General features: G+C 51.1%; 2 protein-coding genes across 13 annotated transcripts; one reads left to right on the top strand and one right to left on the bottom strand.

Moving 5' to 3' along the window:
• Positions 1–15,054: 15,054 nt before the first annotated feature.
• TRIP13 (thyroid hormone receptor interactor 13) lies at positions 15,055–37,779 on the bottom strand. Of its 2 annotated transcripts, none has more exons than XM_063604159.1 (13): positions 37,531–37,779; positions 35,671–35,836; positions 33,815–33,944; positions 32,895–32,950; positions 32,012–32,102; positions 29,234–29,306; positions 26,265–26,328; positions 25,388–25,474; positions 25,001–25,107; positions 21,473–21,626; positions 18,412–18,524; positions 17,126–17,195; positions 15,055–16,092 (listed from the first exon to the last, which is right to left on the bottom strand). In XM_063604159.1, exons 1-13 carry the CDS (start codon positions 37,620–37,622, stop codon positions 15,997–15,999), a joined length of 1,299 nt encoding a protein of 432 aa, XP_063460229.1. In that variant the 5' UTR covers positions 37,623–37,779; the 3' UTR covers positions 15,055–15,996. The 2 variants fall into 2 exon arrangements, with proteins under 2 accessions (XP_063460229.1, XP_063460230.1); XM_063604160.1 differs by having other exon boundaries at positions 35,686–35,836; positions 37,531–37,776.
• A 38-nt stretch (positions 37,780–37,817) lies between these two features.
• Positions 37,818–67,125, top strand: BRD9 (bromodomain containing 9). 11 transcript variants are annotated; one of them, XM_063604149.1, is made up of 16 exons: positions 37,818–38,015; positions 38,767–38,981; positions 39,334–39,514; positions 40,974–41,034; positions 41,456–41,600; positions 43,148–43,258; positions 43,852–44,027; positions 46,549–46,681; positions 49,645–49,720; positions 50,939–51,034; positions 52,345–52,477; positions 54,640–54,751; positions 59,264–59,302; positions 60,253–60,355; positions 65,283–65,450; positions 66,298–67,125. In XM_063604149.1, exons 1-16 carry the CDS (start codon positions 37,964–37,966, stop codon positions 66,396–66,398), a joined length of 1,902 nt encoding a protein of 633 aa, XP_063460219.1. In that variant the 5' UTR covers positions 37,818–37,963; the 3' UTR covers positions 66,399–67,125. The 11 variants fall into 11 exon arrangements, with proteins under 11 accessions (XP_063460219.1, XP_063460218.1, XP_063460217.1 ...); XM_063604148.1 differs by having other exon boundaries at positions 37,820–38,015; positions 39,334–39,466; positions 43,915–44,027; XM_063604147.1 differs by having other exon boundaries at positions 37,820–38,015; positions 39,334–39,466; positions 43,912–44,027.
• Positions 67,126–69,418: the final 2,293 nt, after the last annotated feature.

Below are 69,418 nucleotides of genomic sequence, written 5' to 3'. Positions count from 1 at the left end.
GAGCCCGCTCTCACGTTTGGGGGTTAATGTCTGTGGAAAGGGAGGGTGCCCAGTTCACATGGGATTTTGCTCCCCTGACACAGAACACAAGGATGCTGTGAGCTGAGAGTGAAGTCATTGTCCACCTCCCAGGGGCCACACTGCAGGTCCAAGTACAGAAAAGAGAGTGTCTTAAAGGAAGCCTTTGACTCTCTTTGGCTGAGTTTATGGAAAGGAAAATGAACCAAGCCCAAAATAGCCAGTAATGGCAGGGTCATTATTCCTTAAATGAAGCTCCACCTGCCTTTCCAACGAGGCAAGAACCAAATGCGTCCTTTGAAAGGAGGGCTCAGAGGTGCGGGTGCAGAACCCCATGCTCTCTTGAAGGGGTGTAGCCTGTCCCCAAACTGAGAGTCCCCATCTTCAAAACGGAGAGTTTGGTCACTTGAGTTTTGTTGACACTTCTTACCTTGGGAAGCAGCTGGCTTCGTGCTGTTCGAAGTTGACCTCCTTCGCTCCAGATGGGAAGTGCCCCCAAAGCTGGCATGAACAGCTGTCACTCCCTAAGAAACTGCAGCTTTTTCTGAGGGCGGGAGCAGGTGCTCACCGATTTCCTTCTGTGGCGTGATCCTGAAGGAGCTAAGAGCCCACCACCCCAAAGGCATTGCTCTGGCTTTAAGCTGATCGCCATTCCATGTCTTAAAAGCAGGAGACGAAATTCTCATGTGAAAGATGCCCTCCCCATACGTTTGGGAAAGCATCTTTCTTATCAACAGTGGGAGGCCCAGACCCAGAGAGATTTCAGCATAGCCTCCTTAAAATCACTCTTCTTGGCAGCCTCCGCACACAATGTATTTTTCACAGCTTACTACTCTACCTCCAATTCAGGGTGCACAAAAGTTCTTTGAAAAGGAATGTAGAGGAAAGACTATCCCTATGAACAGTTTGTGAAGTGGGAGATGCTGCCTTCAGCGTAAAACCAGGATGCTTTCCAGAGAACAAAGAGAGGGTCCAGCTTTTATACTGAAAGTTCTCACATAGGTTCGCTTATGCAAATGAAAGATTCAAACTTCCTGTGTTCTGATGGGTTGGTTCAGGGGAGCTCTGGAAGTCCCAAAGTTTAACAGAGGTATGGGATTTCAAGGAACTCCGGGTACCCGTGTGACCTCTAGTCAGCAAACGGTCACTGGGCTCTATGAGGATTTAGGGCCGGTGAGCCATTAGAGATCCACCCATCCACTTCTTGCAAGTCCTGTTTGCTCACATGGGTGTGAGTGTCCAACTCTGTGGCTTTAGGGCATTCCTTCCATGGGAGGCTCTCCCACCATATAGAGCTTCCTTTAAATAAGCTTCCGTGCTTTCCTCCTGTTGATCTTTCTGCGTCAGTTAAATTCTCCGGTGCAGCCTGAAAGTCTGTACACAGGTGATCATATTCACAGGTTAATGTGCTCACAGGTGAATGTACGGGGAGGTGAATGTGTTCACAGGTGAATGTACTGGGATTAAATGTGCTCACAGGTGAATGAATGTACTGGGAGGGGAATCTGTCACAGGTGAATGTACTGGAAGGTGAAGGTGCTCACAGGTGAATGTACTGGGAGATGAAGGTACTCACAGGTGAATGTACTGGGAGGTGAAGGTACTCACAGTGAATGTACGAGTAGGTTATGTGCTCACAGGCGAATGTACTGGGAGGTGAAGGTGCTCACAGGTGAATGTACTGGGAGGTGAAGGTGCTCACAGGTGAATGTACCAGTAGGTTATGTGCTCACAGGCGAATGTACTGGGAGGTGAAGGTGCTCACAGGTGAATGTACCAGTAGGTTATGTACTCACAGGTGAATGTACTTGGAGGTGAAGGTGCTTACAGGTGAACACATTTGGAGGTGATGGTGCTCACGGTGGAAGTATTTGGAGTATACCTGTGTATGTCTGTTCTTGCAGTGCTCTAAATACCTGAGAAATCTTACAATCATTGTGGAAGTCTAAGGGGAAGCAGGCACATCTTCACTTGACCAGAGCAGGAGGAGGAGAAAGAGAGGGTAGGTGCCATATGCTTTTTAACAGATCTCATGAGACCTCTATGAGAACATCAGCCAAGGAAGAAATCAGCTCCCACGATCCAATCACCTCCCACCATGCTCCACCTCCAGGTTTGGGGATTACAATTCAACATGAGGTTTGTGTGGGGACACAAATCCAAACCATATCATTTCACCCCTGGCCTCTCCCAAATCTCATGTCCTTCTTATATTGTAAAATAAATCATCCCTTCCCAACTGTCCCCCAAAGTCTTAAGTCAGCACTAACTTAAAAGCCCAAGTCCAAAGTCTCATCTGAGACAAGGCAAATCCCTCCTTCCCCTGAGCCTGTAAAATAAAAAACAAATTAGTTACTTCCAAGATACAATGGAGGCACAGGCACTGAGTAAATGCTCTCATTCCAAGTGGATTAAATTGGTCAAAAGTGAGGGGCTACAGGCCCAATGCAAGTCTGAAACCTAGCAGGGCAGTCATTAATATATTAAAGCTCTGAAATGATCTCCTTTGACTCCATGTCTGACATCCAGATCATGGTGATGCAAAGGGTGGGCACCCATGGCATTGGGCAGTTCTGCCCCTGTGGCTCTGCAGGGTACAGCTCCCATGGTTGTCTTCACAGGCTGTTGTTGAGTGCCTGCAGCTATTCCAGGTGCATGGTGCAAGCTGTCAGTGGATCTACCATTCTGAGGTCTGCAAGACAGTGGCCCTCCTCTGACAGCTCCACTAGGCAGTGCTGCAGTGAAGACTCTGTGTGGGGGCTCCAACCCCACATTTCTCCTCTGCACTGCCCTAGTAGAGGTTCTGCATGAGGGCTCTGCCCCATACCAGACTTCTGCCTGAACATCCAGGCATTTCCATGTATCTTCTGAAATCTAGGCAGAAATTCCCAAATCTCAACTCTTGACTTCTGTGCACCTGCAGGCCCCACACCATGTGGAAGTCACCAATGCTTGGGCCTTGCACCCTTTGAAGCCATGGCCCAAGTTGTACCTTGGCCCCTTTTAGCCACAGCTGGAGCTGGAGCAGCTGGGACACAGGGCACCATGTCCTGAGACTGTACAGAGCTAGGTGGGCTCTGGGCCTGGCCCATGAAACCATTTTTCCCTCCTAGGTCTCTGAGCCTGTGATGGGTAGGGCTGCTGTGAAGATCTCTGACATGCCCTGGAGACATTTTCCCATTGTCTTGGTTATTAACATTTGGCTCCTCTTTACTTATGCTATACAAATTTCTGCAGCAGGCTTGAATTTCTCCTTAGAAAATGGGTTTTTCTTTTTCTACAACAAGGCTGGGCTGCAAATTTCCCAAACTTTTATGCTCTGCTTCCCTTTTAAATACAAGTTCCAGTTTCAGATAATCTCTTTCTTCACACATATGAGTGTACACTTTTAGAAACAGCCAGATCACCTCTTGAAAGCTTTATTGCTTAGAAATTTCTTCTGCCAGATACCCTAAATCATCTCTCTCAAGTTCAAAGTTCCATAGATCTCTAGGGCAGGGGCAAAATGTCACCAAGTTCTTTGCTAACGCATAACAAAAGTGACTTTTTCTCTAGTTTCCAATAAGTTCCTCATCTCCATCTGAGATCACCTCAGCCTGGACTTCATTGTCCATATCATTATTCAGCATTTGGGTCACAACAATTTAACAAATCCCTAAGAAATTCCAAACTTTCCCTCATCTTCCTGTCTTCATCTGAGCCCTCCACACTCTTCCAACCTTTACCTGTTACCCAGTTCCAAAGTCACTTCCATATTTTCAGGTATCACTACAGCAATGCCCACTCCTAGATACCAATTTTCTGTATTAGCCATTCTCTCATTGCTATAAAGAACTTCCTGAGACTGGTTTATTTTTATTTAGAGATGGAGTTTTGCTCTTGTTGCCCAGGCTGGAGCACAGTAGCACGATCTTGGCTCACTGCAACCTCTGCCTCCTGGGTTCAAGTAATTCTCCTGCCTCAGCCTCCTGAGTAGCTGGGATTACAGGCGTCCGCTATTACCCCCGGCTAATTTTTTGTATTTTTAGTAGAGACAGGGTTTCATCATGTTGGCCAGACTGGTCTCGAACTCCTGACCTCAGGTGATCCACCCGTCTCGGCCTCCCAAAGTGCTGGGATTACAGGCTACGGCCACCACGCCCGGCCAAGACTGGATAATTTATAAAGAAAAGCAGTTTAATTGGCTCATGTTTCCACAGGTTGTAGAGAAAATATGGCTGGTGAGGCCTCAGGAAACTTACATTCATGGTGGAAGGTGAAGGGGAAGCAGGCATGTCTCCGCATGGCCAGAGCAGGAGGAAGATGGGGAGAGAGGCATGTACTTTTAAACAAGATCTCAGGAGAATTCTATCAGAACAGCACCAAAGGAGGAAATCAGCCCCCATGATCCAATCACCTCCCACCGACCCCCACCTCCAACACTGGGGATTGCAATTCGACATTAGAGTTGGGTGGGGACACAAATCCAAAGCATATCAACCTGTTTGTAGTATTCCGCTCCCTGGACATCATGAAGGCAGGAGTGAAATTCCAACACTAAAGGTCGGTGATGGTCTTCAAGTACTTACCTGTCGGTTCACTGGAGCAACTTTTAAGCATTGTAAATAGAGATCTGTTGAGGATGTCAGTGATGACGTCACCCAGTACTCTCTCTAGCCCCAAACACAACTGGATGTAAGTTTTATAAGTTCTTAGATGGCTGCTGAGCAGCAGAAGAAGATATCCTAAAAAGCCTCCTGGCTTAAGCACATTTTTTAAAAAACTAACAAATCAGTGTAAAATAATATTTTGTTAGTACTCATCGATAACGAAATCAGCTCTGAGCAGATTCTCCCAGTGAAGGCGTCCCTGCTCTGGCTCGCGAGGACGTGAAGGCTGCGGGGGCAAAGGCCGGAAGGAGAAGCTGCCAGAAAAGGCCAGGGGAGAGGCTGGGGTGAAGGCTGGGAGGAGGGAGGCCAGGAGGGGCTGGAACAGCAGTGCCGGTGCAGTCAGTCGCTGGCCCAAGGGAAGCCTCAGGTCGCTGGGCTAGGATTGTGTCTTGGATTTGGGGTTGCAGGTTGGATTTGGGGTCCTAGCCTGGAATTGAGGTCCTGGCCTGGATTTGGGGTTGTGGCCTGATTTGGGCTCCTGGCCTGGATTTGGGGTCCTGGCCTGGATTTGGGGTCCTAGCCTGGAATTGAGGTCCTGGCCTGGATTTGGGGTTGTGGCCTGATTTGGGCTCCTGGCCTGGATTTGGGGTCCTGGCCTGGATTTGGGGTTGCAGGTTGGATTTGGGGTCCTAGCCTGGAATTGAGGTCCTGGCCTGGATTTGGGGTTGTGGCCTGATTTGGGCTCCTGGCCTGGATTTGGGGTCCTGGCCTGGATTTGGGGTTGCAGGTTGGATTTGGGGTCCTAGCCTGGAATTGAGGTCCTGGCCTGGATTTGGGGTTGTGGCCTGATTTGGGCTCCTGGCCTGGATTTGGGGTCCTGGCCTGGATTTGGGGTCCTAGCCTGGAATTGAGGTCCTGGCCTGGATTTGGGGTTGTGGCCTGATTTGGGCTCCTGGCCTGGATTTGGGGTCCTGGCCTGGATTTGGGGTTGCAGGTTGGATTTGGGGTCCTAGCCTGATTTGAGGTCCTGGCCTGGATTTGGGGTCGCCCCAGCGCCACCCGCGCCCACCCAGAGCCGCGGAGAACAGGGCTTCAGGACAGGTCTGGAAGCCGGTGAGGCTGGGGGCGAGGGCTTCGTGGACTCGGTGCGCGGGGTGGGGCCAGTTCCGTGGCTTCCAGGGTCCTGGGCGCGGGTGTAGACGCAGCCTCCCGCACTAGGGGGCGGTCACACCCTGCCTGGCCTGGGGCAGGGCCCGAGTCCCCGCGAGGCCGCCCTCAGAGCGGCCCTGACGCAGCCCCCAGGCTCGCCCGGTCCCTCCTGGCCTCGGGCACACGGGGCTGCCAGGCGCAGGCGCCATCCAGCCATTCCTCCCTCTCCGCCGGTTCCCGCCCGGTGCCTCGCACGGCCGGCAAGTCCCCGTTCCCGGGGAAATACTCGGAGAGCGCTTCTCCAGCTGATGGCAAAAAACACAAAGTGAGGCAAAAATAAACCTGTGCAACAGGGAAGCCGAGGGCGCGGGAACGCAGCGCCGCGTTGCTCCGGAAGCGCTGGGTGCCTTCTCTCCCCAGGAAACGCTGTCGAGGAGGGTAAAAACCACTAAATAAAAACCATGTGTGGAGTGTGAAGAGCTCTGGGAAGGTTTTCATAGAGGACACCAAGATGACAGACGCAGCAAAGTTTCAGTCACAAATAAAGCTCGGGTGACAGGGAAGGGGGACGCGAGGGGGCCAGGAGGGGCGGGCGGGGAAGAAGCGGGGACGGCGGCCCCCGCAGGGCGGGAGGAGGCGGCTGCGGCCGCGAGAACAGCTCGGACGGGGGAGAGAAAGGAGGTTTCCAGTAAAAATAATAACGCCAGAGAGAAAACCATAACTCGCGTGACACAGACAGAAATTTCCAGTAATAATAATCAGGTGATAGAGAAGGCAGGCTTCCAAAATGAAGAACAAGTGAAATAAAGGTTTTGGTCATGAATTACAGCACGTGCAATGGATGAGTGGTGATTTCTCATCATAAATGGTAACTCAGGAGATAGAGAAACGTGTCCAGCCCTGAACTACAACAGGGTTTGGAGAAAGAGAGGTGCTGTCATAAAGCGGAACTCAGGGGATGGGGAAGACGGCCTCCGTCCCAAATGACAACTCAATGACAGAGAACAAAAGACCCAAACTAAATTGATGGAGAAAAAGGGTTTCCAACCACCACACAAATGAAGAGAAAGACTGATCACATAATGAAGTATTCAGTCATTAATACATGATAAACCCGGTGATAGAGAAAGAGGCTTAGTCACAAATTACTCAGATAATGGAGAAAAAAGCCTTATTCATGTATCACTCAGGTAGATACATCAAGGCAGGTTTCCTGCCATAAAGGATAACACAGCTAAAAGAGAAAGGTTTTAGTAATAAGTGACAATTCATATAACAGAGAAAGAAGGCTTCTGGCCATAAGGATAACTCATGTAATAAAGAAAAGTTTTAGTCATAAATAATAGGGAAAGAAAGGTTTCCGATAGAAAATGGTAGAGATAGAAAGGTTCTAGGTAACAAACGGTAACTGAAGTGATAGAGCAAGGTCACAAATAATAACTCAGGTAATAGAGAAGAAAGATTTCTAGTCATAAATAATACATCTGCTACAGAAATAAGCCTTTTGATTCATAAAGTTATGTCATAAGTGATAAGTGGTAGAAAAGGAAAGGTTTTAGTTATAAATTATGATTCAAGGGATAGAAAAACAAAGGTTTCAAGTTATAAATATCATTTCAATGGTCAAGAAAGGTTTTCAGTCATGAATGAAAACTGGGTGAAGTTTTCCAGTCACAGGTTATAACTCAGGCAATGGACAGAGAAGGAAAGATTTTTGTCATCAGTCCACTCAGGTGGAGAAGGAAAGGTTTTTCAATAAGAAATAACTCAGTTGAGTGAAAGAAAGCTTGAGGTCATGAATGATAATTAGGTGACAGAGAAAGAAATGTTCCAGTCACAAGGGTTAAATCAGATGCTAGAGAAAGAAAGGTTTTTAGTCATAAATAAAACTCAGCTGCTAGAAAGAATAGGGCTACCAGTCATAATTGATAACTCAGGTGAGAGAAAGATTGCTGGTCATAAATTGTAACCCAGGTGACAGAAAAGAAGGTGTCACTCACACATGATAATTCAGGTGATGAGGAAGGTTTCCAGCCACAGTGGTAACTCAGGTGCTAGGGAAAGAAGGTTTGGGCAATAATGATAACTCAGGTAATACAGAAAAACGATTACAGTCATAAATGACAGAGAAGGAAAGGCTTCTATTCATAAAGGATATCTAGGTGATAGAGATACAAAGTTTCAGTCATAAATGATAGCTCAGATGATAGAATGCTTCAGTCAAAAATAATTCATGTAATACAGGGAGAAGCCTTCCATCATAAGCAACTCAGGTGAGAGAGAAGGAAGTTTTCCTGTCATAAATGATAACTCAGGTAACAGAAAGAAGGTGCCAGTCATAAATGGTAATTCAGGTGATAAAGAAAAAGCGGTTTTGTAAGGCTGGGCACAGTAACTCACGTCTATAATCTCAGCACTTTGGGAGGCTGAGGCAGGAGGATTGCTTGAGGCCAGGAGTTCAAGACCAGCCTGGGCAATATAGCAAGGCCCTGTCTCTACTAAAAATAAAAGGATAGCCAGTGTGGTGGCGCAGGCCCCTGGTCCAATCTATGCAGGAGGCTGAGGCTGGAGGATTGATTGAGCCCAGGAGGTGAAGGCCAAGCTGTGATGGCACCACTCACTCCAGCCTAGGTGACAGAACAACGCCCTGTCTCAAAAACAAAACAAACAAAAAACACACAAAAAAACCAAACAACCCCCCACTGCCACCCAAAACCCAAAAAGGCTTAGATAGAAATTTGGTGGTAGAGAAAAAGGTTTCCATTCATACATTTTTCCAGTCATATGTGATAATTCAGGTGATAAAAAGAAAGGCTGTAGTCATAAATCACAATTCAGATGATGGAGAAAGAAAAGTGTCCAGCCATAAGGAACTGAGGTGACTGAAAAAGGTCTGAATCATGAATGACAACTAGATGATGGGGAAAGACATTTTCCAGTAATAATTCAGTTGATAGAGAATGAAAGGTTTTAGACATAAATGATACCAGGTGAGAGAGATGCGGGGTGGCCAGTCATAAATAAATGATAACTCAAGTGCTAGAGAGACAGACGCTGTAGTTGTAAATAAGTCCAGTAATACAGAGAAGCCTTCCATTACAGGTAACTCAGGTGAGAGAGAAGAAAGTTTTCCAGCCATATATGATAGCTCAGGTGATAAAGATAAAAAGAATTCACTCATAAATGATAACTAAATTGACAGATGAAGCTGCAAGTCATAAATGATAATTTACGATTCTTGTAGGTATGATAAAGAAAAGATGTTTCAATCAAAACTAAATAACTCAGGTGATAGACAAAGAAGGTTTTCAGTCACAAGTGATAGCTCAGGTGATAAAGGTTTTAGTAAAAAATGACCCAGAGGCAGTAAGAGAACGGTTTTAGTCATAAATGGTAACTCAGGGGAGAGAGAAAGAAGGCTTTCAGTCACAGATAACTCACATGAAAGACAAAGGTTTTGGTCACAAATCATAATTCAGACGACAGACACCAGGACTCGGAGCTGAGGCCGCTGCAGAGTCAGCACAGGGTCAGGGCAGGGCCCAGGGCCGCTGGTGCTGGGGCCTTGGCTGAGCCGCTGGCTGTGCGTCTCTGGGGCGGCACCGCCCTCTAGCGGGCAAGGGAAAGGGGTCCTGCGGCAGAAACGCCACAACGCGCTTCTATCTGGGCCTGTCGGGGTCCACCTGTCTGTCCGCAGGCCCCTGTCGGGGTCCACCTGTCTGTCCGCAGGCCCCTGTCGGGGTCCACCTGTCTGTCCGCAGGCCCCTGTCGGGGTCCACCTGTCTGTCCGCAGGCCCCTGTCGGGGTCCACCTGTCTGTCCGCAGGCCCCTGTCGGGGTCCACCTGTCTGTCCGCAGGCCCCTGTCTGTTCCTTCCTCCCCTCAGTCCCCAGGCCTCCTCCTTCCACCTGGGTTCTAGGACCTGGGTGGTGTGGGGCACCCCTCATCTCCTGCGAGAGAGCCCTCAGACCCCTCTTTCATTCCCTTGGGGGGCACGGGGACCCCCTGTGCATCCCATTTGTTCTCTGGCTGGCATCACTGTCCTCACTCACAGGCGGCAGTGCCAGGGGCTGGGCATTGGCTGGGAGGGCCTGGGTGCAAGTTGGTTCTGGTCCTCAGGCCCATGCATGGGGACCTGGGGGCTGGCCCTGCCTTAGAGCCCCCCAGCACCCCCTTCTCCTGCCCCTCCTCAGGGCACACCCACCTCCCTCTCAAGGACAGCCACTCTGGACTCCTTCTGGAACTGCCTGGACATCCCCAGGCCACTCTGGCAGGGCCTTCCTTAAGGACCATGACCTCAGCAGCTGTGTCCCTGAGGTCTGAGGACGTGACCTCATCCCTGACCAGTGACCACAGGGCACAGTAGGAAAGGTATGGATCACCCTGTGCATGCCATGGCAAATGGTGCAGATGGGTCCTTGACTGCAGTGGGAGGCGGAGGGGCCAGGAGGGAACAGGGCACAGGCGTGGCTCTAGATGGCAGCTCTTCTGAGGCCACGCTGAGGAACGGGTGCCCAGCAGTCGCCCACAGCCTTCCGTGACTGTGAGCATTGTTTACCAGGTATCTCTCTCTGTGGTCACAGGTATTTACCAACTATGAGGGCCACCTGCACACTTCTCTCCGTGGCAAAAGTAACCCGGCTGCCCAGCAGAAGCATCACCCTCGGGGCCTCAGGTCTGTTGGAACCAGCACTGCCCCCCTGCCTCCACACCGCCTGCCAAATCCCTATGCCCCAGACCTGCCCAGTCTTCTGACCCTCTGCAGTGAGGACGGCACAGGAACAAGCCCAGTAGCTGACCTGGACCAGGGGAGATGTCCTAGAGCCTCTGGAGCATCACACAGAAACCCTCGCCCTGGTCCTGGAGTGTTGGTTTGGAGTCCCCCTCTGCCAGCATGTGGACACGAAGTCTCTGAGTGTCAACCATCCCGAAAGTGCATGGGGCCTCACCAGTGAGGTTTGGGACATCAACCAAGGAGCAGAGGACCCCTGACCCCATGGTGAAATGCCACCAAGAGCAGGCGAGCTGGGCAGAGGTGGCATTGGAAGAGGAAACCATGTCTTCAGAGGCCCTCTGTGGCCTGGCCTGAGAGGGGTTATGGGAACCTAAGTTACAGGAACTGGGACAAAGGACCCCTGGGCTGACCAGGGTCCCAGGAGCTACCAGAGGCCTCACTGCCTTGACCCACCATGGCTCACAGCCAGGCCACCCACCCAGGCAAAAAGCTGATACTGAGAAAAGCGGCACCAACAGAGGGTACCTGGAACCTGTCTGTGCTGGGGTCTCCCTGAGACACCGGCGTGAGCAGTGCATGATGGGTTTCTCTCAGTGTTCATGACATCCCATCCTATCTGGTAGCCCATCCACTTCTGGGAATTGGTCAAGCCTGGGTTTTGGCAAATGTTTCTTTAAAGAGCCAGACTGCAGACAGTTTAGGCTTTGTGAGCTGTGGCTTCTATCAGCCCCTTGACCCTGCTGCTGTTGTCCAAACGAAGTATGGCTGTGTACAGAAAACTTTGCTCATGGAAGCAGCTCCACCCTGGAGTCACCCAGACAGAGAAGCTACTTGAGACTTCCCAACAAGGCTTGAAAACAAGACTAAAGGGCATACACGGATCCACAAGTAACCAAACTACCTGCTAGAACTAAGCTGAACACTCTTTAAAGACAAAACTAGCACTCAACAATATAAGGTTCACAATGTCTGGCATCCAGTAAAAAATTACTAGATACATGAAGTAGCAAATTGTGATATATAAACTGAAGGAAAGAAAAATCAGTCAGTAGAAATAATCCAGAAATGATAAAGATGATGAGATTAGAATACAAGAACATTACAGAGTTTAGAGAAATGCTTGTTTTATGCTCAAGGATATAAAGGAAAACATGAATCTAAGTAAAAAGGGAGATATAACAAAAAACCAAACAAGTTCTAGAAATGAAAAGTAAACTCCACAAAATGAAAATCTCACTGACTTACAAGGCAGCAGATTAGACATTGTAGGGAGAAAAAGATTGTGAACTTGAAGACAGGAATAGAAAGTATTCACACTGGAAGCAAAGAGAAAAAAGACTAAAAATAAATGAACAACATTTCAATGACCTGTGTGACAATATCAACTGGTAGTTGTTAGCCACATGTGAGCATTTCAAATGTGGCTAGCATAACAGAGAAATTGAACTTAAATTTAATTTTAATTAATTTATGCAGCTACCTGTGGCTAGTGGCTACCACATCAGACAGTATAGTCTTAGAGCAACCACGAAATAATACAAGATGTATAGGAAGTAAATCCATAGTAGAGATAAAATGGAATACTTTAAAATATTCAATTAATACCGAAAGCAAGAAAAGAGGAAAAAGGTAACAAAGAACAATGAATAGCAAAACTGGTGAAAAAATAAAAGGCAGTCTGTCAGACTGGATAAAAATATGAGACCCAACTATATGCTGTCTACCACAAACTCACTTAAAATATAAAAGCCCAGATAGGTTAAAAGTCAAAGGATGGAAAATGAGATACCATGTAAATGCTAATCAAAAGCCAGCATGGCTAACCTAGTATCGAAGTAGACATCAGAACAAGGGATAAAAGAGGAAATCCCTTGATAAAGCACCAATTTACAATGAAGACAATAGTCCCACACGTTTATGTCCCAGCAGCTCCAGAATACAGTGTCGGGGCACACAGGGCTGAAAGAAGAGACAGTCAAGTCCACACTAACAGTGGAGGTTCCAACTATCGGAACCTCCCAGCTGGGAGGTTCCCAGCTATTGACAGAGTAGGGGAAAGAAAATCAGTGACAGGTCATGAGACCTGACTGGCACGTAGAAACCACTGTGCCTGACTGCAGGAGGTGCATTCTTTCCAGAGCACGCCACGTGCTGAGCCACCAAATAAGTCTCAATTCATTGAAAAGATTTAGAATAATACCACATATGTTATCTGACCACAACCAATTTAAAGAAAATCAGTAAGAGACAGCTATCTGGAAAATCCCCAAATATTTGGAAACGAAACAGTTCTCTTCTAAATAACCCATGGGTCCAAGAAGAAACTACATGGGAAATTAGAAAATATTTTGAACAGGATGAATGAGAAGTCACACATTTCCATCCATCTGTGGGAAGCAGCTATGCAATGTGCAAAGAGAGAATGTTTTCAATGCTGAGAAACAAAGCTCTCAACCAAGGGGCTCAGCTTCCACTTTAAGAAGCTGGGAAAAGGACAAATCTAACATACGTAGAAGGAAGAAAAGAAAATTAAGTGCCAAATTAATAAAATAGAAAACAAATAATAGATAAAATCTGTGAAACCTAAAGCTGGTACTTGAATGAAAGTGGCACATTGCTCCAGAGCTTACAGACAGAAGAGGCCAAGACATCCACTAAGGCATTTTTATTCAACCTCATACTTGCCATGGCCTATGCAGCAAGGCAAGAAAATGGGGGGGGGGGCGGGGGGGAAGCGCACAGATTAAAAAAATAAGCAAATTGTCTTTATTCCCAGCTGGCACAATCAAGTGCCTAAAGAATCCTAAGAATGCTATCAAAAAACTACTAGAATTAATATGTTTAAAAGTCGTATTTCTATACTGAAATTGCCATTTTCAACCTCTATTTCTTAGTAAGGTTGTGCTGCGGTAGGTCTCTGAACTTGGGCAAGTACTTTGTTATCAGTTGATCTCTTATCCCCATTTTGCAGAGGTCATGCAGTTAAACACAACAATCATCCTACTGTTGATATGTGAAATTCCCTGAATTCCCACTTGGTTAATAGCCTGAAGGGACTTCAAGGACACAGCCTGGTTTCTCTACCACAGGTATCTTATTTTCAGGAACTCGACACCTGCAATGAGTCCGTGAGAAGTCCCTGCCACTGCCGAGTCCCACCACATCCAGTGGGCCTGCCTGAGACGCACGAGCCAGCGGCCTCCAGAATTCAAGTGTGGTTTCAGAAGTGGTGTAAATGAAATGGCACGTTTATCACTCATCTATTTTTTGATTGATTGATTTTATATAACAAGCAAATCAAACAGGACAAACTCAGATGGCCTGAGCTGTTTGGACCCACAGATCTCATCTGAGTGCAGCATGGGCTCCACAAGGCTGACCTCCATGACCTTGGTGTCCTGTCAAGACTTGCCCAGTGATACTGGAGCTGGGGTCCACAGCACCTCACCCATACTCATCCTCCATAACTGCAGGGAACCTTCTGTCATGCCTTCCAAGCTATGTCCTTCACAGCAATTCAGGTTTGGCAATTTTTTCTTTTCTTCGGCAGCAAGAATATTGTACCTTTTGTCTTCTAGACATGCGTCTGCCTGTGATGGTTAATACTGAGTGTCAACTTAATCAGATTGAAGGATACAAAGTATTGATCCTGGGTGTGTCTGTGAGGGTGTTGTCAAAGGAGATTAACATTTGAGTCACTGGGCTGGTAAAGGCAGACCCACCCTTAATCTGGGTGGGCACCATCTAATCAGCTGCCAGTGCGGCTACAATATAAGCAGGGAGAACAATGTGAAAAGGCGAGACAGGCCTAACCTCCCAGCCTACATCTTTCTCCTGTGCTGGATGCTTCCTGCCCTCAAATATCGGACTCCAAGTTCTTCAGTTTTGGGACTCAGAGTGGCTCTCCTTGCTCAAGCTTGCGATGGCCTACTGTGGGACCTTGTGACCATGTGAGTTAATACTTAATAAACTCCCCTTTATATATGTATCTATCTATTCCATTAGTTCTGTCCCTCTAGAGAACCCTAATACACTGCCTTTACTCTCAGATGAGTCTTTTGCCTTATTCACTATACCCCACCCCCAACTGTTTTAAAAAGCTCAAATTGTTTCTTGAAGAACTTGTGAGTACAAGGGCCGCAAGCCACTGTGGACCCCAAGCTGACTCCTGGAGAGTGGAGGTGGGGGAGCTGTTAGGGTTGTGCCCACTGGTGAAAAGATCCTTTAACAGCACTGACATGCATGGACTGGGCCCACTCCTCAACCTGCCACCCCCAGAGCCAGGCTCTGCTTTCCACGGCAGGAGTGGCTCCGGGTTCTGAATCTAGAGTTAAGGCCCAGCAGACGACATGGTGACCAGAACCTGCATATGCCTTGGCCTTGGTGATCTACCTCCTGAATCTGCACCTGGGCCACTGGCACCTTCCCAATTTCTTCTGGATGATGCAGTTACACCATAAGGTCCCCACACCATAAATCAGGCTTAAAGTTAAGTAATCATGTGAGTAATTTTTAGTAAAATTAAAAGCACTTGGAAGAGACACTTAGAATCAAAACAAGAAAATTCTAAAAAATATTTTAATACTTGAAAAGTTCTAAAACAAAAGGTAAGGTAACATGTTCTTTCAAAAGTGAATTTCACATGCAAACCATTAATTATATTTATTTTACTGTGAGATAAAAGCAAAACATAACATTCGGAGAAAGAGACCAGTAACTGACCTATTTATTTTATATTATATTAATGTGAATCCTCATTAGAGATGTGATAACGTTATTGCACAAACAAAACCGTGGGCAGAAACATCCCAGCAATGCAGGGGCGCCCATACCGGGTTACAAGGGACGGCCAGCATGTGTTTCCCTGGAACACTCAGAGTCTAAACTTTTCCTGCAAATGGGACCATGTCTGATTATTTATTATGAAAGAACACTTTACCGACCATTTTTTTCTCAGTTGGTATAATGTAGAAATAGGCTTTTTAAAATCCATTAAATAGTCTTGAAAACATTTTTGCACTAAATCAAACGAGCTGATATCAGAAAGCAATTGCCACCTTCCACCTGGAGTAATGGGTGCATTTTTAATGCTATGATTATATGCTTCTTTAGGGAGACACAGTTTCTCTTCTGGCTTCTATAACACTTGCATTAATCTTCCTTTTTTGCTGTTAAACAAAACTTGCTGGCATTATGCATCCCATCCACTGGGGGTGGGCTGGGAACAAACAGGTTTCGATGGTTCTTCACAAGGAGACAAACAATCTGAATTATCTTTTACAAACAGTGAAAATGACAAGATGTTTGTCTCTCAGTATGCATTTTAAAACAACATAAATAGAATACACTTCTTTTAACAAAGCCTGGCCTTGGTGGCTTTCTAGCTTGCAGTCTAAGTAACGTTTGGTTTGCAGAAGGGATTCCCTGGGAGACGGCTGTGTGGGGCCACCTCACTTACTGGTTGTGTGTTCTCCATGGGAAAAGCACCAGATGGGGAAGCCCAGGATCAGATGTAAGCCGCAAGCTTCTTTCTCTCTTCAAACTGCTTGTCCACTGCCAGAGATAGGGCCTGGAGGAACCCCTCTATGGTGACGGTGGGGGCCTAGAAGGTACACGGTCATTGCTGGAGGGGCTCAACTCACGTTTGGTGGGGCCATCTGGCATCCACAGCCCCTGCCGCCACCCACAGTGCAGATAGCACAGAAGGGGGTGGTAGCTGATGAGGTGAGCAGTGAGTGCGCACCACACATGTCCAGGATGCACATCAGCCAAGCTCTTTACTTCAGAAAAGGAGAACAAGGTGGCTACGTGACCACCCCCCCGCCATGTCCTGCATGTCAGAAACAGCTGCGGGGGTGGGCAGGGGAGCACCAAGGCAGCCACCCACACACTGAGAAGGATGAGAAGCTGTAGGGAGCAGACCCTGGAGGGCCCACCCTATGTCCCAGGCTTATAACCAGAGAATTCCCATGGCCCAGTGCCCAGAGCTGTCACCTCCCCTGCATCAAAAGGCTCTCACTCACGATCCATGGCCACTGTCACCTCTGTGCTGAGCACTGTGTCCAGCACAGAGGCTGCTACTGATCAGACAGAGCCTGAGTCACTTCTGATTTGAAAGGAAACATTCCAAGATGGGGGTTTTCTCTTCTCAGATGTAAGTGTATCTGCTCTGCCAGACACTGAGTCCTTACCCCAACCGGCTGCTGGGGACAGTGCAGGGGAGGGGTGAGTGCCCCGGGCCGAAGCGTCTGCAACAGGCCCAGCACCCAGTGGGTGAGGCTGTGGATCCAGGTCACTGTTCTATGTGAGCTGAACCCAGACTGAAAGAGCACAAACCTCTGGTGAGGCCAGCGAGGGCCCTGGCCACGAGCTCAGCACACCACAGAGGCAGACATGCATGTGTGTGCATGCATGCGTGTGAGCAGAGGCATGTGGCACAGCTGCCTCCTCCCAAAGGACTCAAGACAGCCCCTGTGTTTCGGTGCCAAGGTCAGCTCCTCCTCCGGCCCCAGGACCCTGTGGTTTAGAAACTGAGATAAAATGAGGCTGATACCCCAGGGCTACTAAGCGGAATCTCCAGCGAGGCTGAGACCTGTGGACAGGGCGGGTGCTGGAGGACAGCAGTGGAGACTCACCTGGACATACAGCGCATGAGCCAGAAAGGGGAGTTTTCTCAGGACCCGGCCGCTGAGGCCCTCGCTCTTCCTGTGTAAAGAAAACCCAGTTCAGAGACAGCAATTTATACAATCACACGTTTCAGGACTAATTTTCCTCATTGGCCAAGGCATCCCTGGGAACACAAGCCGAGGCGTCCCAGGCACACCCTGGGTTCACAGGGCACTTCCTGCCCCTCACTGGTCTCCTGAGCCTTGCCCTCTGAATGTCCCTTTGCCCCCGGCCTCTCGTATGGGGCCGGTCTCTCCCCATCCTCAGCTCCTGCTCTGGGAGGCAGTGTCCTCGCGGCTCTGAAGCACACCCAAGGCACACCTGTGTGCTCTGCCCCAGGGCTAGCATCCTTGCGCTCAGGGAATGCATCACCTGCCCGGGAGCCTCTGCCCCAGGGCCAGCATCCTTGCGCTCAGGGAATGCATCACCTGCCCGGGAGCCTCTGCCCCAGGGCCAGCATCCTTGCGCTCAGGGAAGGCATCACCTGCCTGGGAGCACCAGGCGTAGGGCACGATGCAGCGGGCACATGGTCAGTAGGCACAGAGTCCCCAAATAATGGGTGGGTTCACATCTTCAATTTTTGTAGAAGTCTCTGAACTGTTCTTCGTTCCCATCTTAACTGATTTAAATCTCTTCAACAGATAATCCAAATCCTTAAAAAATACTACATTCTTCATGTTATCCCTTGTTTAAAGGCTTCCACATTCTTGCCAACTTCAAAATAAAATTCAAACTCTGGCCAGAAACCCGAGGCTCTGTCCATTCCACCTCCCGCCTCTCCGGCACCTCCCCAGCCTCCACACTGCAACCCACTAGACGGTCACCTGAACACACTGCTCCAGCAGCCTTCCTGATTTCTCTCCAGCTGGAACCAAAGTCTATCCTTCAAGGCACCGTTTGATTTTCCTACCTTCCCTTCCACCCTCACTGGACCCCCAAAGCCATTTCCTTTCTGTGGACTCTGCGAATCCTTGTAAGTGTCGTCAGCCGTAGGGTTGCAGGCTTCCAGCACGTGAGCCAGCGCCCTCCCTGAGCAAGGGTTACATCTCCTTTGGAAGGAGGTGGCTGTGCTGCGTGTTTCTACTCACATGCACACACACACACACACACACGTGTGTACATGCATGTTCACACCTATACTGTGTTGAGAGTTCACACCCAGGGCCCTCCCTGGTCTCCTCAAAGGAAACAATGACTCCCTAGTTAATATCACAAATGGATTCTTCTTGATTACAAAAATGAGGTCAATTTGCACCTTGAAATGTCATTCAAAAGAAGGCTCAATTTTGACACGTTGTTTTCAATGAAGCCAATCATCTCTAGCTCTCGGAGGGTCAGCAGCTGCTGGCGAGGGTATATGATCTGACACTGGGAAGACAGAAGTACAGGCGGTTAGCTGAGTCCACAGAGGCTTGAGCGTAGGCACCGTCAGCAAGAGGGACAGCACCTGCAGGTCAAATGTCAACCACGCCACGTCTCACAGAAATCCAGACGGTGACGACTCAAGATGCACAGCTGCACTAGGGAACAAGCTCGCTCTCTCATGCCTCTCAGCGTACACATTCTGCTTTTTCAAACAAATACAAATAACGGAACATGCCTCAGAAACCAGTAGCAACAAAGCCTCTTCTGTGTTTCGAGCCAAAACTTTTCCTCCCTGTGTGTCAGGAAGGGAAGGGACCTGGAGGCACCCAGTCCAATCTGTTATGCCACCTTCGGAGACGTCAAAACCCACAGTGGGCAGAGCTGGGACTTAGAGCCAGGACTTCCACTGACTTCCAAAGCAGGATCCTAGTTTGTCTGTTTTAAAGGTGAGGCTTGTTTGGCAGCATGACAGTGTCTGACTGACCGAGGAGCTGGGCACCAGAAGTTCCCCTCAGAGATCATTTGTCTGGAAGTCATGCTTTTCCAAGCAGCCTTGCCAACAGTCAGGTGCGCACACTGACTTACTATGACTGAATTCTAATACGAACCGTTCTGACTCAGGAACCAGGAGAAGGAAGAAAATAGCATTGTCGGAACATTTTGGAGGTTTGTTGAGGGGTGTGAGCAAAATTAAGACAGTTTGTGCTTGTGCTTTGGGGGATATTGAGCTTTCGAGACCAGTTCAATATCCACTGTGACATCTGCATGTCTTAATTTCATATAAACTGCCTAAAATAAGAAACTACCCCTATCACTGGGCGCGGTGGCTCACGCCTGTAACCTCAGCACTTTGGAAGGCTGAGGTGGGCGGATCACTTGAGGTCAGGAGTTTGAGACCAGCCAGGCCAACATGATGAAACCCTTTCTCTACTAAAAATACAAAAATTAGCCAGGTGTGGTGGCATGCACCTGTAATCCCAGCTACTCACGAAGCTGAGGCACCAGAATCGCTTGAACCCAGGAGGCGGAGGTTGCAGTGAGCTGCGATCGCACCACTGCACTCCAGCTCTAGGTAAGAGTGAGACTGTGTCTCAAAATAAACAAACAAACAAACAAAAAACTACCCCTGTCCTACACTGTCCCAGAAAACGTCCATCCCTCTTAGCTAACACTTTAAACATCCCCTGGATTCACAGCACGAGTGTACAAGTGTATAAACGTCACACTGTGAGGGCTGGAACCCACACTGAAGGTGCGTGAGGACCTCCAACACACACGACTTCCTCGCAGGATCTGCTATCACGTGGGGCTCCTTGGCAGCAAAACTGCTGTAGAATCAGTCTTCAGATCACTGGCATTCTCCAGGCAAAGCTCCACAGAGCTCCGTCTCCGTTCCCCAACCCCCAAGAAAACCATGCCTGGACAGTGCTGACCCGGGCAGGCCCAGTGGGTCCATGGCTGAGACCAGTTCTCCCGTCCCCAACCACAGCAGGGTGTGCCATCCTTGTTAACACCTCTACTCTGTGGTACCAGCAGGTGGCAACAACTGCATTAAACTCATCACTGTTTAAATCCCCATTCACTGGTTTGCTTGGTTACGGCCCAACTACCCTAAACAAAGGCCCCTGCAGGATGATTTGTCTGGGACAGGTCTGTTCCCACAGGGGCTAGAGCAGCAGAAACACAAGCACGGGGCAGGTCCCTGCTAGCCTGACTCACACACACCGCAGCGTCACTGCCCATGGCGACGGCGTTCCAGACTCACGCACACTCACCACACGCGTCACTGTGCCCATGGCGACGGCCTTCCTGACTCACACTCACCGCACGCGTCAGTGTGCCCATGGCGATGGCGTTCCTGACTCACACACACTCCACGCACGCGTCACTCTGCCCGTGGCGACGGCCTTCCTGACTCACACACTCCCCGCACACGTCACTCTGCCCGTGGCGACGGCCTTCCTGACTCACACACACTCCCCGCACGCGTCGCTGGGCCCGTGGCGACGGCCTTCCGGACTCACACACTCCCCGCACGCGTCACTCTGCCCGTGGCGACGGCCTTCCTGACTCACACACACTCCCCGCACGCGTCACTCTGCCCGTGGCGACGGCCTTCCTGACTCACACACACTCCCCGCACGCGTCACTCTGCCCGTGGCGACGGCCTTCCTGACTCACACACTCCCCGCACGCGTCACTCTGCCCGTGGCGACGGCCTTCCTGACTCACACACACTCCCCGCACGCGTCACTCTGCCCGTGGCGACGGCCTTCCTGACTCACACACACTCCCCGCACGCGTCACTCTGCCCGTGGCGACGGCCTTCCTGACTCACACACTCCCCGCACGCGTCACTCTGCCCGTGGCGACGGCCTTCCTGACTCACACACACTCCCCGCACGCGTCACTCTGCCCACGGCGACGGCCTTCCAGACTCACACACACAACCCGCACGTGTCACTCTGCCCACGACAACAGTGTTCCTGCCTATCATCACAACAGGCGACTCAAGAACGTGACGTCACGTGGACCCCGTGACCAAAACCAGGCCCATACTACGCCCGTGATGTTTCCTCTTTCAGGTAAGGATACAGGCCCCCGAGAGGCAGGGCATTGGAAAAGCCCGGGGTAAGCTGAGAACTAAGATTTGTGCAGCCAGCCAGGTGAGCACAGCCGGTCACTGATGTCCCCTACACTGACTGGTACCTCAAATAATGAACAATGATGACTGTATTGTGCCAAAAGAACAAAAATATTGAGTCTGTGGCCCTAGTTTCAACTATCAGCTCAACCTGTCACATACAAAACTAGTTTTCAATTTAAGAAGGGAGTTAATGCGTATGTTGAAATCCTCTGTACTGGAACGAGCTTATTTTAAGCTATCTTAATTAATTAAGAACATATAAGAAATCCATTTGTATCAAGAGGAAAAAAAAAAATAAAGGTACCTTCATCAGTTCTTCCAAACAAGAGAGGTAGATTTTGAAGATGGCTGCTGCAGAGGGCGGCCCAATGTACTGCTTGATGTCAGCCCTGTCCACGAAGGCCACGTCGATCTTCTCGGTGATGTTAGAAGTGGTCAGAATCACGACATTGGAATGCCTGTTGTGGCCGAGAAGCAAGCACCACAGTCATCACAGCTGTCGGTGACCCAATTCTATCCTGCCCTATCTGGCAAGGAGGTTGGCAGGACGATGGCCAGCAGGCTGCCAACAGGAAGGAAAGCGGCCTTGTGCCAACACAGGCCACGCAGACCCCCCAGCCTTTGCTCTCGCTGCTCCTTGGCCTTCCGGGAATTCTCCTACAGCCCCACTTGGCTCATTCCCTCACTGCCTTCAACCTTGGCAAGGATCTCACTTTCCTTTTTTTTTTTTTTTGAGACGGAGTCTCGCTCTTTCGCCCAGGCTGGAGTGCAGTGGTGCTATCTCGGCTCACTGCAAGCTCCGCCTCGCCGGTTCACACCATTCTCCTGCCTCAGCCTCCCAAGTAGCCGGGACTACAGGGGCCCGCCACTGTGCCCGGCTAATTTTTTGTATTTTTAGTGGAGACAGGGTTTCACCGTGTTAACCAGGATGGTCTCGATCTCCTGACCTCATGATCCGCCCGCCTCGGCCTCCCAAAGTGCTGGGATTACAGGCGTGAGCCACCGCGCCCGGCCTAGCAAGGATCTCACTTTCGCATGGCGTTCCTGACTGTGCCACCTACCGTGGGCTCTGGTGCCCACCACCACCTGGGCATGGCCACTCATCATCCCTAGACATACTCTAGAGCTGGGTTACTTCCCATGTTCATGATCTGCTCTCCCCTCTAGCGTCTAAACTCCATAGAGAGAGCCCCTGTTGTCTGGTCTGTTGACCAATGTGCCCCAAGGACGCAGCATGAGCCAGCAGAGCGGGCACAAGGTGCCCCCAGGGAGCATGCTGCACAGGCCTGGGGGGCGTGGCTGCACATGTGGCAGTGCTACCACTGCTGCCTGGGGAAGGTCAACTTCACCTAGACCCTGGCCAAGGGAGGGCAGGCCCTGTGCCTGCGCGCCGGGGTGAGCTAAGCAGAGGCAGGACAGGGAGCCTGTGGGTCCCCGGCAGAGGAACAAGGCACAGAGGTTGGGTGAGCTCACAGCTGCTCAGTCCAGCACCAGGAGGGTGGGGCTGCAGGAAGGGCCAGAGGGAGGCCTAGGCCTGCAGATCACGACCCAGGGGCTGACAATCCAGAGATGCGGGAGTGGACAGGACTGGTGGGGGACAGAAAGAGTCCTCTAGAGAGGGGCTGGAACCAGGAGCACGAGGGAATGAAGGCAAGAGAGGCAAGCGTGTCTCCTTGTTTCTTCCTGAGCCACACCCCCTTGTGACTGACAGGGAGAAGTCACGGTGGCCTCCATCCTCTGGTTTGAGTGGCAGGTGCACAGCGAGGCCATCAGCGTCGTGTGGAATCCCAGGAAGTTAGGGATTTGGGGCCCAGTGAGCAGTGTGGGAGTGTGCCTGGCATCCCGGGCATCTAAGCCTGATGTCTGGTCACAGGTGGATGTGCAGGTCTGGGATTCCCCCCACAGAACCCTGAGCTATGCTGAAGGGGCACACGCCAGGAGAGAAGGCCACAGACAGGCTGTGTAGACCCCTCCCTGCGGAGAGACGCCAGCAGCATAAACTGGGGAGACAGGAGAATGGAGGCCGGGGAGGGAGGCACAAAGAGATTCAGGGAAGGGGCCATCAGGGTGTCAGCGCTGTGCAAAGTTCCAGAAAGAGAAAAGGGAACACTCATGTGAATGCGGGGCTGCTGGGCTGCGGCGGGGGCAGGAGCCAGATTGCAGTAGACTGAGAGACAAGCCAGGTGGGGAAGGAAGTGGACAAGAGGAGAAGGAAGCCAGAGGCAGGGGAGGCCCCCCTCCAGGACCTGCACACTTGTTGGGGACAAGCCCCCCAAAATCTGGCCATAAACTGGCCCCAAAACTGGCCATAAACAAAATCTCTGCAGCACTGTGACATGTTCATGATGGCCATAACGCCCACACTGGAAGGTTGTGGGTTTACGGGAATGAGGGCAAGGAACACCTGGCCCGCCCAGGGTGGAAAACCGCTTAAAGGCGTTCTTAAGCCACAAACAATAGCATGAGCGATCTGTGCCTTAAGGACATGCTCCTGCTGCAGTTAACTAGCCCCACCTATTCCTTTAATTCGGCCTATCCCTTCGTTTCCCGTAAGGGAGACTTTTAGTTAATTTAATATCTATAGAAACAATGCTAATGACTGGCTTGCTGTTAATAAATACGTGGGTAAACCTCTGTTCGGGGCTCTCAGCTCTGAAGGCTGTGCGACCCCTACTTCCCACTTCACACCTCTATATTTCTGTGTGTGTGTCTTTAATTCCTCTAGCGCCGCTGGGTTAGGGTCTCCCCGACCGAGCTGGTCTTGGCACACATTCCTGCAGCTGACCCCAAGACGAGCGCTTCTCAGGAAGCCAGATACGCTCTCTGTGGTGAGACAGTGGTGATGGCCTGGACAAAACGTTCCTCTGCACAGTTCAGTCTGCTGTCACCCCACACTCAACAATCCAGCTTCTGAGAATGCCAGGGACTCCCCAGGCACCCTGAGGGCAGAAAGAGCATTTCACAGAAGGAACCTGAGTCCTGGCTGAGCACCACACAGGGACAGGCAGGTTCTGGCTCGCCCATCACTTCCTTGGGAGTTGGGCCAGCAGCTGTTGCTCCTTAAGCTTGATAAACTTGGGCTACAATGACAACAGGCCCTGGCCCTGTGAGGCTGGGCTGTGGAGATGTGGACCATCTGCCCACGAAGCTGTCTGTCCTGGGCCAGCAGGGGACAGCCATTCACCTACGAGCAGCACTAGTTGGTGCTGACAGCGGGTGGGATAGGAGAGAAGTGGGTGGGATAAGGCCTGAATGTAGCAGTTCTTCATTTTATGCTTTTCTGTGCTACGTAAAATTCTTACCATGCCTGAGTTTTCTTTCACATTTTTTTTTTCTGAGATGGAGTCTCGCTCTGTCGCCCAGGCTGGAGTGCAGTGGCATGATCTCGGCTCACTGCAAGTTCTGCCTCCTGGGTTCACACCATTCTCCTGCCTCAGCCTCCCGAGTAGCTGGGACTACAGGCGCCCCCCATCACGCCCGGCTAATTTTTTGTATTTTTAGTAGAGACAGGGTTTCACCGTGTTAGCCAGGATGGTCTCAATCTACTGACCTTGTGATCCGCCTGCCTCGGCCTCCCAAAGTGCTGGGATTACAGGTGTGAGCCACCATGCCTGGCCTTCTTTTACATTTTTAATACACTAAAAACAATTTCTTTAAAAAGCATTTGTGATATGCTGCTTCCAATGTGGAAAAGGAGTCGATACTCAATGCCAAATGCACTTTCCGGTGAAAGAGCTGGGCACTAAGATCTAGGGTTGTACAAGTATCACGCATTTCTTTGGGAAAAACTTCTCATCACTTCTCAGGGAAAATTGCTGCATGTCCTGGTTACCTTTTAATCTGATCAATTTGGGTCAAGACAGCATTGACTACGCGGATGGCATCTGATGGCTCGGTGCCCGCCCTGCAGGCATTTCGGGCGGCTGTGAGACTCTCCACCTGTTGGGAGGGAGCAATGGGGTCAAAAAGGACAGGGCCTGGCACTTCACAGGCAGCTATGGGGATACGTCCCCCTGAGCACGTGAAAAAGATGAATGAATGGGTGTTCCCGTGCCTAGCCTGCGGATGCTGCGGCAAGGTGGAAAGGCGCACAGTGCAGGGAGGGATAGAGGGCAGCCCGGCTGTAGGAGGGGAAAGCTAGGAGCATCAGGAGTAGGCTGTGTCCCCACAATGGCAAAAGGCGATTCTGTCATGAATTTCCTTATCTGGAAATGCCTACCTCATCAATCAGCACGAACACCAGAGCGTCTTTATCATCAATCAAATCCTGAATCTTCTGAAACATCTTGGTTACCAGCTTGCCACTCTGGAACCCAAACACCCTTTTAGTGTCAACGTGCAGGGACCACACTGCCAGGTGCACAGGGGGACCCTGACGTGGCCTGCTGCCCCAGTTGTCCCCACAAGCCCACTGTCTCCTGACGGCCCCTCAGAAAGCTCCCTAAATCAGAGAAGCTAGGGCAGTATGGGAGGAGGTCAGCCTAACACTCTTCCCCTCTGCTTTGAATGCCAGGGTGCTGAGACCTGAGACCACACCTGACCTGCCCGGGGCGGCACAGTGAGGGTGACCTGTACCTCTGCTTTACCTGTGTGTCCTCTCTGATGAGGAAAAGAGGCAGACCACAGATGCAAACAGGCTGGGATGCACTCCTCACAGGCTCTCCTGTGCCCAGCGTGCCTGGTCCCACCTCACCTCACCAGAGGGATGTGCGGATGCCAGGTGACTTGGGCACAGCTCCTCATAGGTAAGAATCACATGTGACATCACCTTGTCTGACCCCCTCAGCTCACAGACAGTGCTAGGGCGCATGAGCACCAAGGACATGCATGGCAGGGCTGCAGTCCCCTGAGTGCCAGCCCTGCCCTTCTGAGAGTCCATCGATTGTCCTGTCCCACCCAGTCATAGGTCTGGGGAGAACCAAGGGAGGGTCCCCATGGGCCCCAGCTCCGGAACCTTCTCTGATCACAGTCAGCCCCAATCCTCACACACCCTTCCCACCCAGTTCTCTCCTGAAGCTTCTGGAGGAGGATTTGCCTTACAAGACATTTTTTCAGCTATACAATCCAGACAATTAGAATTAATATTTAATACTTACTTCCGAAAACCACTTAGAAAAGAGGCTGTGGCTGTTTATTTCAATTAATTGGCCATATCGGTACCTGAGATAGAAAAAAGGAGTTGAGAGAATTACTAATTGGTCCTGTGGATCCTCAGCGGCAGCCATTCATGCGTCTTGAATGCAACATCTCAAGTGCCCAGCATCGGGGGAATTACAATTACTGACAAAGAATTGAGGAATCCAGCCCTCCGTGTACTAAATAATTATGAAAAAGTCTAACAAGATTCAATCAGTAGTTCTAGACTGTATCAATTGAGTTAAAGAGTAAAAACTCCCATTTTATATCTATTTACAAATTATATTTCTATGTTTAAAAATATTAGCAGTACTAACATAAGATAGAAAACAAAACAAAATAGAAGCATCAAGAGCTTTTGGCAGGAGCTGAGCATTTTCCCCTCCTTCCACAGAACCCTAAACAGCACAGACCCCAGAGCCCAGGAATGCTCAGGTGGCCCAAAGTTAACCTTAACACACACAGACTGACCGGAACCCAGAAACACTCCTCTATCCATTCAGAAGCCCGCAGACAGATCTGGGCGTGCTTAGCTGCTGACTAAATCACCAGAGAACAAGACTGAGGCCAGAGAGAAACTGACTTCCAGGTCTTTTCAGTTGCTTCCATGTCGAAAGTCCACAAAAGAAAAAGAATTATATTCAAGAAGCATCACTGGCATTCCACGTAAAAAAGAGAGAGACCGTTTACTGATACTGTTTATTAAAACAATGGAGGGATACAGACAATCTAACAAAATATAGACTGGGTTGAATATTAAACAAAATTAATTATAAAACATTTTGATTCTTTGATAGAGTGAGGAACAAAGGCTTGCTAAGACTTCTTTTTGCCATTTCTAAGCCATAAAACCAATGCATATTTCCAGATCTTTGGACTGGAAAAAGCTATATTCCTTATAATAACATTTTCCTTCTCTTGTGTTTCCCTCTCTGCCCCTAGAGATCTTTTTTGGTTATTCTTTGGAGGCAGGGTCTCACTCCCGTCACCCAGGCTCACCACAGCCTGGACCCCCTGGGCTAAGGTGATCCTCCCGCCTCAGCCTCAAAAGCAGCTGGGACCACAGGCATGTGCTCCCAGCTAATTTTTTGTATTTTTTTGTAGAGACAGGGTTTCTCCATATTGGCCAGGCTGGTCTCAAACTCCTGGTTTCAAACGATCCACCTGCCTCAGCCTCCCAAAGCACTGGGATTACAGGCATTGAGCCGCCATGCTGGCATGCCCCTAGAGATCTTGAAAACACACATGTATTTCAATATGTCAAAGCAAAGGGCAAGTTGCTAAACATAAGCTAAGGGGTCAAAATAAAGCAATTTCCCTATGTAAAAACATTTACAAGACATTTTTGAAGAACAAAAATTACGTATACGAAATTAAACCTCACAGGATTTCTGCTAGTCATACTGGAGTAACAGGAAGCAGATTTACCATCTAATCTTAAATGAGAAAACCTCATTTAAGGCAAAATGGATGAAATGACATCTGGTAAGGTTGCTGTACACAGGGCAGTGAGGGCTGGGACTCCTGAGTCGGAAGACCAGGGACCCTCTACAGATGCTTTCTGCCGGGAGGCATCTTCCAACCACAGGCACGGGAGGGAGCCCAAGTGGAGCACAGCCACTCGCTGAGTCGAGGAGACAGAGATTGGAGTTCAGGGAGTCTGAAGTGACTGAAGGCTGCAGAACAGAATTCCAGAGGGGAAGGAAATATGAAGAAATACCTCAGAAGGAGTGCCCAGGATCCTCATGGCGCCCCCGATGTCCTGGATGAATACTCAGGTGTGTGTGAGCAGGGGACATTCCCTGCAGCTATGTAAAGGGTGCCCGTGGTCTGTGAGCTGAAGGGCTCCTGGACCTCACACAGGCTGAGAGGAGTGCATACTCCAACCGCCAGAGTGGAGAGTGCCCACGGATCCTTCAGCACACTCCGTGGAGACCCCAGAGGACCACAATTGAGTGTTAAGACCAAACCTAAACCCCTCCCAGTCAAAGCTTAAAAAAACCAAACCTCAAAGGATCACACCAAATCACAAGTAATGGAAATGCCTAACGGAACAAAATCTAACACTCACTAAAGGAACACACAATCCACACACTTCAGATCACAATGTTCAGCAGCTAATCAAACACTACCTAACATGCCAACAAAGCAAAACCATGTGACCCCTAACCAGAAGAAAAACCAGTCAATAGAAACACAATCATAAATGACAATCATGATGGAATTAGCAGACAGAACATTAAAACAGCTATTATGGGGTTGTTCAAGACGTGAACGAGAACATAATGAAAAAACAGTATAAAAAGAATCAAATAGAACATTCAGAGCAGAAAAATACACTATCAGACATAACAACTTCACTGAATGGAATTAAAAGCAGATTAGACGATGTAGAAAATCAGTCAACTTAAAATACGGCAATAGAAACTTTCGAATAAAACATATTTCTAAAGAACTGAAAAAAAAAAAAACGAAAAAGCACAGGAGTGGCCTGTGGAACAACATCAAACAGTCTAACATGAAAACAGACAGAGTCCCAGATAAAGGGGAGGGTCAAGGAAATTCAGTGAGGAAACAATGACCAGGTATTTTCCAAATGTGATGAAAACCATAAGCCTCAAACAGACAGAACTCAAGAGGAAAAGACAAATCCGTAATTAGAGACGAACACTGCATCCAGCAAGGGGAGAAAGTATAGTCTTCTGAAGTGCAATTCACCAGCAGAGATCATGTGCTGGCAATCAAGTAAGTCTCAAATCTTAAAAGACTGAAATCATAACTCAAAACTATGCTGAATACAGAGGAATCAAGTGACTTACAGTGGAGAGGAATCTATTATTTGCGTAAAATGATTTAGAAAAAAAAAAAACAACCTCCCGTTATAAATCCCATTCCCATGGCTCTCCTCTCACAGATTACCAAAAGTTACCTGCTTGAAAGTCTAATTGTCAATTTCTGGGCTAACGCTTTACACAGGGATGTTTTTCCAGTGCCAGGAGGACCTGTGACAAAGATCCAAGCAAATAAATTTTTAAGTCAGTGCTATAACAAATTTCTTAAAACAATAGTAACTTCCATTATCCATAAAATATAAGGAATACAGCTAAAAGCTATTAATGTTATTACTACAATGAAGTCTGCTTAGAAACTTAAATGCTATGAAATATTACCAATACACTTACGTCTCCCCCTCTTTCTTATTTGTACTCAACTTCGTATTTCTGGTCTCAGCCTCCATCACCTCCCCACCCCCAGCACTGCTCCTAGCTTCTCGGCCTGCAGTCTCACTCAGCATCGGTAATGAACATTGCATTTTCTAGCCTACATCTTTGCTGACACCTGTCCTTGTCCCCACACTTCCTCTATGAAATCCACTCATCAAGGCACCTTTCAGAGGTCAAACACACCTTTCTTGATAAATGGAGGTGGAGGGGTCATGTGTTATTCCTGTTGCCCCCAGAACTACCCTCTTTCCTAAGACAATTCTCGGTGGGCTCATACCCCATACTAGAAGAGGCAGAGGCCAGCACTCCTCTTGCACGCCTGCCTGCCAAGCATCCCCTAGCATGATGTGGGCGGCAAGCCACCCAGGTGCCGAGGCAAGAGACCGAGGGCACGAGCTGTTCCAGTATAATAAAATAAATAAGAATAATTATACTAGATATAGATCTTAGATATGATTATATATGAATATTAATCATCAATTTGTAGCAATTACTCTTTATTCCAATATTATAATAATCCTCGCTCTACAATCATAACCTAGGAAAAACCAGGCCACACAGAGATAGGAGCTGAGGGGACATAGTGAGAAGTGACTAGAAGACAAGAGTGCGAGCCTTCTGTTATGCCTGGACAGGGCCACCAGAGGGCTCCTTGGTCTAGCAGTAATGCCAGCGTCTGGGAAGAAGCCCGCTGCCAAGCTGACCGTGGTCTAACGGTAGCGTCAGTGTCAAGGAAAAACACCTGCTACTTAGCAGACCGGGAAAGGGAGTCTCCCTTTCCCCCGGGGAGTTTAGAGAAGACTCTACCCCTCCACCTCTTGTGGAGGGCCTGACATTAGTCAGACCCGCCCGCAGTCATCCAGAGGCCTGTCTCTCTGTGATGCTGTGCTTCAGTGGTCATGCTCCTAGTCCGCCTTCATGTTCCATCCTGTACACCTGGCTCTGCCTTTTAGCTAGCAGTAGCAAATTAGTGAAAGTACTAAAAGTCTCTGATATGCACAAATAATGGTGTAAGCCGTCTCTCTGTTTCTCTTCTCTCTGCCTCAGCTGCCAGGCAGGGAAGGGTCCCCTGTCCAGTGGACACGTGACCCATGTGACCTTACCTATCAGTGGAGATGGCTCACACTCCTTACCCTGCCCCTTTGTCTTGTATCCAATAAATATCAGCGCAGCCTGGCATTCGGGGCCACTACCGGTCTCCGCGTCTTGGTGGTAGTGGTCCCCCAGGCCCAGCTGTCTTTTCTTTTATCTCTTTGTCTTGTGTCTTTATTTCTACACTCTCTCGTCTCTGCACATGGGGAGAAAACCCACGAACCCTGTGGGGCTGGACCCTACAAACGATGCCTCACAGAAGCTGCGAGGTGACCAATATGGAAAAAGGAAAGCATCTAACAGAAAATGGAGACACACAACTCTAATTTTCTGCAGGTACTTTCAAGAATTAAAGAGGAAATACGTAACTGGTTCCAAACAGAAACAACTTACTTCACTAATTGAAACACCTGCTGCTTACTGTGATTGTGCTGAGGGCAGTATGCGGGGCCTGTCTGCGCTTTACAAGAACATTGTGTTTTAAGGTCACTTTGTCACGCAATCTTAACTGACTTAAAGAAGCCAAGTACCCTTCAAGCTTCTATTTAACACTTTGCTACAGTTTCATACTCTCGAGTCCACTCAATTCCCGTGTCCCCATTCTACCCGGTGATATTGACAACAAAACAAAACAAAACAACAAACCATCAGTATTTTCTCCTGAGAAGAACCAGACAGAATTTCTTTAAAATATGGCTTTTTCAGTTTACTCCTCACAAAGTAAAGCTCTGAGTACTACAAGCCTAATTTATAAGTTAAGCTTTATCATAGGAATGTCTGTAGGAAAAAATAGTCTACATAAGGTTTAGTACTATCCACGTTTGGGGCATCTGAGGATGTCTTAGAATGTGGCCCCCAACAGGAAGACTTGATTAAGTGCCGAGTAATCAATGCCCCAAGGGCCGGGCGCGGTGGCTCAAGCCTGTAATCCCAGCACTTTGGGAGGCTGAGGCGGGTGGATCACCTGAGGTCAGGAGTTTGAGACCAGCCTGGTCAACGTGGTGACACCCCGTCTCTGCTAAAAATACAAAACTTAGCTGGGTGTGGTGGCGCATGCCTGTAATCCCAGCTACTCGGGAGGCTGAGGTAGGAGAGTTGCTGGAACCTGGGAGGAACCCAGGAAGTGGAGGTTGCAGTGAGCCGAGATCGGGCCACTGCACTCCAGCCTGGTCGACAGCGAGACTCTGTCTCAAAAACAAAAACAAACAAACAAACAAAAAATGTCCCAAGTGTCATGAGCTGGATCTGCTTCACAGAGAGGGGACATTCTAGGACAGCTGTGGCTCCTTCAGAAAACAAAGAGCGGTAACTCCTTGCAGAAGGACGAAGGTACAAGTAAAGGCTAAATTTCATGCCACTTATCTGGTCAAATAAAAGCCTGCATAATTTACCGTGGAGCAGCACCACCCGGTTCCAGGTGATGAGGTTGCTGTTGACGTTCTTGTCTGAAAACAGTAAAGTTGTCATCACATAATCGAGGAGCTGATAGAGAAAAAGAAAAAGAGCTTGATAAAGGTACCAACAAGGCAAAGGTCCCCAAGAAATGTGCCCTCCCCCAGGGCTTAATCCTACATGAGAAGAGGGAGCACAGGGAGCGAGGCCGCCTCCTAAGAGATCATCACCTCCAAATGCTTTCATTTCAGAAGAGAAGGTGCTTCCAAAAGGGAAAAGGAAAAACACTGGCTATTACTATTATAAATATAAGAAGAGCAACAAAATGATCACTTTTATTTAAAGTGCCAACATTAAACAAAACCACTAAGGGGTTTGTTTATCAAGTAATGAGTAAGCTCCTTCCCTAGAATGATACAGCAGTTATTATTCGCAAAATAACAACAGCCACAATGCAGAGGAGCAGTCTGAGTGATAGTCTCAGACTATCAATGCAGAGGACAGCTGAGTGATAGTCTTCTAGCCAGCTGCTGGCATGGGAAAGACCCTTCCCGTTGAAGAGGGTGCAGGGGTTAAGACACACCGGCCTTTCCTTTGTGCGGACCAGGCTTGCTCACCTTCCCTCTTCCCATCTCCAGAGGGTTTAATTCTCTAAGTTGCCTTCACATTCTCCCTTTCCCTCCTCTCCCTCAGGGAGCTCCTCAGAGACCAGCTCTACTCTGGAGCAATCCTAGAGGATAGATGTCCAGGACAAGGGCTGCCAGCAGACAGGGGCTCCCAAAAACCCATCTGCATCAAGTTGCTCAGGGGTGTTGGAGAGCAAAACAGTAATGGTTCCTCTTCAAATAACAGGGCATTCTGGGAAAAGGCACAGCAACTTACATGGGATTTGACTTCCACATCGTATACCAAGCTGTCCCAAAGCCCATGGAATTCAGCTGTGACAGAATTAAACAAAGACCTGATTTCAGGAAGGCAAGCAATTACAGCCACCCCCAGTCAGTCTCCCCTGAGCCTAAGCCTGAGCTTCCCATTGCGCTGCTCCAGGCAAGACTATGATTCTGATTACAGGAAAGTATAAATTCTGCAAATTTTTCTTCAAATTTTGATTTTTATTAAAATCAAAGATGCAAAATAAATGCCAGTCACATGTAACTTCTGGCAGACAATTGGATGGAGTCAAAGAATTACACTTTATGTCTCATTATCACGCGCAAGTCTTTTAAAAACACTTTAACTTCCCATCCTTCTTTGCGATATTGTTGTCATTTATTTTACATTGATGTATAACATAATCCCCACAATATGTTTTCATTAAACTATCATTTTTTTGGTGGTAAACAACACATTATAAAATTTATGATCATAACCATTTACAATTGTCTTTTACCCATGCTTCAACACAAGTTCAGATGCCAAATCCACCTGTTTCTCCACACACTGACTGAATGAAGCCCTGGGCTTGGCCTGCTAGAGCCCATCAGCAATGCCCATGGAGAAGCATCAAGCAGACAAGGAGCCACTCAGCAGGACAGACCAAGCAGGCATGTGAGAAGAGCACATGGGCACTCTCCGTTAGCCATGAACTCTAAGGTACCCACCCAAAGGAACAGTATGGTCCCACACTGGAAATCTCTACTTTCCTCTTTTGTGATATACTTTCCATTTCATAAGAGAGAAAACATCCTAAAATCCTACAAAACAAATGGACAAACAGAAGCCCCCCCCCGTGAACTGACATGGCATGGAGTATACAATCCTCTGACCTCAGCCTCCCCCTCAACTCCCATCACACCCCATACCTGCAGGTAGAACCCAGTGATTTGCTGCAATTATGTTTTCTGTCTCTTCCTCCAGATTTTCACTGCTGGGGCCATCTTCATTCAGCTGGAAAATGTGAAGTGCAACAGTGCATGCACTCAAATCGATGGGCTAAAATGAGGGAAAAGCCAATATCGACACACATTTCCAACTCTCACTTAACTCCAACCATACAAATTAGATGTTAAGGTCTACAAATAAAAACTGAATGTATCGTATAATCAAAGCTAGTTCTCAGATTAGATGAGAAGGCTATTATTTTATTTCAGATTGAGGATTGGCTCTTTTGAAAGCTAATACCCATCCCTTGCTCTTTGGGCCCTACATTTACTTACAGAATGAAAAAGTGCCCTAAATCCAGCCTCCGGGATGTTATTATATAAATACACTCACACAGATGGGACCAAAAACTGAGTTTTATCACATAAGGTTTTTTTTTTTTTTTTTTTTAATTAACTTATTTTTTGCGACGGGATCTTGCTCTGTCGCCCAGGCTAGAGTGCAGCAGCACGATCACAGCTCACAGCAACATTAAATTCCTGGACTCAAGTGATCCTCCCACCTCCAGCCTTCTGAGTAGCTGACACTACAAGTGTGCGCCACCGCACTGGCTAATTTTTTAAAACTCTTTTTAGAGACGGGGTCTTGCTATGATCCCCGGGCCATTCTCCAATTCCTGGCCTCAAGTGATCCTTCCATCCTTCTCCCACAGTGCTGGGACTACAGGCATGAGCCACCTTGCCCAGTCGGTTTCCTAACTGTGTCTTTTTACATTTGTTATTAACTCAGAGAAATGTTTACATTGGTAGATAGAAATCTATTTCATTCTTCTTAATGGCTATATTGTACATAGTGTAGATATATGGAATTCCTACATTTATTAACTGACCTCTGGTGGACAGTTAAAATATTTCAAATTGTTGGCTATTATTGACAGCATCTAACAAACATCTGTTCAGAAAGATCTACAAAATTGCATGATTATCAGCTACGATAAATTCCTACAAGTGAATCTGCAGTCAGAGAACATTAGAACTTTCCCTGGGCAGCCCGTGCCCTCCAGTTAGGGTGTCCACCCCTCCACAACAGTGTGGGAAGCTCTTCCTTCCCTCAGACTGGCCAAAACCACAGCATTATCAGATCTCAGTGTGCACAAAGCTCTGAGCATGCACAAACATGAGTCCTAACATATGAATGGGGAGGTCCAGGGGAGGTCCACCTCACGAGCAGAACTTAGTACCAAGCCTGTCCTTCACAGCTGGTTCTTACAGGACAGGAATTGTACTGCTGTAAGTGATAAGTCTTCCTTAGGAATGTTTCAGGTTGTTTTTATACTGGTGCCAGAATCGCCCCAATGCCTCCACGCCCTCACACAAAGCTCCTCTAACCCATACGCATCAACTCAGATGGTGGGTGAGGTGGCCATGCATGGGATGAGATGAAGGAATTCTATAAGGCAAGCCCATCTTCTCATCTCTGTGGCCCCACACCTCCTATGGCCCTAGCACACACTGAGCACTTTATAAACATTTGCTGATTGAAAGAATGAGACATGGCACACAGGCCTTATCAGCGCAGCCCACTATTGTACAGCACTGCATTCTCATTCCTGGTTTCCAATCTGTTACTGCTATACTGAGAGCACCCCGACATCAGGGCTACTTCCTACTCCCAGCACCTGGCTCCTGACAGCTAGTGAAAAGAACTTGTCTAGCCACCCAAACCAACAGAGAAGTGAACCTGTTTCTGACAACAGGCTATGAAAACGGCAAGACATTCATGATACAACCTTTGTATTCAGCTAACTGTTCCTTGGCCCAGCAAATTAGTAACTTACCTGTGAGTCTCTAACCTTTAATTCTGTGTCAATAATAGACACAGACTGCACATTTCTGGTCAAAAAAGGTTCATCAAACTCAGTCCATGTGTAATCACCAAACACAATATTATGTCTGTTGAGTAGCTTTCTAACACTCAGGTTTATGTCTTCTTTCTTTGCAGTGCTAAAAAAAGAAGCCAAAACACACATAAATGATCTTAGTTCAAAAACAAAATGTTAAAATGAAGCGTTTTGAAAAACTCAGACAATACATAAGAAAGCCCAGTAGTTAACAGGATAGGTTGGAGTTGGCCTGCCTGGGACCAAATCTAGAGCCACCCCTTGCCTGTGGGTCCTCTACCAGCTGTGCCCTGAAGAAGCTGTGCCTCAGCTCCCAGTTAGAAAAAGGGGACAACAGTAAGAGTTCTCGCTATGCTGGGCTACTGTGAAGTCATTAATACATTCAAAGTGTTTAGGACGATACCTGGCACATAGTAAGCACCCAATAATGTTGGCTTTCACTATTATTAATGAAGTTCCACAGCTGTGGGGTCAGGCCTGGGGTCTGCATTGTAACAAGTCTCCAATAGCTGTGATTCGTGCTGAGAAAATCTAATGCTTTAAGCTTGGTATCCAGGGCTTCCCTCGGCCCCCCTTGCTGCAGTCCTCCTAACACCTCCCCTTTCTACAACAGTGACCTGGTCCTGGATCACACCTCTGTGCCCTGCTGTGCACTGTCCCAGCTTACTGGGCTGATCAACTGCAGTCACCCTCTAGGTCCTATATTCAATGTCTGCCTCCCTCTGAGCCCTCCTGGACAGGCTCCTCAGAGCCAGGCAGGTGACATGTGGCCCCTTTGCAATTGTCCCAGCACCCTACAAGCAGCGACCACCATGCATAGTGCAGTTGTGTGCAGGTGTCTATGAACTCTGGTGCAGTTGTACGTAGGTGTCTGTCCTCTAGGTGCAGCTGTGCTCTGGTGTGATTATGCCTAGCGTCTCTGGGCCCAGGTGTGGTTGTACATGGGGTGTCTCTAGGCTGCGGTGGCACTGCGTACAGATGTCTCTGAGCGCTAAGGTGTTTACACAGGTGTCGCCAGGCTGTGATGGGGCTTTGTGCAGGTGTCTCTGGGCCCTGGTGCAATTATGCTGACGTGTCTGAACTCCAGCACCTAGAAAGTACCCAGTCAACAGCTGTTCTGTTAAAGGAAAGGTCTCTTCCTCTGCATCCCCTCTGAGGCTGGTGGTCTCACCTGACCTCAATCCACCCTCCATGGACATAAGGAGGGTCTGTGAAGGTCTGGCCCCGCCGCTGAGCTCCCCCCACTCCAGGGAGCAGCACAGCCCACAGGCCCCACCATACCATGAACTGACTTGGTCACAAATGAGTGGGATTTGCTTTGAACCCTAAAAACTTAACATCGAGTCCGTGAGGAACGGGAACAATTAAAGGGTCTGAGAAACAGTGGCTCAAAGAATAACCACCCAACTTTCGGCTGAGACTTTAGAGCTCTCTGTAATGCGCAGCCATCCTATTCTCCAACGTGGGACTCAGGGCCAGATCAATGCACTGGAGGACAGCCGGGGCAGGGTCAGGGCCAGGTCCGTGAGCTGAGGTCGGGTCGGGGCTCAATCTGTGAGCTGGGGTCCTGCGCGCAGGGCTCGGGTCGGCCGGGTCAGTGCCCTGCGGTGGGGTCGGGTCATTGCGCCAGGATCCGGTCGGGGCCCGGCGGCCTGTGCGCCGGGGTCCAGTCGGGCCGGATCAGTACCCTGGGGTTCAGTCGCATCAGAATCAGTGCGCTGGGGTCGGGGCTCGGTGCACGCGCTGGGGTCGGGGCGGGTGGGTGCCCAGAGGATGTGTCGGACAGGTCCGGCTCACCTGCTGCCGCGCTGATGCACCTCCACGTGGACCGTTGGCGACTCCGCCACACAGGGAAGCGCCTGCTTCAGGTCGCCCACGGCCTCGTCCATGGCGCCCCCGAGAGCAGTGGGGACCCAACCAGGGCGCGGCCGCCGCCACCTCACGCCCAGCTTCGCCGCCACAGCCGCTGCCTCAGCCCGCGGGCCCCGCCCTAGCTTCGAATCTGCCGCGCGAGGCGCAGCACCTCCTGACCCGGAAGCGCTCGGGCCCGGCAGGGCCACTTCCTGCCGCGGCCCCGCCTCGCCCCGTTTCCGGCGCGGCCCCGCGGGCTCGGCAACCTCGGCGCAGCGAGCGCGGGCGGCCAGCCAGGGCCAGGGGGCGGTGGCGGCCACGGTCCGGCCGGGTGCCAGCTGTTCCCGACCCCCGCCTCGGGCCCGCCGCCGGCGCCGCCATGGGCAAGAAGCACAAGAAGCACAAGGCCGAGTGGCGCTCGTCCTACGAGGGTGAGGCGGCGGCGCTTGGTGACGCGCGGCGGGCGGGGTCCCGGGCACGGGGGAGGAGTTCTGGGCACGGGGACGGGGGTCCTGGGCACCGGGCGAGGTCCTGGCCACGAGGGAGGGGTTCTGGGCACGCGGGAGGGGGTCCTGGGATTTCGGGCAGGGAACCGGGCACACGTGAGGGGTCCTGGGTAGGCGCTTACGTTCCTGGTGGAGGGTTCTGGGCTCGAGGCTGCAAGCTCACTCACCCCGGTCCTGGAGACTAGGGAAGCATCTGTGCTGGCTTTTGTGTGGAGCTCAGGGAGAAGCCGGGCTGCCCTTTCTCCCGCCTTTCCCTCCCTCTCCCTTGCTCCCGCAGCAGCTCCATGGGTGTCAGCGGGCAGCACGGGCGCCTGCAGGAAGTCAGGCGAGGGTGAACCGAAGTGCTGGGGGTTTCTAGGAGGGAGATCGGGCTCCGGGGTTCCAGGTCCCTCTTAATCCATCTTCTTGAACGAGTAATGTGAACAACATCCCACAGGGCCTCTGGTGAGGACAGCGTGGCTCGAAAGGGACCTGAAGCTCCCTGTGGAGGGAAAGGGAGAACAAGGAGGCAGTGACATGCCGCCACTGTGGTCTTCCCTTCCGTCTTTCCCTGCTGGTTGGCAGCCCCGCTGTACTCCTTAGGGAGGCCTTTCCCTCTTAGCACCTTCAGGTCTCACCTGGCTGCGTGGCGTTTGCACCTGAGCACGCGGGTAGAACTCGGTCTGTGTCTGTGCAGATTATGCCGACAAGCCCCTGGAGAAGCCTCTAAAGCTAGTCCTGAAGGTGGGAGGAAGTGAAGTGACTGAACTCTCAGGATCCGGCCACGACTCCAGTTACTATGATGACAGGTCAGACCATGAGCGAGAGAGGCACAAAGAAAAGAAAAAGAAGAAGAAGAAGAAGTCCGAGAAGGAGAAGCATCTGGACGATGAGGAAAGAAGGAAGCGAAAGGTAAAGGAGCAGCGGCGGTGGCCCGGACGCCGCCCACGAGGAGCCCGTGGGGAGCCTGGTCCCAGGACCCAGGCAGAGTGCGCCTGCGTGGCTGGAGGAGGGGAGGGGGTGTTCCGTTGGTAGCAAAACGCGAACCGCTGAGGCCCGCAGACTCAGTTCCAGGATCCTGGGTGTGCTGTTCCTCAGCGGACCCTGCCAGGGTCTCTGTGAGGAGGGAGCCTGGCATGAGGAGGATCTCGGAGGGGGTTTCCCTTAGTTCTGTCCCTCCCCTGAGAACTGCGAGGGGATTGGGCAGACCTGTCCGGATCCCACCTACTCCTGCCTTTCTCACTCCCTTGACTCTGCCGCCCAGGAAGAGAAGAAGCGGAAGCGAGAGAGGGAGCACTGTGACACGGAGGGAGAGGCTGACGACTTTGATCCTGGGAAGAAGGTGGAGGTGGAGCCGCCCCCAGATCGGCCAGTCCGAGCGTGCCGGACGCAGCCAGGCAAGGGTGCACTTTTAGAGACTCTCCTGGTGTTCACAGCTCATCGTTGTAAATGAGGGGTCGGCACCGTGTCCTGTTGCTTTGGGGAGAAGCATGGGAGGGAGGAGAGCTGGTATTTCCAGGGCTTCATCCCAGGTGTCCTCTGGCCTGAGGTTTCCTCCGGTGTCTCTGAATGTCTAGAGCAAGGCGTGGCCAGTTACCACTGGTGCCCTTCAGTTTTGTTTTTTAACTTATTAGCTAAGGATGGCTTATATGTTTTTTAAGCGTTCATAAAAAGAAACAAAAAGGCATCTCCACAGAGACCAATTGTATGTGACCCGCAAAGCCTAGACTGTTTTTTGTCTGGCCTTTATGTAAAAAGTTTGCCAGCCCTGGGTCTTGAAGTTTGGTTTTGTTTGCACTTAAGACAGTATTGGAACAGTAGCCCCATCTGGGTCAGACTGGTAAGAGAGATGCATGTCAGTGGAAACGCAGGTAATTCCCCTTGGGAAGAAGGGACCTCGAGGCCCAAATGGTGGGTCTGAATTTGCAGAAAGTGACCATAGGCTGAGACAAAGGAAGCTGGAGGCCTTTAGTAGAATTTCTGTCGTGGGCACCCTCTGCGAAGGATGGCATTTAGCTGGAATTTCCAGTTGACAAGGACTTGCCCTCTGAGTTCTCTTTGTCCCCAGCCTTCCTGTGCACAACTCACAGTGATGAGGCATTTGTACCTAAGACAAGGGGTGTCTCTTCCCAGCAACTCTCAGCATCCAGTGGTTCCTGGATTATAGGGAAACAGACGGCTGGGCTTTGGGACATGGGACATCAGGGAGTGGGGAGGCTAGTGCTGCGATCATTCAGGCCGTCAGAAACTGTCTGAGGCCTGCTGGCTCCACTGAAGGAAAGTTCTGGAAAGCTGGTGGCCTTCTGAGCTTCTGTGGTCATTTGGCTCTTCAGGCACTTTCTTTTTTTAATTTATTTTTGAAACATGGTCTTGCTGTGTCGCCTAGGCTGGAGTGCAGTGTCGTGATTCACTCCTGGGCTCAGATAATCCTGGGCTCAAGCGATCCTCCCACCTCAGCCTCCCAAGTTGCTGGGACTACAGGCACGCACCACCACGCCGGCCATTTATTTACTTTTTGTTGAATTTTAAGGGACCTCAAGTGAAATAATAATCGGTGAATTCAGGATCAGCCTTTATGTCCAGAGCGTTTGTTCCGTCCTCCATTTCTTGTCTAGAGTAGTGGTATGAGCTGAAAACATTGCTAAGTGATCACCACATATTGTTGATGTAAGGGCTACCGGTTATTACAAGAGATTTTTATGACTCCTGCTGTGGGGGTGCCCTTTCTACCCGGCTGAGCTTCGTGGGAGCCAAGGCTGAGTCGGATGTATCTTTATATCCCCAGTTCTCGGTGGAACTTAAAATGCTGTGAGACACCAGACAGACAGATACTGTGAACTTGGAGCTCTCTAATGAAGGGATACCAAAGTCTTGTATTCAATTTTTTTTTCCTTAAATTGTCAGCCGAAAATGAGAGCACACCTATTCAGCAACTCCTGGAACACTTCCTCCGCCAGCTTCAGAGGTAAACCTGGGCGTTTCTGAAGAGCTAGTGTCTGGGGGTGTGTGGTGTCATCTTTTCTGAGGCCTTATTCCCCACCCCAGCCTTGTCAGCTGTGAAACAGACCCTGCACCTTCTCTTGGTGACTCCCAGTCCACTTTGGGGTGCGTAGGAAGAGTTCATGAACTCATTAGTGGCTCACTCTGAAGTCAGAGTAGAGTGAGGGAAGTCAAGGCTAGAGCTGGGACATTGGTGGCCGCCAGGATGCGTTGGGGGAATTTTTATTATATCTGAAATACCTATCACAATAAATTAAAAGACGCTCGTAACTTTTTTATTTTTAAGAAACAAAATTCGGTCAGTTGTATCCAATTTTTGGATTGTAAGAGATTTTGTATCATTTAGAAATCTAGATTTTTCCACTTTAAGATGTCTTTGCTTTCAGAAAAGATCCCCATGGATTTTTTGCTTTTCCTGTCACGGATGCAATTGCTCCTGGATATTCAATGATAATAAAACATCCCATGGATTTTGGCACCATGAAAGACAAAATTGTAGCTAATGAATACAAGTCAGTTACGGAATTTAAGGTAAGTTACTTTCATTGCCCGAAGTAATCGTGGCATAGTTCTGTGTATTCATGTCTTGTGAAGACTTCATTCACCTTAGATCATTTCTAGTTTTTGAGCTTTCACAGGTGTTTCTGTGTTCGGGTGATGTTTTACAGACACAGCATTAAGGAAATGATTGGTCGTGAACGTTTTCTCTGTGCTTTGGTCTAGAAACTAGGTCAGGTTGCACGCTGTTAGAAGTCTGTTTCTTTTCTTTCTAAGTTACTGCGCTGGCGTAAATAGGACATGTTGTTTCGAGCAGTGAGGTGTCCGGTGTAGCACGGCTTGAGACTAGACATTTTTAAAAACATACTTCTTTTTAATTCTTAGTTTTGTCTTACACTAATTGAGCATTTAGTTTTTTTAGCGTAGTAAGTTTTTCTGTCTCCTGAGTACTTTTCTCTTAACTCTGTTTCTTGCTGCTGGCTGTGAGAATTAGCAACTGCTCATTGGTTTTGCAACCCAGGGGAAGAAGGCAAAACAAATGCTTGATAAAGTTGGCATTAGTGTAGTTTAGAAAGGCATTAGATTTCTCTCTTAGGTTCCATTCCCCTGGGGAAAGCTTGACTTTTCTATTTTATGCTTACTGAAGGGTTTGCTGACTCACAGAAACACAACAGAACAGACTTAAAGGAGAGTGGGAGAAAAGGAAACTTGATGAGAGGATCAGGCAGCGCCTGAGGGTAGATGTTAAGAGCACGCCATGCCCGAAAGCCCTCTGTATTCCCTGCTTCGGGCCCCAGTCTGGCCATTCCTAGCAACAAAGTGAGAAGGGGAGCAGCATTCACTCCGTGGAGTGTCCGCAGTGGAGTCTTCAGGGGAGGGGCTCCACAGCCTCGGGCCAGGCCCTGGGGCTGCTGGCTCTGGAACCGGGCTTGGGGAGGGTCCAGATGGCACATTCTCAGTTAGGGTGGCCGGCCTCCGGGGTCATGCTCCAGCCTGACGTTGGTACTCACCTTTGAGAGGCCTGTGCTGAGGAAACTGGCCTCTCATAATAAAATACTGATGTTTCCATATTTTCACCATAAATTACAAAATAAGGTTGTCCTTTTGTGGGGCGAAGTCTTTTTCTAGTAGTTTGAGGGAACCATTTGGTGACAGAATTTTAAATTCGATTCTGTGGAGAAATTCTAGAGATAGAGGATATCACTGTGCCGCACGCCTGCCTTTATCCCTTGACTTTCACTTGAAAGAATCAGGTCGTTGCTTCTCGTTCCTATTTATGTTCTGGAGAAATGCAAGAAGCCCAGGAAATGCTTTTTCCTCACATAGCATTTGTATGTGATGCTTAGAAAGAAGTTACAGGCTTGGCCAACTGTTTGCTGTAATATTTTTCATGCAAGACCAACGTGCAACTAAGAAAACTTCTCTAAGTTCTTAAACGTTATTTTTAGATCAGAGAGCCCAGTTGAATTGTTTTCTACTCGATTGTAGCTTTTTCCTTTTGGTCTCTTGGTAGTCATCTAGAGCTTTGCTGTTGTCTGTGGCATTTCAAACCTGGTAAGTCTTTCCTGTTTTCTTTTCAGGCAGATTTCAAACTGATGTGTGATAATGCAATGACATACAATAGGCCAGATACCGTGTACTACAAGTTGGCGAAGAAGATCCTTCACGCAGGCTTTAAGATGATGAGCAAAGTAAGAAACTCACTGGCAGCAGCGAGCTACGGAAAGCAGGGGCTCTGCCCCCCGTCGCTTGTACCCGAAGGGAGCCTCACAGTGAACACGTGCTCCATCCACCCGCCACCCTCATGGTGTTGCCCCCTTTGCTCTAGGGTAGACGTCCCCGGCCGCCCTCTCTGCTCATGACCTAGCTGTAACATCTCATTGAGGGTTGGTGGAAAGTTCCGCATCTCTTGATCTTAAGCCTGGGTGTCAGGTGTCAGTCTTGCTGGATGACAGCCAGCATTGCGGGCTTGTTTTGCGTGACTGCCTCACTGAATCCAGACGGGACATCCTTGTCTTCCTTGGCCATCCTGAGTGGCTTCCCAGATCTGTGCCGTGAGCCAGGCTGCATGCATCCCACGTAGGTGAAGGTAAAGGGGAGGTGCGGCACCTGCCGCGCTCTGGCAGTGGGTCAAGCCCCCACAACCACCTCCCGCTGCTCCGCCGTGGAAAGTTAGCTCTTAGGCCAGGTGAGGCTGTGACCATCCCCATCCCATCCCATCGTCACGGCACCCTGGCTGTGAGGGAGAGGTAAATCCCTGCTGCTCTGTCCTTTCTGATTCTAGGAGCGGCTGTTAGCTTTGAAGCGCAGCATGTCGTTTATGCAGGACATGGATTTTTCTCAGCAGGCAGCTCTTTTGGGCAATGAAGATACAGCTGTTGAGGAACCTGTCCCTGAAGTTGTACCAGTACAAGTAGAAACTGCCAAGAAATCCAAAAAGCCGAGTAGAGAAGTTATCAGGTAAAGGCTCTGTGGAAACCACATTTGCTTTTGGAGTTGAGCACCACAGCCGGGAAAGCAGGTGCCTTGTAGGGGAGAGTGAGTGAGTGAGAGAACGGATGTCATGTCACGTAGATGTCCTTGGTGTAGCTTATTCTGGCAGGAGGAGTGTGGCCAGACAGCCCCTCCTGCCCACCGGCCACGTGCACTCTCTGACCCAGGTGTGGTACCCAAGCCCATCCGGTCACCCCTGCCCCCAACTGCTAGTGACTGGTGGTCTCTGTCTCTACACGCCGTTAAGATCATTGGCCCCTCCCTCCCCTGCACAGCGCCTGCCGGCAGCCAAGGCTGTGCCCTTGTCCCAGACTGTGCCGCACAAGCGGGCTGACTTTGGGCAGCCAGCATTGGCAGGGGGCTTCTTTCTTGCCGTGGGGCAGATGCACACTCCTGAACTGCTCGCTTCTGTGTCTGTGTAGACGCTGGAGTGGAGCAGGTGCAGGCCTGTGGTCAGGAAGGTGTGGATGCTGTGGGGGAAGCAGGTGAGGACTGCAGGCCACAGCTCCCTGTAGCTCTGCTCCCTCCCACAGGGAGCAGCTGACTTGGTTGGTCCTTCAGGGAACCTTCTTCCTTTTTTTCTAAACCCCAGAGTGGTTTTCATGGGGGCTCTTTGTCTCATGGTGGCTGAGCATTGAGATTGTATCAAAGTCCGTATCACACGTCATTCCTGTAGACGCTCCTCCACCTATGTGAGGTGGCCGCCTGATAGGACCAAACAAAGCGAGAGTATCGCCAGGGGCCTTAGAGGCACCAAGAGCACTTACCATAGCCTGCAGCGGGCAGAAGCACCTGGCACAGAGCCTGCTTCATCACGTGTCACTTGCTGAGTGCAGGCCCCAGAGAGCGCAGTCTCAGGACATCCACCCTCATGGCCGTGTGTCTGACAGCACTGTGGCTCGCGGTCTTCCCAGTATCCTGAGAGGACTGGCCTGTTGCCATCCTGGGGACAGATCAGATTTGAAGGATGGTTTCTGCTGAAGTGTATTGCTTTTGTGCCATCTTGTGGGAAGTCAGGGACCATCTGGAGTTGGTACTGAATGTCCTTGAGGCAATTGTGATGGTCACGGCCCTCCATTGTTTGTTTCCTTCTCACATGTGTATGGGACTCACGTGGATTTAACAGGTGGGGCGGCAGCAGTGCTGGGCTCGGTGCTTCTGCTCTGAGCAGCTCCCTCCAACCGTCAAAAGGGAGAGTGGTCTTGAGACCAGCCCCTCAGGTCCTGCAGCCTTGGCTTAGGAGACAGGGTGCTCTGCGTGGCCAGAGTGTGTTGCTTGGCAACGGACGACAGTCCCCTAAGGCGGTCTCCCCACGTGCATTGCGTTTCCCACCCCGCTGCCGTGTGAACACTCACTGCGTGGTTGGCTGGTGGCTGTGTCCGGCCTCAGCCCCTGACTCGAGTGTGCTGCTGGCCTTCAGGGGTCGGGGTTTCATGGCCGCGCTTTGCCGCCTCATGGTGACTGAGCATTGAGGGGGAATTGAAGTTGGTGCTGGTCAGCATGCTCAGCTGCGGTGGGGTTGTGTCCTGGCAGACCCACCCCAGGTTGGTTTTGGGTGTCTCTGGTGCTGCAGCTTCACCCTTGCCTGTGGGATCCAGGCCCTTTAGATGGATCCCCAGCCGTCAGTCTGCAGGCAGGAGAGCGTGCCGAGCTCAGGCAGTCACCTTCACCTAGTGTCACAGCAGTGCGCATCGGTAATGGGCTCACGCAGGTGCCTGAGTGGAGCCCCTCCCTGCGGAGCTCATGGGGCTCTGACTCCTGTGTAGGGTTGCCAGGTTGTCACTGTAGGTCAGGCAAGGGCAGGGCCGCTCTCATGGGCAGGGCTTGTCCTGGGCCTGCACCTGGCCCTAGGCCATTCAGACCCATGCCCAGGCAAGTGCCCAAGGTGGGAAGGAGCCCACTCGCTTGCTTCTAGAACCTTCCACACTCCTTGGGTGCTACAGCCTGTGCCCCTCAGCTGTTGGAGAACTGCTTCAGGTGGAACCTGGGGCCACATGCTGACGTCCTTGTGTGTTCTTTGTGCCACCCAGTGGCCACAGCAGAGGGGGCTGCTGTCCACCCAGCCCAGTAGCACCAGACCTCACCCGAGCAGCCCCGCCTATCCTGCCTTGCTGTGAACCCTGCGTAGTCACGGGTGGCTTTTCCAGTCACTTTTCTGATGGGGCCTTTAATAACTAACCAGTGTGGGCATCTGTTACTTTGTTGCTTTTGTTGCTAAAGCACTTTAACTGAGTTTGCACTGCGTTGAAAAACAGGGAGTCTGTCTACTTGGCTTACACTTACTCTTTATTTTAATAAAAGCGTCTTAATTTGTCATTTGGTTAGAGTGAAAAGGGATGCTTTGAGACCTAAAAGGAGTTAAGTATGCTCTGCCAGCTCTGTGTCTGAGGGCAGGGTCGGTAGAAGCTGGGTTAGGTGCCGACGCATGGGGAGCAGGTGTGTGGTGGGGAAGCTGCCTCCAGGTGACTTGGTTGTCCCCACCTCACAGCTGCATGTTTGAGCCTGAAGGGAACGCCTGCAGCTTGACGGACAGTACCGCAGAGGAGCACGTGCTGGCGCTGGTGGAGCATGCAGCTGACGAAGCTCGGGACAGGATCAACCGGTTCCTCCCAGGCGGCAAGGTAGTGCTCTGTGGCCACCGAGAGAGGGTGTCATGTGGCCCCAGACTCTGTGTGCCTCTCCTTCTGGGTTGGTGCTGTGTGATCTAGCACAGCCACCGGGATCCAGAGGTCAGCATGGGGCCCTGACGGGAGGTCCGGATCACACACACATAAGGCTGGTCTCTTCAGTCGGGGTCCAGGTGCCTCTGGCAGGGCTGCCGCTGGTGTTTCACGCATCGTGGAGGCCACGTGGTCACTGACCTCATTTCCTTGATGGAGGCCCTGCTGCAGGCTAATCCTTTCTCTTGGAGTGAATGCTGACTTCTGTGTCTCTGTCACTGGGTGTTGACGTGAGGCACCGCCCTTGTTATTCCAGTGGGGGTGCTGGTGTTGGATCCGACAGATGGTCCATAATAGGCCACCGACTGTGTTCACGTGGCTCCTGCCATAGATGGTCTTTGTGGTGGTGGGGCCCACTCAGCTGACCACGCTCTCCTTTCTGGCAGGGGACGTTCTAGACCCAGTGTCTTCAGTGGAAACAGAGCACAGGCTGTCTGCAGTCTCAGGCTTCCTAGCAGCCCTGATAAGAGAGGTAGAGCAATGCAGGTGACATTAATCCTTGCAGGTTTCATTTCACCTCTATATTCAACATTTTATCTCAACATGTAGTCTGTAGAAAACGTTAGTTTGAGCTTTATGGGTTTTTTTCATATTAAGTCTTCAAAATGCACATGGGATGGGATGTAAAGAACGCTGAAGTGGGGGCATTTCAGATGTGTCTGCTTCTGTTTGCCTGTGCCTGCTGGGAAGTTGCAGTGGTCTGTGTGGCTTGCGTGTTGTGAGGTTGCGGTCTGCGTGGCTCACGTGTTGGGAGGTCGTGGTCTGCGTGGCTCACGTGTTGGGAAGTTGCAGTGGTCTGTGTGGCTTGCGTGTTGGGAGGTTGCAGTCTGTGTGGCCCGTGTGTTGGGAGGTTGTGGCTGCGTGGCTTGTGTGTTGGGAGGTTGTGGTTCACGTGGCTTGCATGTTGGGAAGTTGCTGTGGTCTGCGTGGCTTATGTGTTGGGAGGTTGTGGTTTGTATGGCTTGCGTGTTGGGAGGTTGCAGTCTGCGTGGCTCGTGTGTTGGGAAGTTGCTGTGGTCTCTGTGGCTTATGTGTTGGGAAGTTGCTGTGGTTTGCGTGGCTCGTGTGTTGGGAGGTTGCAGTTTGCGTGGCTTGCGTGTTGGGAAGTTGCTGTGGTCTGTGTGGCTTATGTGTTGGGAGGTTGTGGGTTTGTGTGGCTCACGTGTTGGGAGGTTGTGGTCTGCGTGGCGCACGTGTGGGGCGGTTGCGGTCTGCGTGGCTCACGTGTGGGGCGGTTGCTTGGCTCGCCTTTTGGGAGTTTGTGGTTTGCATGGCTTGTGTGTTGGAAAGTTGCTGTGGTCTGTGTGGCTTATCTGTTGGGAGGTTGTGGTCTGCGTGCCTTATGTGTTGATAAGTTGTTTATGTGGCTTGTGTGCTGGAGGTTGTGGTCTGCGTGGCTCATGTGTTAGGCGGTTGTCTGCTTGGCTTACGTGTTGGGAAGTTGTGGTCTGCGTGCCTTACGTGTTGGGAAGTTGTTTATGTGGCTTGTGTGCTGGAGGTTGTGGTCTGCGTGGCTCACGTGTTGGGCGGTTGTCTGCTTGGCTCATGTGTTGGGAAGTTGTGGTCTGCTTGGCTCATGTGTTGGGAAGTTGTTTATGTGGCTTGTGTGCTGGAGGTTGTGGTCTGCGTGGCTCATGTGTTGGGCGGTTGTCTGCTTGGCTCACGTGTTGGGAAGTTGTGGTCTGCGTGGCTTATGTGTTGGGAAGTTGTTTATGTGGCTTGTGTGCTGGAGGTTGTGGTCTGCGTGGCTTGCACTGTAGTTCTTTTGGACAGCCTTGTTCTGCAGTCTGTGCTTCAGCCCTGGAATTGCCACATTCTCCAAGAAGCCCTGGTTTCTTGACTAGAGAGCCTTGTTTAGAAGCCAGGACCTGGGTTCTGGGTGAAGCCCTCTGCAGATAGAGCTGGGAGATGGCTGTTGTGTGTGTCTGCACCACATACATGGACACTGTGCAGAAGGATTCTGTTGGCACCTGTGTTTACATCGGTTGAAAACTGTTTTTACATGGAAACTTCCAGTTCCCTCCTGCCCCGTGGGTTCCGCCCACTTCTTCCCTTTCAGTTTTGTATCTGCGCCGTTTGGACTTGACTCCTCATCTACGTATCAACTCCGTGTCCCATTGAGCTGACCTTCCGCCTCTCCCCCAGGGCCCTGCTCCTAATCTACGTATCAACTCCGTGTCCCATTGTAGTTGACCTTCCGCCTCTCCCCCAGGGCCCTGGCCATCCTGTGGGCTCTGAGACTGCATGGATCGGTGGTGGGGAGCTGCCCTCACACAAACGTCCGGCTCTTCTCAGGCCAGGTGGCTGCCCTGACATGGCATGATGTCCAGCGCATGGACATCACCCTTGCACTGGAGCCCAGCCAACCGCTGCATGACAGCCCTCTTCCCCCTTGAACCCCAAGTCTGCACACACTAGTGCCTCCTCTTCCTGGATCCTCCTGATGGCCTGGACACAGAACTGGGGTGTGGGTGGTGGGTTTTTAAATGAAAACCAGTCCACACGTGCTGGAGGGCTGGAGCCGCCTGCCGTCAGGGCAGTGCCATGCTGACCTGCTGACCCTTCCATTTTGTCAAGGCTCATGAGCAATTTTAAATGTTTACTCGTGGGTGAAGGTTTTTGTTTCAGCTGTACCCCCTATAGCAGGGCCATGGGGAGCCTAAGAGGTTCTCCTTGGCACCTGTGCGCGCTCTGCTGTTGCCGGTGAGTCTGAAATTCCAGGGAATGCCCTGAGGGGCCCTCTGGCGTTTGTTCTTGGACAAATGTGCTTTCACCCCCGTTAAGCCCTGCTTTTTGGCCTTCATTTCATTTGTGCTGCGCTGCCCCTCCTGAGGGACAGACGCTCAGGCAGTGCTTCCTTCCAGATGGGCTATCTGAAGAGGAACGGGGACGGGAGCCTGCTCTACAGCGTGGTCAACATGGCCGAGCCGGACGCTGATGGTGGGTGCCCGCTCAGGGCTGGCTTTATGCTCTCCGTACACTGTTTTTTGGGCCTCCGTTGATATTCTGTAATGAAAAGCTGAGCCATGGCCATGGGGCAGCATGAGAAGCTGCCCGGCTTCCCGACCTTGCTCGCACCCCAACGTGACACGTGCGCTGAGTGGAGGCGTGGACGGCCATCTCGCGGGGGCAGGGGTGCTGGTCAGACCTCGGTCAGGGCTCCTTGGGAGCAGCGGGACTCGAGCCACGTTCCTGAAAAGCTGCCGAGAGGCCTTTAAGGCCAAACCTCACTAGCATCAGGAAGGGTTCACATCCCGAGCTCAGTCTTCAGCAAAGACCGGAGTGCTGGCCCACCCTGCTCCTTGAATCTGGAAAGCAGTCTTAGAAGAGCTGTTAGATGATGACGTCAGGACAGTGTTGAAGGATGGCGCGCACTAGGCCTGTCCAGCCCGTCGGGCGCTTTGTTGGCCTGGAAGTAATTAAGAGGCTTGTCCTTTGAACGAAAGTGTGATCACTTGGGTTTGAAACGCACTCGCGGGCTCACATGAGGAACGCGCAGCCCAGCACGGGTTGCCTCTAGATTCCCGCTTCCCTCGCTCTCACCCGCACGCCTGCTGGTGGTCTTTCACCCAGCTCCACCATGCCAGTGTGGTTTTCTCCAGTGTGTGAAGGATAGAAACGGGCTGATCTATATAATCTTCAGCTTATTTTCCTAAAGAGGATGGACCGTTGATCCATATTTAGCTTATGAGAGCATTGAGACCGAGGCAGTGGTTGGGAACTGAGGAACTCCTGCTCTGATCCCATGAGTGGTGTGTGGGTGGTGACTTGAGCATGGCAGACATGCTGTCAGATGCACGCGCTCCGGGTGCACACGCCACCGTTTTGCTGTTAGAGCACGCAGGACAAGATTTCTTCTTGGAGTTGTTGAGTGATCCATTTGAAAATGTTCTCAAACTATTGCTGGTATGGTGGCCAGAGATGTGGTATTTTTTATTGTGTTGACTTTGGGGTGATAAAGAAATGAGATTGAAATGCAGTTAGTTTTGAGAATGGTAGTTGGCTTTCGCAAATTTGTTTTCAGGTGATCATTATAAAATCCCCCCACCCGCACCAATCACATCCACTGTGATGTGGAGAAAGGGCTCATGGCACTGCACTGGGGCACGGCGTTGGGGTCACACCTGCCACTCACGGCCCGCCATGTCCGTGTTGCAGAGGAGGAGACCCACCCGGTGGACTTGAGCTCGCTCTCCAGTAAGCTCCTCCCAGGCTTCACCACGCTGGGCTTCAAAGACGAGAGAAGAAACAAAGGTAAATCCGTAGTCCCGTCCCAGGAGCTGGCCGGGGCAGGGAAGGCGGCAGGGGTTTAGTGGAGTGATGGCAAATGCTGCTGATTCCTACTTCATGGTTTCCTCACTGTACCTGGATTCAAGTTTTCACATGGGTAAGATTGAGATCAGTTACAGTGACAGGAATGAAACTTGTGTTGGATGGGGACACACACAGCGGGCACCTTGGTTGCATCACTGGACTTCACCTTGGTCAGTGTTTTGGGGTCCTTGTGTTTCTGTCCCTGTCGCATTACAGAACATCCCTTCAGGGGTCAGAATGTGTGGCCCCTGGGCCTTGGGTCTGGCCTGTGTGTTCTCCTCTCCATCTGCACTGCTGCCTCCTGGCTGCGCTGCTGCTGGGACCTCCTGCACGGCCCCATCCTCCACTTCTCCACCTCTGCTGGGTCCCTCCCGTGCAGACAGCTGCATGGACACTGCTCCTGCCGGCCCTTTCTCCCTCAGCCACTCACACCATCTGCTAATGGGACAGCTCACTGTTCCCTCCAAACCATGGCCTTGGCTCAAGAGCTTCCTTGTTTCTGGAATGTTCTTTCCTCCAGCTCCAGGTGTTGGAATTCTGCCTGGTCTGGGTCTCCTGTTGAAGGCCAGCCTCCACTGGGAAGGATCCTCTTGCCTTCACCACTTGCCTTCACCAGCCCCTGCTCCCCTCTTCCTCTTGGGGCTGTTGTGGTTGTTGATACTTTTTGTTGTGTTTGACACACTCCTTGTTCTCACCCTCTAACACAGTTCTCAACCACAGCACTTTTGTCCCTGGAGATGTTTGGCAGTGTCCAGAGGCATGTTGATGGTCCCACTGGGGTTGGGGGTGCTGCTGGCACCAGATGGTAGGGAGATGCCAGGGGTGCTGCTCCACACCCTATGGGACACTGCACAGTACACTTGGCCTGTGTCCCCCGCAGTGAGAGCTGGCCCTGGGCAGGCATGGTCCCTGCGGTGTGTGTTGGTTGGGATCCTCCACAGTGACAGACGGTGCCCTCTGCCCACGTTTCCACACAGCTCTTTTGCTTGTGGAGCTCACCCCTTTGCACAGAGCTCATTTCCCTGCGGTCTTTGGCCTGCAGAAGTAAAATGAGGGGTGGGGAATTACACCCCTGCTGGTTACACATGGAAAACTCAGGAGCGAGAATTTTGTGGAGAGCAAGAGAGGTGAGACTGGGGTGCTGGCTGCCAGCCAGGCGGTCCCTCAGCCCCTGGAGAAGCGGGGTGGGGCCTGCACACCGAGTCCTTCCAGTGAGTCCAGTGATGCTCTCTTTCTCCTCTTCCTCCCAGTCACCTTTCTCTCCAGTGCCACTACTGCGCTTTCGATGCAGAATAATTCAGTATTTGGCGACTTGAAGTCGGACGAGATGGAGCTGCTCTACTCAGCCTACGGAGATGAGACAGGCGTGCAGTGTGCGCTGAGGCAGGTGTCGGCCCCGGGGAGCCCTTGGCTGCTGTGCAGCTTGAGCTGCGCCCTGGTGTGGGACGTGGAGTCCCACATGTGTGCGGGTGGGGAGAGAGCCATCTTGCAGCCGTCCAGATGGCAGCCTGGGTCTTCCCGTTGCTTTCAGTCATCCACACAGGTCTGCCACAGGCCAGTCCTGAAATCTGGGTAACTCAAGTCAGAAGGTGGTGATCAGGGCGTAGCTTGTGAAGGGGCTGGGGGTGTGTTGAGCGCACTGGATCGTATTGAATTGTGTTTCCTAAGTGGCCGTGCTAGCTCAGGCTGCAGTGACAAAGCACCACAGACTGGGGTCTTACTCCTGGGGGCTGGCATTTGCCATGAAGGTGTGGGCATGGCTGGTTCCTCCCGAGCCCTCTCTCCTCGGCCTGCAGGTGCCGTCTTCTCCGTCTTCTCCCTGTGCCTTCCCGGGGCCATCCTGCGCGTGTCTGTGTCCTCGGCTCTCCTGGAGACCCTACTGTTCTCAAGGACCCTGGTCATATTGGATCAGGGCCACTCTAATGGCCTCATGTCACTGCAGTTACCTCTAAAGGCCGTAAAGGCCCCAGCTCCAAGTATAGTCACATTCCAAGGCACTGGGGTCGGGATTTCAACTTATGAACTCTGAGCGGGAGACACAGTTCAGGCCATGGCAGGCTAAAGTATAATACTAAAATCACAAATGTAGCAGCCTGCTTTTCCGTAGAATGTTGCCGTGTGTATTTTTTGTTTTCTGTGGCAAAATAAAAGTGGGTCACTCTTGTAAAATTTGGCAGTTTTTAATGGAGAAAGCAACTTAATTTTGCTAGCCTTTAAGAAATGGCATCTTGACATATCAGGTCTTCATTTTATTCCAACAAGAATGCAGAATATGTTTTAAAAATAAACAAGAATCCCCTTAGTGCTTCATAAAATAAGTGAAAACCTGACCCCGATTTTTGTAGCAAAAAAGGAAGTAAATGTGGAAAATGAAGAGGAAATTCTAGTAGGAGACGGTGGGGTCATAAGTCAGAAATTAAAGAGTTGTTTGCTCCCCACCCTCCCGCCAGCCCTCACCTCACCCCTGCTGTGGGGCCTCTGCCCAGCCTGGGCCAAGGCCACGGCTCCCCTGGTGCCATCCTGTCCGCAGTCGGCTCCCTGTCCACGGCTTGTGGCTCCTTCAGGACATCAGTCACCTGTTGTCCATGTGGCACATCAGCAGACTGTGCACACCCCCTGCCTTCCCCAGCTGTCTGTTCCTAGAACGCGTCAGGTTCCATGTTGCTGTGAAGAAAGATCATTCTGACCCCGCCTGCCTTGTGGCTGCGGGGGCAACACTCAGAAGCACATCTCCTAGGGCCTGGCATGAGGCTACGTGGTCCCATGCCAGCCTCAGCGCACAGACACCCAGATCCTCTGCCCCTGAGTGCTGCTTCCGTGCACACTGCGAGTGCCGAGCTTGGCCTGTCCCGGGCTGTGGGTGTTTTAACAAAGACACGGAGTCTCCTTGTTGCCTCCTGTGACCGTGGTTCAGCTTCTGACCAGCAGCCATCCTTGTTCCTCTCTGCGAAGGTCTTTGGAGTCTGGGGAGCCCTTCTGAGGCCCTTGCTTGGTGCTTTGATTCTAAGACTATGCATTTTTGTTCCTGGCCTACTTTTTAGATTGTATTATATTTTATTTTTTAAGCTGTTTCATTTATATGGCCAAGAATCAGGATGGTACTAAAAGGAGGGCCTTGGAAGTGTCGGCCCACCCCTGCCTCACGCGCCCATTCCTCACCGGCAGGCACTGCCCACCGGTGTGCTTCTGTCCACACCCACTTGTGTTTTTAAACGCATAACGAGTGGAAAGATAGGAGTATTCTTTTACAGATGATAACATAGCACACGTGTGTTTCTAGGCTGTGTGCATGTGTATTCATGCTTTTCTCCCTCTCCCCACTGAGATCTTTTTAACCTTTTTGGGTCATGGACCACTTTGAAAATCTAATGAAAACTATCAGCCACTCCCCAAAATACCCGCTCTGGGAGGGTCACGGGGACCGAGGAGCTGCGCTGGCACGGCAGGCTTCTGTGATGAGGGCCGCCGCGAGGGCCAGGCGACAAGGGCTTGGCGTGGAGCACACAGCCTGCCTTTCAGTGTACCTTCTCCCGCGGCCCCTCTAGCCTGCAGGAGTTTGTGAAGGATGCTGGGAGCTACAGCAAGAAAGTGGTGGACGACCTCCTGGACCAGATCACAGGCGGAGACCACTCTAGGACGCTCTTCCAGCTGAAGCAGGTGGGCTGCACTCGCACTGGGGTGGGGGGGCAGGTGCCCTTGGGGTGCTGCTGGCGGGAAGAGCCTGCAGCCTGACCAGGCTTTCGGGGACGAGGAGCTGTCGCAGGGACTCTGCTGCCGGCTCCTCGTCAGGATCTGCGTGCTTCTCTGCACGGGCAGGTGTCCCCCGGAGACCGTGACTGTGTGCTCACCACTCCCAGCGCACTCGTAACTCTCTATTTCCATCTTCATCTTTCATCTCTGTCACTTTCCTTCATCCTGAAGAGTTTAAAAAAATATTTCCTGTAGTTCAGATTTACTGACAGTGATCTCTCAGCATTGGCTTCTCTGAAAGTCTTTATTTCATCTTCATTTTTGAAATTCATTTTCCCTGTGTATGGAATTTTAGATGACCTTTTTTCCCATCTACTGTAAAATAGGTTTGACTTGCATTGTTGCTATAAAAAAGCATCTGGGCCAAGCATGGTGGCTCACACTTGTAATCCCAGCACTTTGGGAGGCCGAGGCGGGCAGATCACAGGGTCAGAAGGTCGAGACCATCCTGGCTAACACGGTGAAACCCCGTCTCTACTAAAAAATAGAAAAAATTAGCTGGGCGTGGTGGCAGTTGCCTGTAGTCCCAGCTACTCGGGAGGCTGAGGCAGGAGAATGGCATGAACCCGGGAGGCAGAGCTTGCAGTGAGCCGAGATCATGCCACTGCACTCCAGCCTGGGTGACAGAGCAAGACTCCATCTCCAAAAAAAAAAAAAGCATCTGAAGTCATTGTCATCTTTGTTTCCCACATGTGACGTGTCTTTTCGGCCAGATCTGACCTGAAGTCTGCTTTTGTACAGACCACAAGCCAGGAATGTCTTTTACATCTTTAAAAGGGTGTTTACAGAAAAGAAAAGGAGGAAGAAGATGCTTCGGGCAGCGTGTGGCTCACAGAGCCTCGGCTGCTCACTCCCGGGCCCTCGGCAGGACGGGATCTGGCCAGTGCTCTAGGAGCTTTTGAACTTTTATCTTTCTTTATCAGTGATTTTCAGCATTGTATTTTCCAGGTGCCTTGGTGGGCTTTTCTTTGTGTTCTACTTAGCATTTGTTGTTTCTTGGATCTGTCTGTAGTTTTCATCATATTTGGAAGATTTTTAGTCATTACTCAAATGTCATTTTCCACCACTGCCTCTTCCTCCTCCTGCTGGACTGTGGCACTCTGAGGACAGCTCGTGTTATCTCACATGGCACCGACACTGTGCTGCCACACCAGGCTGCTGCAGATTAGTTTCTGATGCTGTTGGCTAAGTTCACTCACCTGTTCTCTGGCCACACCTGAACCTGTTATCCCGGATCAGTTTTCACTGATGATGCCGTCCCGTGCTGCTCATCACTTGGGCTCCATTTGCTGCTTTTGTGTATCTTCTCTCATGTTGTGTGTGTGTTTTTCCTTACATCCTTGAGCCATGTTCGTATTTATTGCTGCTGCTTTTGAAGTCCTCAGTCACTGAGTCTGTCGCCTCTGCCGTTTCCGGTTCTGTTTCTGTTTGACACTTTGCACTTGGAGCTGTGGGCCATTGTGCACGTGCCTGGTGGGCAGTCCTGACCCTCGCTGTCTGATAAAAAAGCACTGGCCACATGGCCGCTGGGAAATTTGAATGTGGCCAGTCTGAATTTAGATGTGATGTGTGAGCTACAAACTAGATCTTAAAAAACTAATACAAAAAACGTAAAAATATGAGTAATGATTTCTTATGGCCCACATGTTGGAATAAAAACATCTTCAATAAATTTGTCTAAGTAAAATGCATTAGTTAATTGAATGTTAAGAGTAATTTTAATGTGGCAGCTAGAATTTTAAGAGCTGGGTATGGTGGCATGCACCTGTCATCAGCTCCACAGGAGGCTAAGGTGGGAGGATCACTTGAGGCCGGGAGGTCGAGGCTGCAGTGCGATTGCACCACCGCACTCTAGTCTAGGCAATAGAGCAAGACCCTGTCTCAAAAAAAAGATTAAAAAAACATTTAGAACGAGGCGTGTGCTTGCGTTATGTCTGCTGGGCAAGGCTGATCTGGGTTCTTGCTCTCTTTCGGAGAATACTGATGATCATTTTGGCAGTTGTTACTTGCGGATGATGGCCGGATCCTACCAGGCTTCTCTGGGGTGGGTCCAGGGCAGCCTTATTCTAGGGTTCGTGTAGCCTTAATGCTAAGGAGTGGCCCTTCGGGGAGCCCTGTCTTTTCAGCGTGGTCTCTGCTGTGGGTGGAGTTCGGATGAGTCTCCGTCCTGAGAACGTTTGGCTCATGGCTCCCGAGGAGGGGTCAGTCCCTTGACCTGACGGTTTCATCTGTGCTTGTTACAGATGAACTGGGGTCCACATGCCTGTTGCAGTAAACCCAGACACCCATGCCGAGGTTTTGTCGTAGAAAGGACACGTGTATTTGCAGGGCGCCAAGCAAGGTGGGCCAGGAGGCTCATGTATAAATCCTGGCCTCCCCCACTGGCTACAAGCAAGGCTTGTAAAGCAGGGGTAGATCTCAGGAAAGCAGAACTGAAAGGCAGAGTCGTGCATAAGGACACAGAGGTTACATGTCGGCTTGGCCTAGAAGGGCGGTATCTGCAAGCAGGGCCTTATAGGTAATAGGTGGATTCAAAGGTTTTCTGATTTGCAGCTGGTTAAGGAGGAGAAACTTTGTTTAAAAATTTGGGGTGAAGAGAAAAGAATGTTAGCTTAGGCTTGTGGGTGTGGCTTCCTCCAGGCCCGTCAGGAAGAAATTCAGAACAAAGAACAGGGTCAGAGCTCAGTCTTCAGTTTCTCCTTATCTGAGCCCTTCATGCCAGTAGATTAGTTTGTTGGGGAGGTCCTAGGTGGAGGGTCCAGATTTCTGAAAGACAACTCAGGGATATACATTAAGATGTTATCTTTACTTTCTTTCTGAGACATAGAGTCTCACTCTGTCACCCAGGCTGGAGTGCAGTGGCGTGATTGTGGCTCACTGCAACCTCTGCCTCCCTGATTCTAGCGATTCTCCTGCCTCAGCCTCCCGAGTAGCTGGGATTACAGGCACGCGCCACCACACCTGGCTAATTTTTGTATTTTTAGTAGAGGCGGAGTTTCGCCATGTTGGCCAGGCTGGTCTTGAACTCCTGACCTCAAATGATGCATCCATCTCAGCCTCCCAGAGTGGTAGGATGTTGTGTTTTCTTTCTACAGGGAACAGTGCTGGGAGGTTGTCTTTACTTTCTACAGGGAACAAACATCTGTCTCCAGCTTCCTTGACTGTTGTTTTAGGATACTGTTACCTTCTTGCTTATCAAGTCACTGATTTACTTCTCAGAGTTATCTAAGTAACTGGAATTTCCCTTGAAGGAACTCAAGATTTTCCTTGATTTCCATGCTTGGAGGGCTCGCAGGCCCCTGAAGAGAGGGTTGCAGCCAGGCGGTAGTCCCCACACAGATTTCTGCAGCTCTGAGGAGCAGCCCCCTCTGCAGAGCCTGCCCCACCAGCTCGTGGTTCTGACTCTGAGCTCTGGTCACCGTCCCGTGTTGTGACCTGCAGGCTCCCTCCAGGCAGGAAGCCGGCCCCCCCAACACAGCGTTAGAATCAGGCATTGCTGTGGGGTAGGGAAAGTGACCCCCTCACAGCCCAGAAATGGGATGGCTCTGTGGTTTCCTCTCTGGGTTCCAGTTAGATTCCTTTCGGGAAAGTGAACTTGGATATGGAGTTGAGTGACCCCGAGTGCACCCCCGCAGTAAATGATGCTCAGGACTAAAGTGACTGAAGGCTTGTGGGGAAACAGATGCGAACAAAACAGCAGTATTCATTTTCTAATTAAAAGCTTGTGAAAATCGATGTCATTGAATCTGAGAAACATTATTTCGAACAAAGATCACACATGATAGAGTGCATACTACAGCATCGCTCCACCGGAACACAGGACGGGTGTGCCGTGGAGGCCGACAGTTCTGGAAGGAGACAATGCACGGCCCGGCCCACCTGCTGCAGGCACCGCCAGGAGGTGTCTGCCTCCTTCGCTCCTGCGCCCACGGCAGGCCCACCTGCTGCAGGCACCGCCAGGAGGTGTCTGCCTCCTTCGCTCCTGCACACACCTGCCCCTGCAGGACTCGAGCTGGTCTCAGGCACCTGGTCATATTCCAGGTGGAACCCACGAGACCCTTCTTATCCTAAGCTTCCCATAGGATCTAGGCACATCTTTTTTCTTTTGTTTTAAGCCACCCAAGGCTGCCGAAACAGCATCGGCGTCCTCTCTCTCTGTCCTCTCCATCTCGCCCTGTGGAGCGCTGTCCCTGGCACACAATCCTGGCACTGAGGAGGGGGCTGGGCGTGGTTGGGTCAGTGACTGGTGATGAAGAGGTTTGGAGGACCCCCAGCCTTAATCCATTAAGATGGCGTGACTGGGGAGCAGAATTCGCAGAAGCGCACAAGCCATTTTTACGTGTGTGTAATGTCAGCGAATTGTCCGTTTCTATGAAATCACTCTGGAAAAACTAGTTTCTGTCCTCATTTACTTTTCAGAGAAGAAATGTTCCCATGAAGCCTCCAGATGAAGCTAAGGTAAGTTTTTGAACATGGAAGGGCAAGCCAAATATTATTCTCGCAGGGAAAGTTGTGTCCAGCCTTTGAGGTGGGGAGGTCTGTGTGTATGACGGCGTTTAGAAATGGAGTCCGTTTCTGATCAGTAAGATCAATAGTGTTTCTCCTCCTCTTTTCATGACTTGAGGTGAGTGGTGTGAAGCCGCAGTACGTTCTTCCAAATCCAGAAATGGGTAGTTTCAGAGCAGTTGGCCCCGCTGGGTGCTGTCCTTGTGGGACACCCTTGCAAGGGTTGGGCAGGATGGGCCTTCTCGGGACCTGCTTGGTGAGTAGCAGGTGTTGTCCCAAGCACAGTGGGCTCTGGGGCCAGTGCTGGCAGGGCAGTGCTGTGAGCCCAGACTGCTGCACCTGCCGATTGGCAGGTGTGTGTCTCTGACAGTCAGCAGGCATGGGCTTGGGCTTTGGTCCAGGGTCCCTGGGAACCTGGAGAGACCCCTTAACATCTGTTTGAGGGCAGAGGCCGAGCTGCAGGGAGCTGATGAGAGAGTATGTGTTAGGGTGGCTGTAGTCTAGCCCTGAGGACACGCCTTGCTGGGAAAGGAAAGGGAACGTTGTGTGCTCTGTGAAGTGCCTGAGAAATAGTCCTGGACCCTAAAATTCCATGTGTCTTCCTGTTGCATAATGTCCCTCCCCAATTTCTTTAGCCCCAAAAAGTTAACAAAGGATTGTTAGTTTGCATTGTTGGTCTCAGTAGGTTTTTCTTTGACATGGATTTGCACATCCGTTCATGAGCTCCAACCTGACAGTCCCTTGAACAGCAGCCTCAGTGAACAGGGCTTGGTCTTGTCACTTACTGAGGGGTGGGTTCACGTTTAGCAAATAATTAGAGTGATTTCAATAGCGAGTGTGAAGTAACATTTCGTTTTTCGTTTGATGTTTCATTTGAGCTTGATGCGTGTCTGTCTCCACAGGTTGGGGACACCCTAGGAGACAGCAGCAGCTCTGTTCTGGAGTTCATGTCGATGAAGTCCTATCCCGACGTCTCTGTGGATATCTCCATGCTCAGCTCTCTGGGTGAGTTGTAACAGGCGCTTTCCCACAGCACCCGGTGAAGGTGTGATAGAGGAAGAAAACACGCGGCCTCCACCTCCTCTCCCTTCCTGACTAGACAGGGATGCCAGGAAAATCTTTTGTTACAGTATTTGGTCTTTGTCCCAGGTTTTTGGACCATAGCTCCTAAAATCCTTGGAATCTCCTGAGTGTTGTGTCTTTTTTAAGCTAATGAGAAGTGGTTGCAGCCCCTGGGTAACCTCAGGATGGGGTCTGGCCGATCCCCAGTGGCTGTGGATTTCATCAGTGTTGCCTGCCGCCTCCATGAAATCCCAAAAGGTGGGGTTCCCTAGGGAGCCTCATTGCCGGATGCCTGGAGGCTCTGGGAAGAAGGCAGCCCCTTCCCACGGGTTCCCTCTGCATTGCTCCCACCTGGGGCCCATCCGTACCCTGGGTGACACCCCGCAGAATAAATGGGTAAATGTCAGCCTAGTGTGTGGACAGAAGAGTCAAACTCTGCAGGGTATTTAGAGAGGTTTCTTCTGAGTGAAATATGAAGACCGTGGCTGTGACACAGTCCCAGGAGGTCCCAAGAACATTTGCCGAGGAGGACTGGTCTGCAGCTTGTTTTGATATGTTTTAGGGAGACAGAGGACATCAGTCAGTACATGTCAGTTGTAACAGTGGTTCGTGTTGGAAAGGCGGGACAACTTGAAGCGAGGAACGTCGGGTCATTGGTGGATTCAGAGATTTCCTGATTGGCATTTGGTTGAAAGGGTTAAGCTCTGAAGAGCTGAAGTCAGAAAGAAATGTGCATGGTTAACATAAGCAGTTGTAGAAGCCAAGCTTCTTGTCACATAGATGAATTCAGCCTTCAGGTAGCAGGCTTCAAAAAGAGTAGAGTAGATGGCAAACATCACTCATGAGGCCCTCAAAGGTACCAGATTGTTAGTTAAATCTCTGTTGGGTCAGGAAGAGACTTGGAAGGGGCAGGAGATTCTCTACAGAATGTAGATTTTTCCCACAAGAGACAGCTTTGCAGGGCTATTTCAAAATATGTCAAAGAAATATATTTTGAGATAAAATACTCAGTTTCTTTCAGGGCCTGCCATCTATCACGTGATGCTGTACTAAAGTCGGATCGGAATTTGGTGTCTTATTACCACGGAGTCTGCTTTGTCAACTTTCAGATTTCTGTTTTAAAGTTAATGCTGGTCAGCTGTGCCTGAATTCCAAAAGAGGGGATAATGAGGCAAGTCCAATCCCGCTTCACATCATGGCCTGACCTCATTTTCCAGGTTGACTTTGGAGTGCCCTTGGCCAAGAGTGGGAATCCGTTCAGTCCATGGGGCTTAGAATTTTATTTTTCATTTACAGATGTTTCCCTGACTTCTGTGAGTCACTCTAGGAAATTCATAGAGCTCAAGTCTGGTCTTCTGGGAACCCCATTTGATAGCTGGTTAGTCGGAAGCACAGACCACAGCCTGGGGCTTTCAGTTGGCATCAGCCGGTGGGGCCATCCTGGAGACTGTGCCCTCACCTGGGAGGCTGCCGGTGCAGTGCCCCCGAGCTGTTCTGACCTCCAGCAGCATTTGTGGTGCCTGGATCCATGGGTCCCACTGCTTCGCGTGGTGACATTCCACCTGTCTCTGCTGGCTCTGTTCAGGCACTTATGGCCATGATTTATTATAGAGGAAGGGTGCCAACAGCAGCAGAGGGACAAGAGTGACATCCAAGGAAATCCAGCGTGAGGCCCAGATCCACTCCCAGCAGAGGCACATGGGACACGCTTAATTCCCAGGAGTGAGCTGTGACAACACATGTGAAATGCCCACCAGGGAAGCTCATCAGAGGCTTGGTGCCCAGGGTCACTGGGGTCTGGTCACAGGTTACCCCCTTGCCAGGCAGGTACCAAAATCCAGACCCCGGAGGGAAGGTGAGCTTTAGCATAAACCACTCTGTTCCTGTTGTTGGAGCTGTGAACAATCCCTAGCACTGGGGGGGACCCCAGATGCCAGCCGTGGCTGGCCTTGCCTTCCAGGGAACCCTGGCCCCAGGCCGCTGTGACAGCACTTTTCTGCACAGCAGCTGTTTTTCTCAGCACTTCTAAGATTTTGTCCTTATTACTACTTCTCAGCAGCTTGGTGCTGATGGGCTTTGGTGCTGATGTGCTGTGGTGTGTTAGTCTGTCCTCACACTGTTATAAAGAACCACCTGAGACTGGTCATTGGTGAAGGAAAGAGGTTTAATTGACTCACAGTTCCTCAGGCTGTCTGGGAGGCATGGCTGGGAGGCATCAGGAAACTTCCAGTCATGGCGGAAGATGAAGGAGAAACATGCATGTCTTCACATGGCAGAGCAGGAGAGAACGCAAAGGGGGAAGTGCTTTGAAACAACCAGATCTCATGAGAAGTCACTCACTATCATGAGAACAGAGAACAGCAAGGGGGAAATCCATCCCCATGATCCAATCACCTTCCACCAGGACCCTCCCCTAACATTGGGAATTACAATTCAACATGAGATTTGGGCAGGAATACAGAGCCAAACTGTATCATTCTGCCCCTGACTCCTCTCGAATCTTTTGTCCTTTTCACATTTCAAAACACAATCATGCCTTCCTAACAGTCCCCTAAAGTCTTAACTCATTCCAGCATTAACTCAGAAGTCCACAGTCCAAAGTCTTATCTGAGACAAGGCAAGTTACTTCTGCCTGTGAGCCTGTAAAATCCAAAACAAGTTAGTTAATTCCAAGATACAAATCGGGTACAGACATTGGGTAAATAGACCCATCCCAAGAGGGAGAAATCAGCCAAAACAAAGGGGCAGCAGGCTACAAATCTGAAACCCAGCAGGGCAGTCATTACATCTTGAGGCCCCGAAAGAATCTTCTTTGATTCCTTGTCTCACATCCAGGCTACACTGATGCAAAGGATGGGCTCCCACGGCCTTGGGCAGCCCCGCCCTTGTGGCTCTGCAGGGTACAGCCTCTGTGGCTGCTTTCCCTGGCTGGTGTTGAGTGCCTGCAGCTTTTCCAGATGGCATGGTGCAAGCTGTTGAATCTACCATTCTGAGGTCTGGAGGACGGTGGCCCTTTTCTCACAGCTCCACTAGGCAGTGCCCCGGTGGGTACTCTGTGTGGGGTGAGGGCTTCAACCTCACATTTCCCCTCTGCACTGCCCTAGCAGAGGTTCTCCATGAAGGGCTTGCCCCTGCAGCAGACTTCTGCCTGGACACCCTGGCTTTTCCATACATCCTCTGAAATCTAGGTGGAGGCTGCCAAACCTCAGCTCTTGCCTTCTGCCTACCCACATACCCAACACCACGTGGAAGCTTCCAGGGCTTGGGGCTTGCACCCTCTGAAGCATCGACCCTTTTAGCCCTGTACCTTGGCCCCTTTTAGCCATGGCTGGGACACAGAGCACCATGGCACATGTCCCAGTGCTTCACAGAGTAGTGGGGCCCTGGGCCTGGCCCACGAAACCATTTTTCCCTCCTAGACCTCCAGGCCTGTGATGGCAGTGTCTGGGCAAAGGTCTTTGAAATGTCCCTGAGGTATTAACATTTGGCTCCTCTTTACTTACGCAAATGTCTGCAGCCTTCTTGAATTCCTCCCCAGAAAATGGGTTTTTCTTTTCTACCACATGGCTGGGGTACAAATTTTCCAAACTTTTACACTCTGCTTCCCTTTTAAATATAAGTTCCAGTTTCAGGTCATTTTTCTGTTTATGCAAGTGAGCATAGGCTTTTAGAAGCAGCCAAGTCACCTCTTGAATGCTTTAGTGCTTAGAAATTTCTTCCACCAGGTGCCCTAAATCATCTCTCTCAAATTCAAAGTTCCACAGATTTCTAGAGCAGGGTCACAGTGCTGTCAGTCTCTCCTAAAGAATAGCAAGAGTGACCTTTGCCCCCATTCCCAATGAGGTCCTCATCTCCATCTGAGACCACCTCAGCCTGGAATTCACTGTCCATATCACTATCAGCATTTGAATCATAGCCATGCAGGAAGTCTCTAGGTAGTTCCAAACTTTCCCTCATCTTCCTGTCTTTAAGTTCTCCCAGCTGTTCTAGCCTCTGCTCATTACCCAGTTCTACAGAGCATGTCTGTAGTCACTGTTCTTACACTTTGTCTACTGATTCCCTGATGTCAGCTTTGAGTCTCTCCTAGTTTGGGGCTGTGTTTTCCTGCCCCTTCGTGTGTGTTGGAATCATTTACTGGATACCAGGTGGAGTTTGTAGTTGATGCCGTTGGGTGATAGGTCTGCTTACACACCTTTGAGGCCTGGCGGCCTTTGTTCTGAGTTTGAGAAGTGGCTTAGACTCTGTGGGACCTTCCCCAGGCATTGTCAGGGTAAGCCCAGAGTCACCCCGGGGAGGGTGAAGCTGGTCCCCTGGCTGGTGGGGCTCAGGTGACCACAGACCTGTGTGCAGGCTCTTGGCATGTCTGGTGCACAGTTCAGGAGTGGGCTGGGAGCTCATCCTTTCCACCTCTCAGCTGGACGTGCTGCGTCCCCGATGGCTGTGGCCTGGAACCTGCTCCACAGTGAGCTGGGCAGGTACCAGGGTCTGCCGGCCTCTTGCACCCTCCATCCAGCTGTCTGGCCTTTGTGTGTTGAGGACAGGAGCCCACACCAGGCCCATCCTGGGTTGTGGCCACATCCCTCCACGGTGTTTGTGCGTGACATGACGTGGTCTGTGCGGTGCTAGGTCTTGTCTGATGCTTTGCTTGAGCAAAGGACCCTGGGTGTCTGCCTTCCCTTCACTCACTGCTAAGGGTAATGTCTGTCCTCCAGGCCTGTCCACCTGTCTGCTGTGAGCTCGTCCACTCAGTTTCCAGAGCAATTACTGTCCTGAGCGGAGAGGCCTGTCTGGATGGGCAGTGCGCTCCTGCCCTTAGGGTAGACGGGCCGGCTGAGCTCAGCCGACGTGGGGTCATGTCCTGTTTACACAGGGAAGGTGAAGAAGGAGCTGGACCCTGACGACAGCCATTTGAACTTGGATGAGACGACGAAGCTCCTGCAGGACCTGCACGAAGCACAGGCGGAGCGCGGCGGCTCTCGGCCGTCGTCCAACCTCAGCTCCCTGTCCAACGCCTCCGAGAGGGACCAGCACCACCTGGGTGAGACGCCCCCACCCACGCCGCATCCCCAGAGACCCCAGCACAGTCAGTGTGACGTCTAGACGAGGTAGTGGGCAGCATTGTAGTTGTGGGAAGGCTGGAGGCTGCATGGGCAGCTGTGCTGTTGTGGGGGTCGGTTTCCACAGACGTCCTTGGGTTGCGGCCTCAGGGTGCAGAGCCGGAGCGGAGCTGGGATGCTGGCCTGGCCGCATGCTGGGTTACAGGCTTTCTGCCAGATACTGTCCCCAGTTCTGTCCACCCCTGTGCCCTCTGTGGACCCTGGTTCCAGTGTTTCTGCTGGGGAGAGAGCATGGCTTCCTTGGCCATGTGTCCTGGAGTGGTTTTGGTGGGTGGGGGTTTGTTCCCACTTGTAAACACTGGATCACTCTGTCGGCAGAGTGAATCTTGGCAGTTCTTCAGCTGCAGAGGTTTAGCTGCAACCATCTGCAAAAAGGCCGGTATTTTCGATTCCATTGACCTTGTGATCAGGGTGTTAACAGTGCATGGAGCAGGCTTTGGAGGGCCGTGGGTCAAAGTCTGAGGCCCCCGATATCCCAGTATGACTTTGGGAACTGCCCTGAGGTCTGGGCTGTGTCTGAGGGACTCCTGGCCAAGGAGCTTTCTCTCCTTCAGAAGCAGCATCCGTGCTGTGTGCTGGGTCAGGGCGACCCCTGGCTCTAGGGTCTCTACACACAGCTCTCCTAGGCAGGGAGTGAGAGGTGCCCCTGTGTCCTGGGAGTCCCTGAGCCCTGGCGGTAGGTCAGGAAGCAGACCTTGGGCTCCAGGAGCCCCACGTGTGCTGTGGGTCTGTCCTGTGTGTTGAAGTCCTGTGTTCTGAAAATTGCAGGAAGCCCTTCTCACCTGAGTGTCGGGGAGCAGCCAGACGTCACCCACGACCCCTATGAGTTTCTTCAGTCTCCAGAGCCTGCGGCCTCTGCCAAGACCTAACTCTAGACCACCTTCAGCTCTTTTATTTTATTTTTTTAGTTTTATTTTTCACGTGTAGAGTTTTTGTCATCAGACAAGGAATTTGATCCTGTCCCCTTTGGCATGCGGGAAGCAGCCCCGGGGAGGTAATGAATTGTCTGTGGTATCATGTCAGCAGAGTCTCCAAGCCCCACGAACCCTGAGGAGTGGAGTCATACGCGAAGGCCATATGGCCATCGTGTCAGCAGAGAGAGTCTCTGTACACAGCCCCGTGAACCCTGAGGAGTGGAGTCATACACGAAGGGCGTGTGGCCGTCGTGTCAGCAGAGAGAGTCTCTGTACACAGCCCCGTGAACCCTGAGGAGTGGAGTCATACGCGAAGGGTGTGTGGCCAGGCTGCAGAGCTGCGTGCCGTCTGTGTCCGAGCATCACGTGTGGCTCCAGCCCTTGTTTCTGCCAGTGTAGACACCTCTGTCTGCCCGACTGTCCCGGGGTCGCTCTTGGGAGGCACAGGCATGGGTGTGTCTGGCCTCATTCTGTATCAGTCCTGCGTGTTCCTGTCATAGTTTGTGTTTCCCAGGCAGGCCATGGTAGGGGCCTCGCAGGGGCCATTGGGGAGCACAGGGCCAGGCTGGGGTGAGGAGAGCTCCCCTGTTTTCTGTTTAATTGATGAGCCTGGGAAAGGAGTGTGTTCTGCCTGCCCGTTACAGTGGAGCGTTCCGTGTCCATAAAACGTTTTCTAACTGGGTGTTTACTGAGTGCCCATTTATGTTAGTATTTGCAAAATACCATAAACACAGCTTCCAATCACAAGACACAGAGCGCCAAAGTGCACCCGACTGCTCCCAGCACGCGAGGGTTGCTGTGTCCTACCAGCTGGTGGTGGTCCTCTGGCCCAGCTGTCGTGCCCACAGTGACGTCGGGTGCACCTGTGCGCCCACCAGCACCTCCTGCAGGGTGCCTTGCTCTGTGACCATGGAAACTTGAAAGTGAAGAAGCCACACCTTCCAGAGGCCAGGCATGGATGGGAGCTCAGTCGTCCTGGGGGCAGCGGCATTTGTGACTCTGAAGAGGCCCCGGGGGCAGTATGCAGTGCCTGGGCCCTCACACCATGGGACCACAGGGCTGACCCTCGCAGGCCATTGACGCTGGGTGAGCAGGGTGGCCGGTGCTCTGTGTGGCATGGGTGAGCATTCTCAGGTCCTTCCTGGGCCCTGGTGGAAGTGGGAGCAAAGCCATTGCCTCTGGACAGAGCATGAAGAAGCCACAGTAGCTAACTCACAGGAAGAGTTTGTGAACAGGGCTCAGACGAGGGGCAGCGCCTGGGCTGCACCCTCCGTGCTGGCTGGGAAGCAGACTCCCCGCTTGTCTGCACAGCTGCACCTGCCGTCCTGTCCCTGGATGCCACCAAGTGCACCGTTCCAGTGGCTGCCTGCAGGCTCTGCTCCCCACCCCCAACTCTGGGAGGATGCCCTTGCTGCAGGGAGGCTGGGAAAGGCAGCATCTGCAGTCCCAAGCTCAGTGGGGCTGTGTACCGCACCCAGCTTCCACTGGGGCTCCAGAGGCCAGGATTCCCTTAACAGGACAGACACTTCCCACAGCCGGGTCCCCAGGGTACAGCCTTGGAGAGCTTGGGCTCAGGAACAACGTGGCTCCTGACAGCAGGTTGCTGTGGAGTCAGGTGTCCTCCCACCATCCGATCTCTGAACACCTCGCTCCACATCCACTGTGAGTGGAGGAGCCCTCGCCACATGCTGGGGCCCTGTCTTAAACTTTGCAGCCCCAGGACCATGAGCCAAATAAGCCTCGTGTCTTTCAGGTTACCCAGTCTCAGGCGTTCTGTTACAGCAGCACAAAGCAGCCTGCATCGAGATGACACAGCTGTGCCCTCATGGTGCGGCAGGCGTGGGCGGCCGTCCCTCCGGGCTCGTAGCGCTCTGAAGCAGTTTCTGGGTGGAGGTCAGGTGCAGCCCACAGGCAGTGCTGAGCTGCGGGAGGCAGCCACCCTGCCTGGCTTCCTGGTGGCCTGGCCCTTGTTCCTGCACCCCTCACTCCCCGAGGTCCCCGAGACTGGCTATCCCTCTGGGCGGCATTGTTGGTCCACAGGGTCCCAGCAGAGAGGGGCACTGGGCAGCAGCCACCATGTGGCTTCAGTCTTAGTGAGTGTGCAATGAGGGGACATCTTGAAGAGGCCTATGGGTGACCTACAGGCCGAGAGGCTCCCCTCGGGTCAGGAGATGGGAGTGGGCTGGAGAGTCCAGGGCTCCTCCCACTGCCTCTTGGGCTGCACAGATAGGGGCCACCCTGGTCAGCTGATCCTGCAGGACTTAGAGGGCCCTGGTGGTGGCTGGAGCTGTCCAGGTAGGTCATGTGTGGCCTCCCGGGATTCCAGCAGCCTCTGCTCTTGCTGGCAGCCCGTGGGCCCCTCCACCCTCTTTTGTGGGTACACCACCTTTGGGTGTCCCCAAGCCCGCATGCCAGGGCACAGAGCAGCCACGGTGGAGGGAGCAGGGGCTGGGGCCTTCCCTGAGCTCAGTTTCTCTCTGGTCCCTGGATGCTTCCTTTATGGTCACACAGTGACTGCTGCTGTGGCAGCCATCTCACGTTGAGGCCAGAGGAGGGGCAGAGGGGAACAGGCTGCCACGCCTGTGTCTGACAGGACACAAGAGCTTTCCAGGGAGGCCCCACAGACATGGCCGTGTCTCAGCCTGGGGAACGGCTGGGGGTGCAGCTCCAGCTCTCCCTGTGCAGGCGGGGAACAGCTACCGCTCCCCGGTTGATGTGGGCAGAACCTGGGTAGGGGAGGGGGAGATAGCTGGGAGCAGAGGGCGGCAGTGACAGGGACCACTTGCAGATTGTGGGGCGTGAGGGCCAGCAGCTGTGCATCCCCAGCCAGGGCCCTGCAAGCCTGTGCTTGTCTGAGCCAGGAAGCAGGAGGGTGGTGGGACCTGCTGTGTGGGAGGTGGCATCCTCTGGGCTTGGCTTGGGCCACACTTCCAACCTCTGTCCAGCCCCTCCCACCCTTTGGTGGTTCTGGGGCC

This window comes from Pan paniscus, chromosome 4 (assembly GCF_029289425.2).
Source record: "Pan paniscus chromosome 4, NHGRI_mPanPan1-v2.0_pri, whole genome shotgun sequence".
Lineage (NCBI taxonomy): Eukaryota > Metazoa > Chordata > Mammalia > Primates > Hominidae > Pan > Pan paniscus.
Note: the sequence above shows the minus strand (reverse complement) of the source record. Positions and strands in the feature narration are given on the sequence as shown.

Excerpts from the sequence above, each read along its gene's own strand:
- TRIP13 (XM_063604159.1), bottom strand. The coding sequence starts at position 37,622 with ATGGACGAGGCCGTGGGCGACCTGAAGCAGGCGCTTCCCTGTGTGGCG. Across the intron at positions 29,307-32,011 it reads CCGGGTGGTGCTGCTCCACG|GTCCTCCTGGCACTGGAAAA; the intron begins GTAAATTATGCA and ends TCTTTGTCACAG. Across the intron at positions 16,093-17,125 it reads CTCATGCGCTGTATGTCCAG|GCCCCCACCGTCACCATAGA; the intron begins GTGAGTCTCCAC and ends TGTACCTTCTAG.
- BRD9 (XM_063604149.1), top strand. The coding sequence starts at position 37,964 with ATGGGCAAGAAGCACAAGAAGCACAAGGCCGAGTGGCGCTCGTCCTAC. Across the intron at positions 44,028-46,548 it reads CCGAGTAGAGAAGTTATCAG|CTGCATGTTTGAGCCTGAAG; the intron begins GTAAAGGCTCTG and ends CCCACCTCACAG. Across the intron at positions 54,752-59,263 it reads CGCTCTTCCAGCTGAAGCAG|AGAAGAAATGTTCCCATGAA; the intron begins GTGGGCTGCACT and ends TTTACTTTTCAG.